The sequence below is a fragment of the Schistocerca gregaria genome, chromosome 2, assembly GCF_023897955.1.
Source record: "Schistocerca gregaria isolate iqSchGreg1 chromosome 2, iqSchGreg1.2, whole genome shotgun sequence".
In the NCBI taxonomy this organism is placed as follows: domain Eukaryota; kingdom Metazoa; phylum Arthropoda; class Insecta; order Orthoptera; family Acrididae; genus Schistocerca; species Schistocerca gregaria.
Genome location: NC_064921.1, coordinates 175,171,375 through 175,243,463, shown reverse-complemented (window position 1 = coordinate 175,243,463; position 72,089 = coordinate 175,171,375).

Here is a 72,089-nt window from a genome sequence, read left to right as displayed (position 1 = left end):
GCTAGCATAACAATAAGAGTCGATGTAAACGTAGGTTTCCATGGCCGTTGTCACAGTCAATAAAATTCTTCCTGGTCTGAGGCCGCATTGTCAACTATAAAATTCGTTAGCACTACACCCTGAGGAAGGCGTCTTGCAACAGTCGCCGAAACGTCGGAATTATATAGCTGACAATGCGGCCTCAGACCCAGAAATTTTTTATTGAAAATAAGAGTCCATCATGACATCGCGTCCCTAATGGAAATGAGGATAATTATAAAACCTTTCAAATGGAATTGAAAGCATACCGAACAATGGCGAAAGTAAACAGGAGTAGCAGAAATCAGATTAGCGATAACCTTAACATCAAAACCTTAGACCATCGAATAGACGAAATTGAGGCATTTCGCTAACTTGGAAGCAAAATTACGAAGCGAAGAGGACATAATAAGTAGACTAGCACAGGCAATGTGGACATTGCTGGCTAAGAGAAATATGATAGTATCAAATACAGGCCTTGATTTGAGAAGAAATGTTTGGAGATGTACGTTTGGAGCGCAGCATTGTATGGTAGTGAAACGTGGACTATAAGCAAATAGGAAAAGAGGACTACCGGAACATTTCAGATGTTGTGTTATAGGAGGATGTTGACAGTTAGATGTACTGAAAAGATAAGGAATGAGGACTGCAGATTCGGCAAAGAATAGACATGATGGTAGGACATATTGTATTAAGACATCAGAGAACAACTTCCGCGGTACTAGAGGATAGAATCTACTCAACACACGATTGATGACCTAGGGCACGAGGGCTGCTCTGAGATGGAGACGTTGGCACAAGAGTAAAATTCCTGGCGGACGGTATGAAATCAACCAGAAGACCGATGATAAAATAAAAACCACAGAAAATGAAGTAACCCAGTTTCTGAGACTTTTACTGATCTCATACAAACATGATTTTATGGCGAGTGAAAATTTGCACCAATGTCAGGAATTGGAGCAGGGTTTCCTGCTTACTAGGCAGGTGCGTTAGCCGCTATGCTACCTTGGCGCAGTTGTTCAAAAACCTTGCCTCTCTCCTCGATCCAAATTCCCCCTTACAGTCGGCCGGTGTGATCGAGCGGTTCTAGGCGCTTCAGTCTGGAACCGCACGACCACTACGGTCGAGGGTTCGAACCCTGCCTCGGGCATGGATGAGTGTGACTTCCTTAGGTTAGTTAGGTTTAAGTAGTTCCAAGTTCTAGAGGAAGTCCCATAGTGCTCAGAGCCATTTGAACCATCTCCCTTACACACGAACAGTATTGCTGAAGCTCTCCATGTTCTGGAATAGCACCACAGCACTGAATGTAAATGAGTAATCCATCCTGAAACCCAGAGCAGGTACTTATACAAATGAAATGATGCAGTTTCACAGGGTTTTACTTGTCCCGTACAGATATGATTGTACACATATAGACTGACGAGGTGAGTGGAAATTTGTACCAAGTACGTGAATCAAACCCGTGTATGCTGCTTACTAGGCAGGTGCGTCGGCCACTAAGCCACCTTGGCACAATGGTTCACCCAAGTGCATGGATTACCCTGGCACGCCTCGTTCCCCCACACAAACTGGGGTGGCAGTGAGAATTTGGTTCGAGTACGGAGGTGTGCCAGCATAATACGTGCAGGTGGCTTAGTGGCTAACGCATCCGCCTAGTAAGCAGGAGACCTGGGTTCGATTCCCAGCCTTCGTACAAATTTACACTCACAGCTTCAGCCTCTGTACATAAAAAATCGCATTATCTTTATCTCGTCATATAAATTATCAGCTAATTTATTTGCTAATATTTTTGTATTAAAATTACAAGAATTTGTAAAGCAATGCTTATGAACGGCATTTTCCCTGTTGCCAGCCCGCTTCCAGTAAGCAGATAGTAAATGAATGACATATTAATAAATAAAGGATAGTTGCTCTTGATAGCGTACGGTATGCTGCAGCTTACGGGCGCAGTTTCGCACTTGTGGGCAGCACAGCCGTGATGGAGTGGAGAAGACTGAAGTATGCAGACGTAGTCACAGCTGGTCAGTGTCCGCTGAGAGCACGAGAGCTGATGTTTTGCCACAGTGACACGTCCTTCCAGTACATCGCTCTCCAGGCAGCAGACGAAGTCCTGACATACAAGAGAAGTACAGAGTGTTCATAAATCCTTACAATCATTTCAACAAATCATATTTATTCTTGAAGAATCAACTTTGCCAACACTGCTAACAATTCTTTTATTACTCTGAACGGTTTCGACAGATCTATGCTGTCATCATCTGGTCTTTTAACAGCATAGATCAATCGAAATCGGACGTGGCAATAAAAAGAATTGCTAGCGGTCTCGGCAAACTTGATTTTGCAAGAATAATATACACTACTATCCATTAAAATTGCTACACCTCGAAGATAAGGTGCTACAGACACGAAATTTAAGGAAATAAGATGCTGTGATATGCAAATTATTAGCTTTTCAGAGCATTACACAAGGTTGGCGCCGGTGGCGACACCTACAACGTGCTGACATGAGGAAAGTTTCCAACCTATTTCTCATACACAAACAGCACTTGACCGGCATTGCCTGGTGAAACGTTGTTGTGATGCCTCGTGTAAGGAGGATAAATGTGTACAATAACGTTTCCGACTTTGATAAAGGTCGGACTGTAGCCTGTCGCGATTGCGGTTTATCGTATCGCGACAGTGCTGCTCGCGTTGGTCGAGATCCAATGACCGTTAGCAGGATACGGAATCAGTGGGTTCAGGAGGGTAATATGGAACGAAGTGCTGGATTCCAACGGCTTCGTATCGCTAGCAGTCGAGATGACTGGCATCTTATCCACATGTCTGTAACGGATCGTGCACGTCTCGATCCCTGAGTCACCAGAAGTGGACGTTTGCAAGACAACAACCATCTGCACGAACAGTTCGACGACGTTTGCAGCAGCATGGACTATCAGTTCGGAGACCACGACAGCGGTTACCCTTGTGGCTGCATCACAGACAGGAGCGCCTGCGATGGTGAACTCAACGACGAACCAGTGTGCACGAATGGCAAAACGTAATTTTTTCGGATGAATCCAGGTTCTGTTTACAGTATCATGATGGTCGCATCCGTGTTTGGCAACATCGCGGTGAACGCACATTGGAAGCGTGTATTCGTCATCGACATACTGGCGGATCACCCGCCGTGATGGTATGGGATGCCACTGGTTACACGTCTCTGTCACCTCTTGTTCGCACTGACGGCACTTTGAACAGTGGACGTAACATTTCAGATGTGTTACGACCCGTGGCTCTACCTTTCATTCGATCCCTGGGAAACCTTACATTTCAGCAGGATAATGCACGACCGCATGTTGCATGTCCTGTACGGGCCTTTCTGGATAGAGAAAATGTTCGACTGCTGCCCTTGCCAGCACATTCTCCAGATCTCTCGCCAACTGAAAACGTCTGGTCAATGGTGACCGAGCAACTGGCTGGTCACAATACGCCAGTCACTATTCTTGATGAACTGTGGTATCGTGTTGAAGCTCCATAGGCAGCTGTACCTGTACACGCCATCGAAGCTCTGACTCAATGCCCAGGCGTATCAAGGCCGTTATTACAGCCAGAGGTAGTTGTTCTGGGTACTGATTTCTCAGGATCTATGCACCCAAATTGCGTGAAAATGTAATCACATGTCAGTTCTAGTATAATATATCTGTCCAATGAATACCCGTTTATCATCTGCATTTGTTCTTGGTGTAGTAATTTTAATGGCCAGTAGTGTAACTTTCAGATCGCCCCCAAACTGACACAGTGTCAAACATACAAAAAAATAAAGTGACAACTATCAGAGGAAGAGCTCTGTGGTTTGTTGAAAACTGTTTAGCACGTATCAAAAGTTTCTTTTCAGTTATGCCAAACTTTGAATGTGTGCCCCACTCGACGCTCGTAGAACATCAGTGCGATATTCGAGTTCCGCCCCTGTACGGACTAGCATTGCAGCCTCAACATTTCTGATTACTCCGTCAATTCACGCAGGATGGGTACCAATGTCATTGACGTATTGAATGCACAAGATCTTTGACGTAACCCCACAAAAATAAGTTCAATGGCGTGACATCGGAAGATGGCCATGCGACTGGACCATTACGACTCAACCACCTCTATCAAAAAGTGTCATTCAGCACACCCTGCACGTTGAAACTACAGTGTGGAGTGCACCATCATGTTGGAAAACAATGGAGGGCGGCATTTCTTCGAATCGTGGAATTGTTCGAGAATGTCTAGGTGAGCATTTCCTGTTATGGTTTTCTCTAGAAAAATAGACCTACACCGTCTCGTGCATTACGCACACAAAACATTAAGCTTCGAGCTATCACGGATGTGTTTACGCGTGTTGTGTGGATTTACTAAGTCCCAAATACCAATATTGTGGCGATTCAAACGTCGAAAAATGTGGAATGTTGCTTCATGTGAAAACAGGCACTTTTCAAAGTAGTCATTGTCAGCATCAGTGGTGGCTAGCGTGTAACTGCCGAATGCATACCGCAGAGGACTACACATACAGACACAACTCCGAAGATGGAAAGAGCCGAAATAGCGAGAATTATCGCACAATCAGCTTAACAAGTCATGTATCCAAGTTGCTGGCAAGAGTAACATACAGAAGAATGGAAAAAAAAAATGAAAGACAAGACCTGGTACAAAACGATCACTTTGGCTTTAGGAAACGTAAAGGCAACATAAAACTCTCTCGTTGAAGGCTCGCACAATTTTGTATTCGCATTGGTTTTGACAATGGAAGTAAGACACGAGAAAAATCAAGACACATTAATAGGATTCGTCAACCTTTAAAAAGAGTTCGGCAATATAAAATGGTGCAAGATGTTTCAAATTCCGAGAAAAAAAGGATAAGCTTAGAAAGACGTGTAATATACAATATGTAAAAGACCCACCAGGGAACAATAAGAATGAAAGATGAATAACAAACAGCGCGCATTGAAAAGGGTATATGACTGGGATGTAGTCTTTCTTCCCTGTTGTTCAATCAATACATCGTAGAAACAATTATGGAAACAAAAGATAGGTTCAAGAGTGGAATTAAAATTCAAGATGAGAGCATTTCAATGATAAGATTCGCTGATGATATTGCTATCCTGACTGAAAGTGAAGAAGAATTACAGGATTTTCTGACTGGACTGAACAGTCTAATGAGTACAGAATATGGACTGGGAGTAAATCGTAGGCGAAAGTTATGACAAGCAGCAGAAATGAGAGCAGAGAGAAACTTAACGTTATAATTGATCACGAAGTAGATGAAGTTAAGGAATTCTACTAACTAAGAATCAAAATAATCATTTACAGTAGGAGCAAGGAGAACATCAAAAGTAGACTACGACTGGCTAAAAGGGCATTCCAGGCGATGAGGAGTATGCTAGCAGCAAACATAGCCCTTAATTTGAGGAAGAAAATTCTGTGAATGTGAGTTTGGAACACATCATTGTATGGTAGTGAAACATAGACTTATTTAAGATGCAGAAAAAATGTATAAAATTAGGTGGACTAATAAAGTAAGGAATGAGGAGTTTCTACGGAGAATCGGCGATGAAAAGAAAATACCGAAAACTTCTATGGTGCTAGAGGAAGCTGTAGAAGAAGACTTAGACTGGAATACATCCAGCAAATAATTGAGGATTTAGGTTGCAAGTGCTACCTTCAGATCAAAAGGTTGGTACAGGCCACGTAATACCAGTCAGAAAACTGATGACTCAATAAAAAAACCTATAAAGGCCTAATCGCTTATGTAATATTTTGTGGACAGGTGATTTTGCTTTCTGCATTTCAGGTGATGCGTAACGAACTGACTTCATGGGGCTATGCTGAAATGCAGCTTGCAGATGACACACTGCACCATCTCCTGGTCTCATTTTAATGCATTCAAGTAGACTCAACAACAAAGTACGAAGTAACGAAACTTTGAGAGATGCTAAGCGTCTTACAACAAAGCACTTTATCTGTAATAGTTGCCAAATTAAGATTTTTTTTAATAGACGGGGTAACTTTACGGGCACCCTCTACACAGCCAGCGGAACACGCGGTTTGATCTTCTTTTATGCAGATGTAGTATATACACTCCTGGAAATGGAAAAAAGAACACATTGACACCGGTGTGTCAGACCCACCATACTTGCTCCGGACACTGCGAGAGGGCTGTACAAGCAATGATCACACGCACGGCACAGCGGACACACCAGGAACCGCGGTGTTGGCCGTCGAATGGCGCTAGCTGCGCAGCATTTGTGCACCGCCCCCGTCAGTGTCAGCCAGTTTGCCGTGGCATACGGAGCTCCATCGCAGTCTTTAACACTGGTAGCATCCCGCGACAGCGTGGACGTAAACCGTATGTGCAGCTGACGGACTTTGAGCGAGGGCGTATAGTGGGCATGCGGGAGGCCGGGTGGACGTACCGCCGAATTGCTCAACACGTAGGGCGTGAGGTCTCCACAGTACATCGATGTTGTCGCCAGTAGTCGGCGGAAGGTGCACGTGCCCGTCGACCTGGGACCGGACCGCAGCGACGCACGGATGCACGCCAAGACCGTAGGATCCTACGCAGTGCCGTAGGGGACCGCACCGCCACTTCCCAGCAAATTAGGGACACTGTTGCTCCTGGGGTATCGGCGAGGACCATTCGCAACCGTCTCCATGAAGCTGGGCTACGGTCCCGCACACCGTTAGGCCGTCTTCCGCTCACGCCCCAACATCGTGCAGCCCGCCTCCAGTGGTGTCGCGACAGGCGTGAATGGAGGGTCGAATGGAGACATGTCGTCCTCAGCGATGAGAGTCGCTTCTGCCTTGGTGCCAATGTTGGTCGTATGCGTGTTTGGCGCCGTGCAGGTGAGCGCCACAATCAGGACTACATACGACCGAGGCACACAGAGCCAACACCCGGCATCAGGGTGTGGGGAGCGATCTCCTACACTGGCCGTACACCTCTGGTGATCGTCGAGGGGACACTGAATAGTGCACGGTACATCCAAACCGTCATCGAACCCATCGTTCTACCATTCCTAGACCGGCAAGGGAACTTGCTGTTCCAACAGGACAATGCACGTCCGCATGTATCCTGTGCCACCCAACGTGCTCTAGAAGGTGTAAGTCAACTACCCTGGCCAGCAAGATCTCCGGATCTGTCCCCCATTGAGCATGTTTGGGACTGGATGAAGCGTCGTCTCACGCGGTCTGCAAGTCCAGCACGAACGCTGGTCCAACTGAGGCGCCAGGTGGAAATGGCATGGCAGGCCGTTTCACAGGACTACATCCAGCATCTCTACGATCGTCTCCATGGGAGAATAGCAGCCTGCATTGCTGCGAAAGGTGGATATACACTGTACTAGTGCCGACATTGTGCATGCTCTGTTGCCTGTGTCTATGTGCCTGTGGTTCTGTCAGTGTGATCATGTGATGTATCTGACCCCAGGAATGTGTCAATAAAGTTTCCCCTTCCTGGGAAATGAATGCACGGTGTTCTTATTTCAATTTCCAGGAGTGTAACTAGATGTCTTCGATGAGTGCACCCAATCATTATCCTGGTGGTTTTTCCGGTGAAATAGTTTTTTTCAGTCTTGAAAACAAAATGAATGAAATTAATTATCTCTTCTCTGTCTAATTATAACACAGATTGCACTGTTGTCAAGCTCTCCAATTTCGTTGCAAAGCTGTTACGTTCACAGTTATCTGTTATTGTTGTGGCCTTCAGTCCAGAGACTAGTTTTATGCAGGTCTCCATGCTATTCTATCCTGCACAATCTTTTTCATCTACGAGTAACTACTGCATCCTACATCCTTCTAAATCGGTTTAGTGTATTCACTCTACGATGTTTATCCTCCGCGCTTCCCTCCAATACTAAACTGATAATCCCTTGATCACTCAGACCGTGTCCTATCAATCGATCCCTTCTTCTAGCAAGTTGCTCCACAAATTCCTCTTCTCCCCAATTCATTTCAGTACCTCCTCATTAGTTACCTGATCTATCCATTTAATCTTCAGAAATCTTGTGTAGCACCACATTTAGAAAGCTTATATTCTCTTCTTGTCTAAACTATTTGTCCTCTATGATTCACTTCCATACACGGCAACACTCCATACAAATACTTTCAGAAAAGACTTCCTAACATTTAAATCTATACTCGATGTTAACGAATTTCTCTTTTTCAGAAGCGCCTTCCTTGCCATTTCCAGTCTAAATTTTATATTCTCTATACTTCATCATCAGTTACTTTGCTCCTCAGATAGCAAAACTCATCTACTACTTCAAGTATTTCATTTCCTAATTCGACTACCTTCCATTATCCTCATTTTGCTTTTGTTGATGTTCATCTTATATCCTCCTTTGAAGACACTGGCCATTCCGTTCAACTGCTCATCCAGGTGCTTTGCTGTCTCTGATACTATTACAATATCGTCGGTAAACATCAAAGTTTCTATTTCTTCTCCGTGGATTTTAATACCTACTCCGAATTTTTTATTTTTTATTTTTTGTTTTTTACTGCTTGATCAATATACAGATTGAATAACATCGGAGATAGGCTCCAGCCCTGTCTCATTCCATTCTCAACCACTGCGTCAGTTTCGTGCCCCTCGACTCTTATAACTGCCATCTGGTTTCTGTACAAATTGTAAATAGCCTTTCGCTCCCCTGCCACCTTCAGAATTTGAAACAGAGTATTCCAATTAACATTGTCAAAAGCTTTCTCTAAGTCTACAAGTGCTAGAAACGTAGGTTTGCCTTTCCTTAATCTTTCTTCTAAGATACGATTTCTACGGAATTCAAACTGATCTTCCCCGACGTCGGCGTCTACAAGTTTTTCGACTGGTCTGTAAAGAATTCGTATTAGTATTTTGCTCCGTGAAACGGATAGTTCGGTAATTTTCACACCTGTGAACACTTGCTTTCTTTGGGATTGGTATTATCACATTCTTCTTGGAGTCTGAGGGCATTTTGTCTGTCTCATACATCTTTCTCACCAAATGGTAGAGTTGTGGCAGGGCTGGCTTTATCAAGGTTGTCAGTAGTTCTATAAGAATTTTTTCTACTCCCGGAGCCTTGTTTGGACTTACGTCTTTCAGTGCTCTGCCAACCTCTTCACGCAGTATCATATCTCCCATTTCATCTTCATCTACGTCCTCTTCCATTTCCATAATACTATCCTCAAGTACATCGCCCTTGTGTAGAGCCTCTGTATACTCCATCCAACTTTCTGCCTTCCCTTCTTTGCTTAGAACCGGTTTTCCATCTGAGCTGTTGATAGCTATATCTAAAGATTGTTAGAAGTATTATTCACATTAACAGAATTATGTTTAATTCTATATAAAATATGATAGTGTTGATACGCTAGTATCAAATCCTAGATCGAATGCCTTATTTGTCATTTCAACTTCTGTTTGTTGTTTAACCTGCATTGCGATTGGACTGCGTCGTATAAATCAGCGATTTCTGTTTTATTGTTAAGCTCCCCAGAAGTGATTTAATTAATAACTAGTCGTCAGCATTGATGAAATTCGTATAAAATATCTGAGTTCAGCGGGAATTCAGTGCTACGGTATTGCTTAACGTGTGGTGTAACATTGCACTGTGATTAACACCTGCAAGCCGGTGTGTATCATCGGTAGCTCACGCTAGATCCTCTCGTAGCCCGGTGTATACCACCGGTGGGACATACTAGACTCCACCAATTGTGCTACCAGCAGTGCATGAATGTATGATGTATTACTTGTGAGCCAGACGCAACGAACAGTTGTGAACAAAATTTTGTTCAAAATGGTTCAAATGGCTCTGAGCACTATGGGACTTAACATCGGAGGTCATCAGTTCCCTAGAACTTAGAACTACTTACACCTAACTAACCTAAGGACATCACACACATCCATGCCCGAGGCAGGATTCGAACCTGCGACCGTAGCAGTCGCACGGTTCCGGACTGCGCGCCTAGAACCGCAAGACCACCGCGGCCGGCTAACAAAATTTTGTGTGGCTCTCCAACGAGAGAGTATTCTGAACAAAAATACGTCACATAATGTGTTGTCAATTTAGTGTAAAGTTATGTCATGTGATGTCTCGTTGTTCTAGAAGAATATACTTGCGCCAGTGTCGAAATAAAAATTCAATACATTTAATTAGTAGCTTAGAGCATTTGAATGTGATCACCAGCTCACGGCAAGAAACGGAAAATCAGCGTCGCTAAATGAAGGAAAGCTTGAATACACGCGCCGCTCCATGACGAGAAACACAATTCTCAGCGAAGTGAACGGGTTAATCTCGTTCATAACAGTCCAGTAGCCATATGCTCACTAATTCATCATCGGTGCCCATCATGGCAGATTTCATCTGTTCATGCATCGATGTTCTAATACTAACGACACATTTGTGCAACTACATCGAGTCCACAACTAGTCAATAGCCATAAAATCCTTAATACAGAAATGACGACTATCGTCAGAGCAAATTTCACGTGTCCTCACTCCTTTGTCCTAAAAATTGTCGACACATTTGTGCAACAACGTCTCGTCCACAACGATCCAATAATCATATATCCATTGTCGTTTAAAAGTAAATGTCGTATGGTATTGTTGGCTGAGACATCCAACGGGGTGGATTCAGCTCGTGTCAGAAACGGCGTTCTTCTCCTGCATACGTCGACTCCTTTCCTTGTCGATGTGTGAGAGTTGTGTCGTGTGTGTGTCTGCAGGGTGTAGATGAGTGTAATTGGAAATTTGTGGTAAGTTCTATGGGACCAAACTTCTGAGGTCATCAGTCTCTAGGCTTACACACTACTTAACCTAACTTGAACTAATTTACGCTAAGGACAACACACACACACACACACACACACACATCCATGCCCAAGGGAGGACTCGAACCTCCGACGGGGTTAGCCACGCAAACCGCGGGTTTGTGTTATGGGGTAATGATGAGAAAAGTGGGAGGGCCAAACCCGGTGCTGACACATAGCCTACCCCTCTCGAATAGCACCAAGGAGGCTGCAGAGCTTAACGTCCCCGTCACACGAACGGATCACCATCAACAGTGCCACATACCCTGACTTCATGAGATACTGCAGAGAGGTTTGGAATTTAGTTTGGGACACTATTACGGAGATTGGTGATCAGGAACTTCACGTCACCACATCTTCTCCCCATGCCGCCAGACAAGGGCAGCGAAAATTTCGTCCACCACTGTGATACGAAGCGGCTTATCTCTGGATCGAAAGCGACAGCACAAGCGTGCGTTAGCAACCTCGGCTGTAGACACGGGTACATGTCATTGATGATACCTACCATATGAGGAGATTTCACGTGCTCATGCGCCAATTGTTTTATAAAATGTGAACACATTTATACTCCTGTAACCATAATGACGTCTGGCTAAATGTTTTCAAGACTCACTTAGAAGATCGAAGTTATTCGTCATTTAAGAGCATTCTACTGTTACAATGTGGTTTTCATACCCATCGATGTAACAGATGCCACGTGCAAATATAGACTTTCTTCCTCCCATTCCCCCCACCCCCCACCCCTCGGACTCCAAACTATATGAGTATCTCCCCATTTTTTCTTCTATCGTCATTGGTGCTTAGCCTGTTCAGTACGGTTTTTTGTGATATGGAAGGCTGGTAGAAATACAGGATGAATTACGCACCAAAGGGGGAGTCAGTGATCCTTACAGGAACAACTACAAATGGAGTCAAAAATATAGAAAGAAAAAGAACCTATGAAAAAGAAGCTGAAGAAAACAGGAAAATAAAACTTAAGGATAAAAAAACTAAGTGTACAATTCTGAAACTTAAAAAGGACTCAAAGAAGAAACAGACGTCATACAACAAGAAACTCAAACTAGAAAGCGAAAGTAGCAGTGGAGGTGACCTAAGTGTCGACTTAGAATATTTGTCATGAAATGGTTGATATTGATCCAACCGCGTTTTCAGAAGATGTCTAGTTTGTGGAGAGCTATGGTGTCGATGTGTTTTGTGTAGTAGGTGGAGTCACGAAGAATGTAGTGGTTGGAACACTCAGAAATATTACAAGTGTGATGTTTGCTGTAAAAGAAAGTGAACTCTTCATAACAATAAAAGCTAAAAAAAATTATAAGAAACATTTACAGAACATCATTTTTTTTTTCATTAATGTACCATTTAGTATATGTAATTAATAAACCAATAAAATAACATATATTGTCCACTTTTATACACTGCTTATATTGCATGTCATTACGCTTACCAAGCGTGCCATTACCCTGAGGGGTAGGGGATACTAAGCGTCTGGACTTTGTTCGTTTTAATGTTAAAAATTAAAATAATGTTATAAGTATTTTCACTCGTCTGGAATATGTTCATAATTGTCCATAGTACGGTATGTATTTGTTTTCGTAGGTGTTAAATAACATAATGAACAATTTACATCGATTTTTATAAGGTGCATGTATTTCCCCCAGCCTCGCCTAAAACATAAAAAAACACGATCCGCCACGCGAAGTGGCGCAGTGGTTAGCACACAGTTGGCTCGCTTTCAGGAGAACGATGTTTCAAACCCTCGTCCGGCCATCCTGAGTGAGATTTTGTGTGATTTCCCTGAATAGCAGGCAAATGCCGGGATGGTTTCTTCGAAAGGGCACAGCCGACTTCCTTCCCACCCTTCCCTAATCTGAAGGGACCCATGACCTCGCTGTTTGGTCCCCTCCCCCAAATCAACCAACCAATAACACGATTCCTTTGTGGAAAGGCGTAAAAAAACAAAACAAGAAACGCAAAATAGACTCTCTACAATTTCGTTGCATTGTCTAATCTGGCACTACGAGAATGGCTCCATCAAGTACTCGAAAACACGGCACGAGCATCTCCGCACAAGGCAGGTCTTATGCAACAGTTACTCACAGAGCAGTACGAATCGTCTTATGATTCACTTTCATACATCTCCACTATCTTTCAACTTTAGTGTCCTCCAACCGTTTATTTTCCTCGTCTTCTTCTATATCTCTGTCTTCTCCCTCATACTTAGCATTATATTTTCGCTTTTCATTTCTTATTCCGTAGTTTTTATCTTTTTTTGCCTTTCACAAAACTGTGCCACCTCCCCCCTCCCACCCTCCACCCCCCACACTCAAAATCAGCGCCGTGGACATGCACCCCAGCTACCTTAGCCTACCAGCGTCACTGTTCATAGAATCGTTATTACGTCCCAAAATAAACAGGCACCTAACGTACACTCCTGGAAATTGAAGTAAGAACACCGTGAACTCATTGTCCCAGGAAGGGGAAACTTTATTGACACATTCCTGGGGTCAGATACATCACATGATCACACTGACAGAACCACAGGCACATAGACACAGGCAACAGAGCATGCACAATGTCGGCACTAGTACAGTGTATATCCACCTTTCGCAGCAATGCAGGCTGCTGTTCTCCCATGGAGACGATCGTAGAGATGCTGGATGTAGTCCTGTGGAACGGCTTGCCATGCCATTTCCACCTGGCGCCTCAGTTGGACCAGCGTTCGTGCTGGACTTGCAGACCGCGTGAGACGACGCTTCATCCAGTCCCAAACATGCTCAATGGGGGACAGATCCGGAGATCTTGCTGGCCAGGGTAGTTGACTTACACCTTCTAGAGCACGTTGGGTGGCACGGGATACATACGGACGTGCATTGTCCTGTTGGAACAGCAAGTTCCCTTGCCGGTCTAGGAATGGTAGAACGATGGGTTCGATGACGGTTTGGATGTACCGTGCACTATTCAGTGTTCCCTCGACGATCACCAGAGGTGTACGGCCAGTGTAGGAGATCGCTCCCCACACCATGATGCCGGGTGTTGGCCCTGTGTGCCTCGGTCGTATGCAGTCCTGATTGTGGCGCTCACCTGCACGTCGCCAAACACTCATACGACCATCATTGGCACCAAGGCAGAAGCGACTCTTATCGTTGAAGACGACACGTCTCCATTCGTCCCTCCATTCACGCCTGTCGCGACACCACTGAAGGCGGGCTGCACGATGTTGGGGCGTGAGCGGAAGACGGCCTAACGGTGTTCGGGACCGTAGCGCAGCTTCATGGAGACGGTTGCGAATGGTCCTCGCCGATACCCCAGGAGCAACAGTGTCCCTAATTTGCTGAGAAGTGGCGGTGCGGTCCCCTACGGCACTGCGTAGGATCCTACGGTCTTGGCGTGCATCCGTGCGTCGCTGCGGTCCGGTCCCAGGTCGACGGGCACGTGCACCTTCCGCCGACCACTGGCGACAACATCGATGTACTGTGGAGACCTCACGTGTTGAGCAATTCGGCGGTACGTCCACCCGGCCTCCCGCATGCCCACTATACGCCCTCGCTCAAAGTCCGTCAACTGCACATACGGTTCACGTCCACGCTGTCGCGGCATGCTACCAGTGTTAAAGACTGTGATGGAGCTCCGTATGCCACGGCAAACTGGCTGACACTGACGGCGGCGGTGCACAAATGCTGCGCAGCTAGCGCCATTCGACGGCCAACACCGCGGTTCCTGGTGTGTCCGCTGTGCCGTGCGTGTGATCATTGCTTGTACAGCCCTCTCGCAGTGTCCGGAGCAAGTATGGTGGGTCTGACACTCCGGTGTCAATGTGTTCTTTTTTCCATTTCCAGGAGTGTATTTTATAGTGTGACGCGGACACACAGTAGCTAAGACATTTTACAAGTTATTTCGCGCCTGCACCATGATTTCAGTATCTTCGTATTTCACTCCATGCTCAAGATTGCGGCAATGATCGATTCGTTGAATGCTTCAAGTACGTTCTCTACATCTTTGTTGTACAGCAGAGTTTCCCAAACTGTGTTCCGTGGAACTCTGGCGTTTTGTAGGAGGTGACTAAGTGTTCCGCTAAAAACTAATACGGCGTTTTTTCGACATTTTGATGATACTAATTATTTTTAAAATAGTTTGTATAACTTCTGTGCTACGTTTCTGAGTTAGGATTTAAAACTAAAGCAGTCACAGAATAATACAAGTATTCCTAATTTTTTAAAAAATTTTATTGACCTTAAAAACAAAGAAGGTGTTCCATCAAAGTACAAGTACTCACAAAGGGCTCTGTGAGAGGAAAAGTTTGCGGCCCTTTTTCTGCAGCAGCGAGTATCTGGACAGAGCATACACAGCCTGCATGAGTACTCTGTAGCTTCCAGAGCGACATTTTCCACATACCTTCACTCTTAAATACTGTTAGAAATGTTCGACATTGGCATATCGTTGAAACTGTTTCCGATTGCATCGTCGACATCTAAACGTCGATGGCTGATAATAATCGAATTCAAAATATCAATGTTTTAACAACGATATGTAACACAGATTTTATGAAATAGCTTGAAATATTTTGGGAAAAAAAGTTCGTTCAATTATTTTCTGAAATGATTTGTCCACAGCTATTTACCCAACAAAGTAGCGCTACAAATTACCAAATTTCTGTTTCGTAAATATCGAAGATTCTCGGACAATAGTGTAAGGGCAGATTGCGCCTGTATGTGGGCAGCCGGCTCTGCACAACTGGTATCGGAACCGGTTTCACTTTGGCTCCCCGGCCTGACGGCAGCTATGCCCGAGATGACGCGCCTGTCTTTCCGGAACTGCCGATGAGCGAAAGCGCAGCCAGTGATGAAACGTTTGCCGCGCACAGGAAGGCCGAAGCAGCAACTCCTTTCATCGGACCGGTTTACTTCCCCATACTGACCGCGTTGTGATCCACTGCAGTTCGAGTGTCATCGGATGGCAGAAAACATTTCAGCTCTTCTGCGCATCTCTCTCCATAAACTACCAGCAACAGTAAGATCTATTCTACATTTACTCTCTTGCCGAGTACCCAGCCGTGAGTTAGGCGGCAGTATTGTGCTCTAGAATGTACTGTTGTCATGTTAGAGTCATTCAGAAAGGAACGGGCCGGAAGCTGTAAAAAGAAAACCGCTGAAGTAACCTTAATGCCACTGCCTACAGGGGAAGGTGTGATCCCTATAAGAACGCCCATGATCCAGACTGACCGCCAGAGGAAGAGGGGCGTACACCCACGTAACGGCAGAGTGAGCACGTACGCGGGACGGCAAGCCGGAGTGGCCGAGCGGTTCTAGGCGCTGCAGTCTGGAACAGCGCGACTGCTACAGTCGCTGGTTCGAATCCTACCTCGGACATGGATGTGTGTGATGTCCTTAGGTTAGTTAGTTTTAAGTAGTTCTAAGTTCTAGGGGACTGATAACCTCCGAAGTTAAGTCACATAGTGCTCAGAGCCATTTGAACCAATACCCGTTTATCATCTGCATTTCTTTTTGGTGTAGCGTTTTTAATGGCCAGTAATGTATTATGTATACCCAGTAATGGATAGCCTATGCCCATTCCAATTTTCGATAGAGTAACGTACATATCTGACGAAAGCCGATCAAGAATTTTTCGAGATTTTTGGTAACAACGTTTCCCATATATATCTACATAACATACATGGCACTCCAGTAGGCATATAAAATCACGCACGTATTCGATTTTTTTTTTTTTTTTTTTTTTTTTTTTTTTGAACGGAACGACCGTCCACTACGCTCACTGCTGCTGAAAACAGCGAAATGCTTCAAAAGAAGAGCTAACGGATGTACGAGGAAGTGCGGGGAATTGAAATTCATGAAAAAATGTCATCAAAGGATGGCAAAAGTGTATTGAGGAGCACTGATGTCGTTGCAAGTGTCAAAGTGTCAAAGCGTGGCACAAGTGATCCAAGGAATGGCGGACGTCGTTGGTCGATGACGCAGGGTCTGGAACGCCACACCGCATTGTCCATACCACTGCGCAGCAGGTGGATGCTCTCATTATTCAAATGGTTCAAATGTCTCTGAGCACTATGGGACTTAATTGCTGAGGTCATCAGTCCCTTAGAACTTAGAACTACTTAAAACTAACTAACCTAAGGACATCACATACATCCACGCCCGAGGCAGGATTCGAACCTGCGACCGTAACCGTCGCGCGGTTCCAGACTGTAGCGCCTAGAACCGCTCGGCCAATCCGGCCGGCGCTCTCATTATTGCTGAGGGCTAGCTAGTTACGGGTGGCAGACATTAGAGGACGGACCGCGCGGCCGAATTGCACCGGACATTCGCCGACGAATTTCTGTTCGCCGCACTCCTTTCACTGTAAGGAAACGCTCTACACCCCTTTGCTCTTCTTTTGAAGCCTTTATTTCTCTTTTCCCATCACTACTAAGAAGAGGAGGCCACGACGTTTGGCTCTCAGATTTACTGCAAACTTTGTGCACATTTAGAACTTCATTGGGGCAACGTAATGTGCACGTAGTCAGGCGTAATGCTTAGGCGATTTCGAGAAAATAGTAAGAGACGTTTTGCGCCTGAGTGATACACTGGTGCCTTGCAGCCGTAAGCACGAGCTGGCAGCGGCCATAAAGTATATGGGATCGGTTTAAACCAGACATGTTGTGGTTGGCAGGAGAGCCAACACCGTGTTATTAGAGGAGGCCGAAAGGCACGCGATTTAGCTCACGCAGGCTGGCGTGAGGTCTGGAACAGGACAAGGAAATTAGAATTTAGAAACAACGGACGTAGCTGGTGGAATACTTAACTTTAATCCATTAATGACGAACGTCGCTCTTGAGATTACATGATTCACAGTATCAATAGTAACTGATAATGGCGCCTTGCTAGGTCGTAGCAAATAACGTAGCTGAAGGCTATGCTAACTATCGTCTCATCAAATGAGAGCGTAGAAGTCAGTGAACCATCGCTAGCAAAGTCGGCTGTACAACTGGGGCGGCTGCTAGGAAGTCTCTGTAGACCTGCCGTGTGGCGGCGCTCGGTCTGCAATCACTGATAGGGGCGACACGCGGGTCCGACGTATACTACCGGACCGCGGCCGATTTAAAGGCTACCACCTCGCAAGTGTGGTGTCTGGCGGTGACACCACAAGACACACCTTTGTGGTAAATGCAATCTGGTGGATACACTCATCCACAGATTCACCTGCGGCGGCATTGTGAATAACTGGAATTGCATCAGGCAACAAATCGCCTTTCTTACCACATCCTCGACGGAATATATAACGCCATCGCTCCTCCTGAGACCAGACATGACGTACTTTCCGAAATTAAAAACCAACGCCATTAGCTGGTTACTGGGAAAATATGTTAGTCGTGTCATCAACCAACTTGGATCGGACAACGAGATAGAATTCCGCGTTTACATGAAGTGTGAATATGCAAAAATCAGCACGTACCGCAACCACAAGAAGCACTACGGCAATATGCTGAAGATCATTTTTGAAAAAAATGGGTGTTGGTTAAATATGTGGAACCACTACAACACCTTGAACGGGAACGAGCAGAAGAAAATTAAAAGTCACTTGTGTTCTTATTATTATTTATTATTACTTTGCTTCCGAAACTTCTATGTTACACGAAGAGTTTTTTCAAAACATTTTGTTCAGAATTACTCGTGTTCGACTTCCCAAGGTATTTGTGTGATTAAAGAAGAATTGTTAAGTTTTATCAGTATTCAGTTTCTACTCAGGGAAGAGGTTTCTTTGTCTTTCTTACATCGGAGAATGGGAGTTTTGTGTTAAGATTTCTGCACACTTAGTGCAATGACCCAACAGGGAACATGAAAAAGGGGTGGGAGGGGTTTGGGCCTCGAAGCACTGGCAGTGCCGTGAACAGACCCCACTGCTAGCGCGGCGTGTACCACGCCCTCACCTTCCTATATATATATATATATATATATATATATATATATATATATATATATATATATATAAAGTGGTAATCGTAAAAAAAATATGGTTAGTGTTCAAGTTTTGTAATCAGTTGATCGCTGGTTCAAATCCCGTTCATTTCTTTTTAATTTATATTTTCTCCAACACAGTGACATAATTTCTACATTTTACATTTGAAAGGTAAAACGGTAAAAAAATACGTGTACTTGCGTGAACGTTTATTCAGTTTCCATGGGTTTTGGTGTGTACTAAGTATTGTTGCAACAAATATTTTGCGACTCGAAAGTTAAAAGGTTTTATCAAGCGTCTTGAAGATTCATACCTGATTGAGAACGACAAATTGCTTCTCGTAAAGATGCTGGGAAAATACATTCAATTGTACATTGCCAGTTTTCAGCACAGATATTTACGAAAATGTTGTGTTACGCACGGTTTGGTTCAAATGGTTCCACTGGCTCTGAGCACTATGGGACTTAACTTCTGAGGTCATCAGTCCCCTAGAACTACTTAAACCTAACTAACCTAAGGACATCACACACATCCATGCCCGAGGCAGGATTCGAACCTGTGATCGTAGCGGTCGCGCGTTTCCAGACTGTAGCGCCTAGAACCGCTCGGCCACTGGGGCTGGCACATGGTTTGCATCCGTACTGTCGGAAGAAATATAATTTTTTCGAAATGTCAAGGAGCTTTGTTTCTCCTCAGAAACTCTGTAGATTACTTGTGCAGGCAGGGAATTTGCATTCATTCGTTGTAGTAGATGCCGTTTCAACGTATGTTTTTCACGTCTGTATGAAAAATATCGTCCTGTAACTTATAATATTGAAATCACATCTAACGATTAATCGTACATCACCCTCACAGCCGGCCGCAGTGGCCGAGTGGTTCTAGTCGCTACAGTCTGGAACCGCGCTACCGCTACGGATGTGTGTGATGTCCTTAGGTTAGTTAGGTTTAAGTAGTTCTAAATTCTCGGTGACTGGTGACCTGAGAAGTTGAGTCCCATAGTGCTCTGAGCCATCTGAGCCATCACCCTCACATTCTGGCGTAATATAACTCATTGTATACTGAATAAAGTTATTTACGCCATTTCTTTATCAATATTTGATTTGGGTTTTCCAGTTCTATCCCCCGATCTTGAAACCCAAGTCTGCAGATCGAATGCTGTAGGTCAGTGGTTCCTAACCTGGGGTAATTACCCCCTGAGGTGTAAAATGAAAATTTCTGAGAGATGAAAACTAAAAGATTAAGTTCTGATACTGACACGCAACTAAATTATTTTCAAAAGATCATTACTATTATCACAATTTTGAAAGACCATAATATGATTACGTAAACTATCAATAATTACATTTTATCAATTAGTTGCATTACTGCAGCTCAAGAAAATGTCTTCTCTAAGTTGTAGATAGTACCTGCAGTATTCCAGAAATTGCTTTATTACTTGTTTCGAAACAGATAAATGAATTGATTGGCAGCACGACACAGCAGTAAATACATAAGGGCTAAGATAGTGATATACACAGTTTTATTATTATTATTATTATTATTATTATTATTATTGTTGTTATTAGACTGATTAAACAAAACGCATTAGCAGCCTGAAGTCGTCCTATTCCTGGCAGGTCAGATGTAAGGAGTGCAGGTATAATGTGATTTACAAACAGTAAGTATAGTGGACACATCTGAACTTGTTTGATTTTAAGTGTGGTTGCAGGGTGCAGGTCAAACAAGTTCCACAATGAGAGAAGTAATGCAGGGGAAGCCTGTTATGTAACAAGCGTGCACCCACACTGTGGATAGTTAGCTTTCTTTTCTGCGAAGGAGTCGTGGATAGCATTTCCGATGCGCCGCGAATTCCTTCGTCATTCATTCTAATACACACACACACACACACACACACACACACACACACACACACTAACTCAACACATCATTTTAAAAACAAGTGTTTCAAAGAAAAGTCTTTCGTTCTACAGTTTAGTTAGGTGCTAATGTTGGTGATAATGTGGGGGAGGGGGGGGGGCAACAGATGGCAGGGCAGGGGGAGGGAGGAGGGACGCGTAAGAGCTAACGTCTGACTGCACTCGGAGTAATGGTCTAGGATAGGTACAAAGCAGTTCTCGGTACGTTACCCCACTGCTCGTATAAGAGATTTCAGAAATCACGAGATGCATACATTTTCAGGAAAACTTTATGCGTATGGTCGTGCACTTGTTGTTAGTTATAAAATTTGTTGTGATAATAAAAATTAGCAAACAATCAAATAACAAAGGAAATACATTAAAAGCTAATGCAAATACACCTGTCTTTTCATCATGTTACCTCTGTGTGAAATAATAAACAGAAATTTAAAAAAAAACTTGAACAGTACTCGATCCAGCGATCCACGGATTACGGCACTAGAATGCTAACGACACAACCGTCGCCAGCTTGTGCCCATGATGGGAATGCATTGCTACATCATTGACGCGTAAAACATGGTGTTATTATCTCGAAATCGCCTAAGTAATACCCCTAACTACTTGCATATCATGTTGCCATAATGGACTACCAAAAGTGTACAATGTCTGAAGAACATCGTGCCCCTCCCCCCCCCCCCCCCCGCCCCCCCCCCCTTGTGAGTGCTGTGGGCGTCCGATGCTCCATGTGCTTGCTGTGTAGCCACGTTGGTGTGCGCCCATGACCCTCTAGCGGGGAGTTAACAGTCTCATCACTCTTACAGGGACCACACCTTCTTCCGTAGGCAGTCGCATTTCAGCGGTTTTTTATTTTACAGCCTCAGGCTAATACTTCGCGGCAAAGCGATTTCATTCACTGAGGGACTGAATTACTTGTTACAGCTGAACTGTTGGCGATGTTTTGTGATAACTGTCTTGTCGTTAATGTGTTTCTGTAAGCGATCTGTAAGTAAATACGAGGGTTGGAAATTTAATAGTGGCAATTATTTATTTACAGCTCGTACAAAATAGATACGTGTTTCAAAGTTTTACTGACCTTCAGAGTAGTCACCAGCATTGTGTATAACGCGCCTCCAGCGATGTGGAAGTCGTAGGATACTCTTAGCAGTGCCAGTTGTGTTGACAGTTCGAGCGGCGCGGTCTATTACCCGACGAATTTGTAGCAGTTCTGAAGCGAATACCGTGAAGTGTTTCCTTCAGTTTAGAAATCGCGTTGAACTAACGAGGCCTGAAGTCAGGGGAATGCAGTAGGTGGTATAGCGCTTAGCAGCCCCATCAGTCAAACAAATCAGTAACAGCTTGCACTGGTCGTGCTTGAGCATTGTCCTGCAAAATGATGGTCAGGTCCCGCAGAAAGTGTTATTACTTCTGTTTCTGTCCGCCCCTGATAGCTGAGCGGTCAGCGCAACGGGATGTCATACCTGACGGCCCGTGCTCGATTCCCTGCTGGGTCGGAGATTTTCTTCGCTGAGGGACTGGATTTAGTGTTGTCCATATCATCATCATTATCATTTTATCCCCATCGACACGCAAGTCACCGAAGTGGTGTCAGCGCGAAAGACTTCTGTCTCTAAGCTGGTCGCAAGTTGTGTTACAATACTGAACAGCATAGAGATAGAAGTGATGATACTTTCTGCCTGACCTGACCATCATTTCGCAGTACAACCATCAAGCACGTACATTGCAAGCTATTACTGCTTTGTTTGACTGATGCGGCTGCTAAGTGCTATACCACCTACTGCATGTCCCTGTCTTAAGGCCTCGTAAGTTCAACGCGATTTCTAAACTGAAGGAAACACTTCACGGCATTCGCTTCAGAACTGCTACAAATTCGTCGGGCAATAGACCGCGCCGCTAGAACTGTCAACACAACTGGCACTGCTAAGAGTATCCTATGACTTCCATGTCGCTGGCAACTGGTTATACGCAATGCTGGCGACTACTTTGAAGGTTAGTAAAACTTTGAAACACGTATCTGTTTTGAACGAGCTGTAAATAAATAGTTTCCACTATTAAAGTTCCAACCCTCGTATGTCGGGCGATGACAGTAAACACGAAGTGCTTCAGACGCACGTGAGAGCTATTATTTAGCATGCTTATCAAGCGGAATTAGTACTGTTGACTTTTTGAAGATACAACAATAGTTTGCAAGAGCACGTGAGTAGGCATACACACCTACAGAGATCCATAGGGGGAGAGAGAGAGAGAGAGAGAGAGAGAGAGAGAGAGAGAGAGAGAGAGAAGATACAAAAGAACAGTCGTTAGGTTTGCAGTTTTTACATTATTAGGTTGGCAAACACTTATGTAAAGAAATGAAGAAAGAAGTACGACGTACACATACAGTTACGACGGAAATCACTCACAGTGCTCATAAGGAAAATCTGCAGACAGTGTCAGGCCAGTACTCTGCAACAGTTAGCTGACGAAATATGAAAACTGCAAAACAAAAAATCGTTACGTCAAAATGTGTGCATGTTTCATAAGCGAAGAGATAAAACGACACGTAGTCAATGGCCAGATAAGAGGAAACGCACGTTTCGGCCGGGAAGATAGGAACTGTTTGCAGTAACCTATTAATATAAAAATTATAACGTGACCTGCTTTATAGTCAGTAAGCATCGCATTGTATTGATCCAGATTACATCCACTGACGATGCCTTAATGTAAAAGGGGAAGCGAGTCTGCAACACTAATGAATGTAGATAACAGTAAACAAAAAGCGTCTCAGTTTATAAAAAGACTAGACATGACAATGTCGATCAGAATAGATGACGAGACAAAGCTTATTCCCTGATTGGCCGTTCCAACTATAGCTATCATTTGAACAAATAACGGCAAATGACTTGTTATTTTGAGCAGGTGATGATTTACGCATTGTAAAAATTGTTTAAAAAGTCATGGTTGTATCCAGATGCTCTAATGAGTTTATTACATAATCAGTTTCAGTCATAAGCAGACTATCTTGCGGTATTTACATACAACGAAAAGCCAAAACATGGCACAATGAGTTATTACAAAAACAGTCGTAAATTTAGTATTCGGCATTCGTAACCGGTTGAGATCTAACGTTGTGACATCTTGCTGAGTCGTCTGACAACTCATAAACACTATGCTGCAAATAAAAATCTCCATTTATCAATAAATAAGGATCATATGCAGCGTACACCCTGAATGTGTGGCGAAACGGATGACAGTACTGATGTAGCCTGTGATCTTCAGACATGAATACATCGTCAAAGACGGTAAACTGTTAGAAAACAATCAGCGCTCTATAATATATAATCACACGTTAGAACTTGCCTCTAGAATTGTTTACTCAATCTCAAACTAAGTTGTAGTATTTGGAAACATGAAGAAACCATTACATCATAGTTGAATACCCAGTTGTGTCAAAATCTTAAAAATAGTTTGCATACGACTCATGCTGAAAGTACAGGGTGACGCATAATTCCGTTATCATTTGAGAATTCAGTACTTCACAGAATTATGTAGGTAGATAAGTATGAATCGACATACATGCTCGCAACGACACGCAGTTTTGAAGGACCAAAAACAGAGCACAATTGACGAGCAGATGGTGCTTCATATGATACAAAAGCAAAAATTACCATAACAACTGGTTTTTAGCAAAGAAGATATCCTTTGTAATGAGTGCTCATGTCGGCCGTCATTCATCAACAATACCTGTAGTCGACGGACAATGTGTCTGAACAGTAATTTACGGCACATCAGTAGGCGCGGTGAGAAATTGCCGTCCGATGGTGTATTTCAGCATCCGTAACGAGATTGGGCGATCACGTTGGTCTTGTGACTTCAGGTAGCTCCACAATCAATAATCACAAGGACTGAGGCCTGAGGACATGGGAGTAGGGATGGGAAAAAGCGACGGGTTTAAACCGATACCGGTATTATAGTTCTGAATAACTAGTATTTTTCGGTATTTGTTTGGCCTCGGTTATAATAGCTGTGTGTGTGTGTGTGGTTTGTTTTTTCTGCTAATGACCGAGTAAAAGGTCGAAATATCAGTTAGTCATAGCAGCAGTCCAAAAATTGTTCGTTTAAATAATTCTTCCTTTAGAAAGGAGTATTGTTTATCTGTAAAATTTGCATTGGTTAGAGATACTGCGTTATTATGGAAAATAGAAAAGGATGGTATTATTTAGTAACGATGTCGACAGAAATGAGCAAGAAACACATGGCGTAAGAATTGGTGCAGCATTACTGAGACAATAGAGTCCCGGTTGCCAAGTGTCGTCGCCAGACACCTGTTGTAATGTAGAGTGCGTGCGTGTGTGTGTGTGTGTGTGTGTGTGTGTGTGTGTGTGTGTGTGTGAAATCTTATGGGACTTAACTGCTAAGGTCATCAGTCCCTAAGCTTACACACTATTTAACCTAAATTATCCTAAGGACAAACACACACACCCACGCCCGAGGGAGGACTCGCACCTCCGCCGGGACCAGCCGCACGGTCCATGACTGCAGCGCCTTCGACCGCTCGGCTAACATCGCGCGGCCTATTGTAGTGTGTTCCCAACCCTAGTATGGAAATATTTGTACGAAGCAATGTAGCAATGAAGCACATTTCTACATTTTTTTAAATTAAAAAAAAATGTTTGCCATTCCTATTAAATAATAAAAAAGGAAGGAAATTATTGTAACAGTAATAAATTAAAACTTAATAACAATTCCTTCGTACTATACAGTAAAAACAGAAAGTAGCTGATCTGGTGCTTGAGTCTACATAATATGCCTTTATCTGCTTATCGCCCTTGAAAACGAACAGATTAATACGAGAAACAGAGGCCTCAGCTTTCACGCTTTAGCACGACTATTCGTAACGCCGAAATAGTGGTATAATTCCTGATTACAACACGATTTTTGAGCAGAGGTTCCAAAAATTAGTCAGTAGGAGAATACCTGTGATTTTTGTAATATTCAACAACTTATTACTTTTCGAGAAAAGCAGCGATCGTTGAACAGACTAAGTTTCCTTTTATTTGCCTTTTAATCTAATATTATAATTCTATGTATCTTGACACGGGGTGAGCTACAATTTTTTCAGTCTTTGTTCGATTTCTACGTCTATCACAGAAAACAGTAGGAATAAAACACCTAAATTCGGTTATATCAGATACCGGTTGTTTTAAGCGGTTTTAAGAGTCAGATTAAACTGGCGCGGAAAAACTTCAGTATAACCGAAAACAGCTCGTTTCAGCGATAACCACCACCCTACCTGGAAGGCTAAGTATGACGGAAGGGGCGGCTTAACACGTGATTCTCACCAAACGATGTACGCAAGAGATCTTCCGCACATATAGCAATATGGGGTGGAGCGCCATCCTGCACAAAGGTCGTACCTTCCAGCACGTGTTTGTGAGCCAGCCTATGGATGAAACGATTCTGTAACTCATCGGTGTACCTCGCAGCCTTCAAGCTTTCAGTTTGAAAAGCAGTATTTACTCCAGTGCTATCTGTTGGCCTGTTTTTGGACTTGCTTTGGTTTCAATGAAACCCCACCTGATTTCTGGCATGTGCGTCAAATTTTACCTCTCTACCTACATTATTCCGTGAATTAGTGCGTTTTCAAATGTTTCTGACTTTTGGGTCACCCTGTGGATTACCAACACTACACAGGGTGTTTCGGAAGTGATGTTCAATAATTCACACATGGAAACTACAGGCCAAAAGTACAGGGTGTTTCAAAAATGACCGGTATATTTGAAACGGCAATACAAACTAAACGAGCAGCGATAGAAATACACCGTTTGTTGCAATATGCTTGGGACAACAGAACATTTTTAGGCAGACAAACTTTCGAAATTACAGTAGTTACAATTGTCAACAACAGATGGCGCTGCGGTCTGGGAAACTCTATAATACGATATTTTCCACATATCCACCATGCGTAGCAATAATATGGCGTAGTCTCTGAATGAAATTACCCGAAACCTTTGACAACGTGTCTGGCGGAATGGCTTCACATGCAGATGAGATGTACGGCTTCAGCTGTTCAATTGTTTCTGGATTCTGGCGGTACACCTGGTCTTTCAAGTGTCCCCACAGAAAGAAGTCACAGGGGTTTCCAGCACGTTCATCCGTCACGTTCCCAGTCCGTTGAAATTTTTCAAAAAGATCCTTTATTGTATCGCTTTTCTGTCCTTTGGTTACATAAAACCTCCATTGAAAACTTCGTCTTGTTGCAACAACACTGTGTTCTAGGCGGTGGAATTTCAACACCAGAAAAATCCTCTGTTCTAAGGAATAAACCATGTTGTCCACAGCACACTTGCACGTTGTGAACAGCACATGCTTACAGCAGAAAGACGACGTACAGAATGACGCACCCACAGACTGCATTGTCTTCTATATCTTTCACATCACTTGCAGCGCCTTCTGTTGTTGAAAATTGTAACTACTGTAATTTCGAAAATTTGTCCGCCTGAAAATGTACTGTTGTCCCAAGCATATTGCAACAAACGGTGTATTTCTATCGCTGCTCGTTTAGTTTTTATTGCCGTTTCAAATATACCGGTCATTTTTGAAACACCCTGTAGCTACAAAGCTGCAATATACATGGTCCACAAATCAACCGAATTGGCAAGATACAAAACGTTTCTGTTGCGGTTCATTAGTGTCTAAGAACAAATGGCACCTCTAAACGTTAAGTAGGTGTTCCAAACGTTGTCCATGCGTCTGAGTGCAACATTTAATTCTACTCTGAAATGAGTTGTGAATCCTCTTAAGCATATTGGTTCCCAAGTATGTGAGTGGCTCGAAGACTTCTTAAGTAATAGAACCTAGTACGTTGTCCTCGATGGTGAGTGTTCATCGGAAGTGAGGGTATCATCTGGAGCGCCCCAGGGAAGTGTGGTAGGTCCGCTGTTGTTTTCTATCTACATAAATGATCTTTTGGATAGGATGGATAGCAATGTGCGGCTGTTTGCTGATGATGCTGTGGTGAACAGGAAGGTGTCGTCGTTGAGTGACTGTAGGAGGATACAAGATGACTTGGACAGGATTTGTGATTGGTGTAAGGAATGTCAGCTAACTCTAAATATAGATAAATGTAAATTAATGCAGATGAATAGGAAAAAGAATCCTGTAATGTTTGAATACTCCATTAGTAGTGTAGCGCTTAACGCAGTCACGTCGATTAAATATTTGGGCGTAACACTGCAGAGCGATATGAAGTGGGACAAGCATGTAATGGCAGTTGTCAGGAAGGCGGATAGTCGTCTTTGGTTCATTGGTAGAATTTTGGTAAGATGTGGTTCATCTGTAAAAGAGAGCGCTTATAAGACACTAATACGACCTATTCTTGAGTACTGCCCGAGCGTTTGGGATCCCTATCAGGTCGGATTGAGGGAAGACAAAGAAGCAATTCAGAGGCGGGCTGCTAGATTTGTTTCTGGTAGGTTTGTTCATCATGCGAGTGTTACGGAAATGCTACAGGAACTCGGGTGAGAGTCTCTAGAGGAAAGGAGGCGTTCTTTTCGTGAATCGCTACTGAGGAAATTTAGAGAACCAGCATTTGAGGATGACTGCAGTACAATTTTACTGCCGCCAACTTACATTTCGCGGAAAGACAAAGATAAGATAAGAGAGTTTAGGGCTCATACAGAGGCATATAGGCAGTCATTTTTCCCTCGTTCTATTTGGAAGTGGAACAGGGAGAGAAGATGCTAGTTGTGGTATGAGGTACCCTCCGCCACGCACCGTATGGTGGATTGCGGAATATGTATGTAGGTGTAGATCAATCTGCAAACGCAGTTCCTCGAGGGAGTTGACCTCGGAAGCGTAGACCAGCTTTTGATATGGCCCCACACACAGAAATCCATGAGATTTAAATTCGGAGACCTTGGAGTCCATGGTACAGGCCCTCACCTACCTATCCAACGTTGACCATACGTGCGAGTTAGAAGCCGGCGCATTCGTAAATGAAAATGTGCTGGAATACCGTCATGCATGAACCACATGTTCAGGCGTTGGTCCAATGTGACATCATCACGTACATCTGGAAGTACAGTCCGCAGAAACCGCAAGTACTGCTGTCCGATTAGTCTCTGTGGTAGGATGTGTGGTCCAATCATGAGCTCTCCGAGCAGTTTCTGCCCAGACATTGAACGAATAACACTGGTGATGTTGTGATACGTTTGTTGCATTAGGATTGACATCGGCCCAGGTCTGCTAGTTACGGTATTTAAAAATACCGTCGCGGGTGAATCCAGCCTCATCCGTGCACACTGCTTACACAAAGGGGATTGAGCGTACGCTGTTGTTGAACCCACAGATGATATGTATAGTGTAAACGTCGATGTAAAAATTGCCACACACTGCCATGACTCGGGACACCCTCTTGGGTAGCAGTCCTCCGTGTAGAAACACTCGGACGTTTGTGTACATCGCGTGACACCTGTTCCTCAACATCGGGTGAAATGGATTTGGTCAACTTTCTCGTACATGGTGCGCGAAACTCTCATTTTCTGTAAGGCGCTGATGTAACCGGTTAGTCGTGCGCCTGTCGGGATGCCTACAGAGAGGAAAAGCTTCTTCATAGAGTCGTGCAGTCTGAAGGGCACTGCCATTCTCTTTGCCATACATGAAGTGCATGTCATCGTTCTCTTCATTGGTGTAGCCCCTCTCCATGATGCCTTCACGTTCGTAACTGATTCCGAGGTCGGTACGGCACAGTGCACGGAAATGGAAGTAGTTGCGCGATCATAAATAGACAGTCTATCCCAAACCTTGAGATAGCAATGTTAATACCGCGGTATCCAGGAGCGTTTACAGTTGGTTCCCAGCTCGAATTAATGCGATACCTCGGCAACTTGGTCTGTACTTTCCATGTGTGAATTATTAACCATAATCGGTAAACAAGATAAAATATTCAGGAAGAATGAACACACTATGCTGTGAACCAACTAACAACCGTTAGTAAACAGCTTAGAAAGCACAATGTTATATTTCTAGCTTCGCGATTTTTCAACACTGGCTTTGTTTTGATCGCGATACAGCCTCAGTAGGCTGCTTGTTGCGGATAAAGGATTGGTGACGTTCCATCGCTCAGTGTGAGACACTCGGTCAGTCTCTCAAACGTGGCAGTAGCGGTTGGTTCATTCTTTAATGTTCCTGTCAAGTTTTGTTTTTATGATTTTGTGTACATTCATATGCTAATTTGAATATAATAAGATATTATTTTGGTGTTGATTATTTTTCTTTTAGTTTAATTTTGTTGAGTTTTTGGATTTCAGGGTAACACATGACACCTCTGATCAGAGAGACGTCGTTTGCGCGCTCCCGCAGATGTTGGTCTGGAGCGGTGGTCGTCAAACTTTTTTGGTCAAGAGCCAATACTGACATTATGCGGAGGCACCTCGGGCAGCATATGTACCGATCTTATTATTAACTGGTAACCTACATCAAGTGGTATGTTATGCGCTCACAGAAGACTAGCCACAGTAAGGGTCCAAAGCACTGATCGTGAACATTTCCTATCGACCTCTGTTTCAGATTTTTGACGCCCTAGGCAACCCCAAAGCTATGAGAGTATAATTGCTTGGTAGAGTATTGATCAGTTGTGTGTGTGTGTGATCGGATGACTGATAAATAACAGAAATTGTATTTCTATTTAAATGCATTACGCAATATGAGACACTATTACGGGTGTTATGAATGTCATTTTTCTACCACTCATTGTAATGTGTTAAAACAATCTTAATTTAAAACTTCCTGGCAGATTAAAACTGTGTGCCGGACCGATACTCGAACTCGGGACCTTTGCCTTGCGCCGGCAATTTGCTCTACCATCTTTTTTTTTTAATCTCATTTTGTTCTCTTTGGTTCGTTGCATCTGCTCGGGGCGGACGTCGTAAGACCTCCGTTTAAGTTCGTTGTTGATCGGTTAACTCAGTTTTTTTTCTTTTATTACAGAGAGCAGCTAACTATCTGACCGAACACGCTGAGCTACCGTGCCGGCGGCCATCGACTACATACAAATTGAACTGAGACTTGTCCGATCAGGCAACAAGTTTCCAGTCGTCAAAAGTCCAATGTCGGTGTTGATGGTCCGAGACGGGGCGTAAAGCTTTGTGTCGTGCAGTTATCGAGGGTACACGAGTGGGCCATCGGCTCCGAAAGCCCATATGATGATGAAACGTCCTGGCAGATTAAAACTGTATGCCGGACCGAGAGTCGAACTCGGGACCTTTGCCTTTCGCTGGCAAGTGCTCTACCAACTGAGCTACCCAAGCACGACTGACGCCTTGTCCTCACAGCTTCTGCCAGTACCTCGTCTCCTACCTTCCAAACGTTACAGAAGCTCTCCTGCGAACGTTGCAGAACTAGCACTCCTGAAAGAAAGGATATGGCGGAGACATGGCTTAGCCACAGCCTAGGGGATGTTTCCAGAATGAGATTTTCACTCTGCAGCGGAGTGTGCGCTGATATGAAACGTCCTAGCAGATCTCCGCAATATCTTTTCTTTCACGAGTGGTAGTTCTGCAAGGTTCGCAGAAGAGCTTCTGTAAACTTTGGAAAGTAGGAGACGAGGTACTGGGAGAAGTAAAGCTGTGACGACGGGGCGTGAGTCGTGCTTGGGTAGCTCAGATGGTAGAGCACTTTCCCGCGAAAGGCAAAAGTCCCGAGTTCGAGTCTCGGTCCGGCACACAGTTTTAATTGCTCCATTTCCAGACAAAAATCCCTGCAGTTTGTCGCTTTTATTGATGTTCACCCAGTATAATGCATATTTACGAATCCACATTACTTCCGCGTCAAAATTTGAATGGTTGCTGATCGGTACTAGTCGTGGTGACCCGAGAGTTGTCAGCACTAGAAAACAAACAATAAAACATTCCCCCTGTCACACCCTGTAATCCCGCAGTGGCAGCACAACTTACCTCTCTTGCGCTTTCTTAGGGAATGGTCGAATTCCTCAACATCAATTAAAATTAAGCACACATTAAAATATCACTGTCTCTGTATTTTTGTTTGTTACTGCTCTTACGAATCTCTTAACGTTAGATGACGTTTCTAAATTTGGCAGTTAGTTGCTACATGCATATTATTATACGAGGGGAAGTCAAAAAGTAAACGAACTTTTGCTATTTCTCGCTGTAGGGCTTGGTAACACTTCTAGTATCCAGGACTCTAGTACTGTCGGCTGCAACAATTCTATTCAACATGTCATTCTTATTCCCGCTTTAGTCGTATTTTAGCAGACCGTGAAACATGGCGGCTCCCCTGTCGATCTGCACCAAGGAGGAAATGAGGACAGTGATTCACTTTTTGTTTGTGGAAGGTATTAAACCTGAGGAAATTATTTATAGAATGCAAGCGCAGTGGGATGACAGCTGTTTATCGCGAAGGAAGATCTACGAATGAATAGTGCGCTTCAAACAGTGGCGAGGAAAGATGGGGCAGGCCATCGACGTTAACAACTGAAGACCATTTGGATGACGTTGAGGGTATGGTGATACGAAACAGACGAATCGCAGTGGACGATATCACCAACACTTTACGTATCAGTCATTGTTCAGCGTATTTCATCTTACACGATAGGCTAAATCTTCGGAAAGTGTGTGCTAGGTGGATGCCGAAAGAATTGTCAGTGTAGCATAAGGTGCAAAAGATGGACATCTCTCGTAAACATTCGGCCCGTTTGCGACCTGCGTTTCTCCTGGCGTATATAACTTTCAAATTAACTTCGGGAAGTCAGCCAGGCAACATTTTCAGCGGCCTTCTATAGTGAGTAATATTGGCGCTCCGACATATCGTGCAGCCAAGCAACTTGCTTCTCTGTTGAGTCCACAAGTATGTCGGTATGAACATCATATCACGAATTCTGCTCATGTTTTACGTCGTTTGGAGGGACTGCGGTTGAACGAATCTGATATTTTAGTAAGTTTCGATGTGGTCTCTCTCTCTAATTGAGGCTAGGTTTGGTGCTGAATTAACTAAATGTTCAAATGTGTGTGAAATCAGATGAGACTTAACTGCTAAGGTTATCAGTCCCTAAGCTTGCGCATTACGTAACTTAAATTATCCTAAGGACAAACACACAAAGCCATGCCCGAGGGAGGACTCTAACCTCCGCCGGGACCAGCCGCTCAGTCCATGACAGCAGCGCCTCTGACCGCTCGGCTAATCCCGCGCGGCTGCTGAATTAACTAATTTAATTCGCCTTGTTTTGACATCCACTTACTTTTATTCAATGACCAGCATTACGAGCAGACAGGTGGAGCTTCGATGGGTAGTCCGTTGTCTCCTGTGATCGCAAATTTGTTTATGGAAGGTATCGAGGAACGTGCTTTGGAATCGGCACCTTTAAAAACCCGACTGTTTCTTTAGATATGTTGACGATACCTTTGTTGTTTGGCCTCATGGTAGGGAGAATTTGAATGCCTTTCTAGAATATCTGAACTCGATCCACCCGAACATAGTTTTAAGATGGAGGTGGAAGAGTATGGTTGCCTTCCCTTTCTTGACGTGTTGGTTAGGAGGAAGGCTGATGAATCATTGGGACATGCAGTCTACAGGAAACGTACTCACACCGACTTGTACTTACAGACTAATTTTTGCCACCATCCGGCTCAGCGTGAAGGGGTGCTTCGTACCTTGGTACGCAGGGCATATGATGTTTCCGACGCTGAGACTTTGCCAGCTGAGCTGTTCCATCTTGAAGTTACGATTCGTCAAAATGGCTATAGTGATACACAGATTGAACGTGCGTTGCGTTATCGACGAACTGTACTTCCGGTGATTGATGATAAATCTGAGTCGACATCTAAGTCTACTGGCTTTTTGCCTTACGTAGAAAACACTTCCAAAAAGATCGGTCTATTTTATGGAAATGCGATGTGAAATGTGTTTTCTGACCACCAACCAAAATTAGAGTGCTTTTGAGTTCTTTTAAGGATGATCTAGGTCTGCGTAAGGCGGGTGTACATCGCATTCCATGTAGCTGCGGCATGCCATATATTGGTCAGACTATCAGAACCGTGGAGGACCGATGTACTGACCATAAACGGCACATACGATTACAGCAGCTGTGGAGATCTGCTATTGCCGAACGTTGCTTGGATACTGGTCACCCCATTTTATATAATTACACCGAGATATTGGCATGCACGTTCAACTATTTGGACAGTGTTATTAAGGAGGCAGTTGAGATAAAATTAGCGAGCAATCTCGTTAACAGGGATGGAGGTTTTTGTTTAGTCTCTGTTTGGAATCCGGCTCTCTCCTTTGTCAAAAATCAGAGGGACAGAGTCAACGCTACCTCACCTGTGAATTCATAGTCTCACTATCGATAGCTGTGACTTTGGACATCTTTGGTGGTTCTAGTGTTCAGTGTGTGTGTTATCTTTCCTGCCTCAGTCCGAGAACCGAGGTTTTAAATCTGCATGTACGTCGCCTGTCCGTTGCAGTTTGCCTTGAAAATGGCGGGGTGTTCTCCCGCCGAAATATCGGTGGTAGCTGAAAGTGTTACAAGGCCGAATTCCCGGATGTTATTTGAAAATTCGGCCCGTTATCACTACGAGGGGGATGGAATTTTACAGCCAGTCGTTACTGCAGACGAAACTTGAGTTCATCATCACGAACCGGAAAATAAGGCTGCAAAAAAGCTTCGTAAATAACTATCATCATCTGCAGCTAAGAAATTTAAACGTCAACCATCAGCTGGTAAGATTTTGCTAACACTATTCTGCGAGATACAAGAGGCGAAACTGTGAACTGTGAGAACTATTGTGACGTGTTGCGAACTAAAATGAAACCTGCAACCAGATCCAAATGTCACGGAAAACTACGAAAAGGTGTCATCCTGAAACAGGATAATGCTCGGCCACATTCTGCCAAACGGACGGCCGAAACAATAAAGGAGTTGGGACTCGAATTGCTGGAACACCTGCCATGCGCTCCAGACCTGAGTCCAAGCGATTTCCATATGTCTGGGCTATTGAAGGAGGCGCTCATGGGAAGAAGATTTGCTACCAATGTAGTAGTCTCTCATCCGCTGCAAAATTGGTTACAGGTGCAATAAAAAGAAATTCCGGCGGAATCAAGAAACTAGTGAAACGTTGGACAAAGCGTATGTTTCAGATTTCTGTCATTAGAATAAACATTCCTTTTTCCAAAAGTTCCTTAACTTTTAGACTTCTCCTCGTATAAGGTGCGTCTGAAAAATCCGGTGTATGATCTCTGAAAGTAAAGAAAAAATCTTTACTGGCCTTCGAAGAAATGGCCATTAGAAAGAACACACTTCTGACGTCGGTTGAGAAGATATTAGAAACTGGCACCCAATGCGTCTTGTGGAATCTTTCGAAGCACCGTAGTCACGCGTTTTTGGATATCCGCCATGTATGCGTGCCCAAATTGCTCGTTCGTCGCCATGCCACTCTTCTTTGGTATCCTCATTATTCTACAGATTTGGCGCCGGCAGACTTCTTTTTATTCTGAAAGACTTACACTTCGCAGTCGTTACGCGTGCTTCGGATGGTTTCACAACAAGCGTTCCCTGTCAGTTTTCAACAGTTTTGCAACCGGTGTCAAAAGTGTGTTGTAGCTAACGGTGATTACTCTGAAGGCCAGTAAAGGTATTTTGTTCGTAAATCTTGTTTTTTTTTTAAATATTTTATTAGAACATTTGACGAACTTTTCAGATGCTTCTTGTAAAATACCGCAGGCCTCACGAATAACTGATTCGAGCACTGGTCTGGAGGATGGTGGACGCTCTGGAGGAGCATGAGGCGCGGCCTGCCCTGGCCGGCCTGCTCACCTTGGCTGGGCTAGAGTGAGGTGCCCTCTAACTCCACCTCCATCTCCACGCTCGTTTTTGAGGACCGTCCTTGGCTGCCGCTGCCGCCGCTCCGTAATTTACTGGCCGGCTGGAGCAGCTAGCTCTTCTCAGGCTGCTGGCCGCTCCAGGTTTTCATTCAGCGTCCGTCCACCGTATCACCTAGCTAGGCAGTCTTACTTTTTGATTTGGTCGTAAGTCTTCTGACTGGTTTTGACGCCGCCCACCACGAATTCCTCTCCTGTGCCAACCTCTTCACCTGAGTTGTAGCACTTGCACCCAATGTCCTCTGTCATTTATTGGATCAGTTCCAATCTCTGTCTCCATCTACATCAACTGTGCAACTCACACTGGCACAAAGTTCTTCGACGGCAATGAAAATTTGTGCCGACCGGGATTCGATCCCGTATTTCCCACTTAGCGCGAGCGATCGCCTTACCATTTGGCTATCCCAGCACGACCCACAGCCGCACCCAAACTTACATATGTCGTCAACCATGTATCTACAACCTATACTCGTACATCCACTAAACATATTCCCGTACAGGGGAGACATTAGATTTGACAGTCAAATATGATTATTCATATGTTGAAAACAATAGACTGGCTGGGTGAGATTAAGATATGTGAACACAAAATAAGCAGTCTCGCATATGCGGATGACTTAGTTGTGATGGCAAATTGGATTGAAAGTTTTCAAAATAATATTTCAGAGCTAGATCAGAAATGTAAGGACTATGGTATGAAGATTAGCATCTCCAAAACGAAAGTAATATCAGTGGGAAAGAGATATAAACGGATTGAGTGCCAAATAGACGGACGGTTTCAAGTACTTAGGATGCATATTCTCACAGGATGGCAACGTAGTGAAAGAACTGGAACCGAGGTGTAGTAAAGCTAATGCAGTTAGCGCTCAGCTACGATCTACTCTCTTCTGCAAGAAGTAAGTCAGTACCAAGACTAAGTTATCCGTGCACCGTTCAGTCTTTCGACCAACTTCGTTGTATGGGAGCGAAAGCTGGGTGGATTCAGGTTACCTTATCAATAAGGTTGAGATTACGGATATGGAAGTAGCTAGAATGATTGCAGGTACTAGTAGATAGGAACAATGACAGGAGGGTGTCCACAATGAGGAAATCAAAGAAAAACTGGGAATGAACTCTATAGATGTAGCAGTCAGGACGAACAGACTTAGATGGTGTCATGTTACACGCATGGGAGAAGCAAGGTTACCCAAGAGACTCATGGGTTCAGCAGTAGAGGGCAGGAGGAGTCGGGGTAGACCAAGGAGAAGGTACCTGGATTCCCTTAAGAATGATTTTGAAGTAATAGGCTTAACATCAGAAGAGGCACCAATGTTAGCACTGAATAGGGGATCATGGAGGAATTTTATAAGGGGGACTATGCCCCAGACTGAACGCTGAAAGGCATAATCAGTCTTAAATGATGATGATGATGATTCAAATGTTTTAGTCATAATATTATCCATAAAGCAGTAGGAGTAGTAGATGAGTTTTGCTACATGGGCAGCATAATAATTGGTGAGTAGAGGAGGGTATAAAATTCTGGCTCGCAATGGGAAGAAAAGTGTTCATAAATAGACAAATTCGTTAAACACAAATTTCTGTGTTAGGATGTCTTTTCTGCAGATATTTGTCTAAAATGCAGTCTTGCACGGAACCGAAACGTGTGCGATAAACAGTTGGCACGAGAAGGAATAGCAGCTTTGGAAAAGTATTGCGGCAAAAAAACGTCGCAGATTGGATGGGTAGATCTACTCATGAGGAGGTACTGAACCGAATTGGGAAAGAAAGAAATTTATGGTGCAATGTGTCTAAGAGAAATGATAGAAAACATCATGAGACAACAAGGAATCGTCATTTTGGTAACTGGCATGTGAGTGGTAAAATTTGTAGAGGGAGACCAAGGGATGGCTACAAAGAGCAGGCTCACATGATATAGATTCAGAGTTAGGCAGAGACGAAGAGTCCTGCACAGGATAGACTAGTGTGGGATGCTGCATTAAATCACTTTTCGGACGGAAGACCAGAAAAACAGTAATAAGATCCACTAAATATTTTCGAGATGATTTATGCGCCACATTCCTGTCAGTGGATACACTAAAATATCGCTTTATTTGGAATTTGCAAGAAATATACAGTTACAGCTACGCAGATAGTTTCCAGCAATTATATCGTATAACTCACTAAATGTACGTACTTGGCCTTCCTAAGAGTTCATCAAGGCATACAGTATTTCATAAATCGAAATTAGCTGAAAATAACGAAACATTGACACTTCGGTAGGAATGTTGACTATACAGCAGACAGAATGGACCCAGATGGGCTGGTGAATGGATAAAAAGAGTTTATCCTGAACGCGTAATCGTACTTCAGTCTTTGGAGGTGAAAGTGTCGAAAAGTCGGCTTAATTTCCCATCTTTATTCATTTCAGTATGCGAAAACGAAATTGTAAGAGAACTTCATGCGTAATAAAAATAAAATTGTCTTATACTTGGCCTCGCAAGCGAAGCACAAATTAACTACACAACTATCGAATATAAAGTCTAGTGTAAAACAATCTTTCTGTTTTTTTTAGAGCTATGTAATGGACATTTTACCCTTTGTTTTGCAACGGTTTCATTTTAGTTGCAGTCTGACTGTAATATTAGTTTAAAAAATCTTGACATGTAATGTCTATTCTTGAATACTAAATCCCATTGGTCCCATGTTGAATGAGTATCTCGATCTGTCCTTTATGCTCGAAGTCGTCGTTTCCACAACATACCAATAATGTGCGCTTTATTTTACCTGCATAATGGCGGTGAACACGGATTGAGTTTGTCGCTACCATCACGGTGTCACTGTAAATGTTCCGGAGTCGTAAGTGGTAAAGTGTTAAATAAGAAGACCGCAATTGTATTCGTTTCTGAATTACAAATTGTTATTAATCACTTACATTCTTGGCACTAACCGTTAACGTACAGAGCTAGTACCAATTACACTCTCTTTTTCTGTCACGTTAGATATTGCGTTGAACATTGAACTGACCACAGTACTACGCCTACTGTTCACTTGCAATACTCGCGCCTTTCTTGCGCTATCGACATCTAGTTTTATGATCTTTCAATTGTGTCAGTTCCGTGTACACTTATTCGACCGTGATCGCACAGAATTCGCTGTAGCCCCTCCGGTGTTTGTAAGCACCGCCAACCTCTGACTACCTCCTGGCTTTCCTTAAGCACTGGGTGTCCACCCGTCTATGACGTTCTGAAGACATGAACACTACACGAGGGTTCACAATAGCAAAACCACGCGTGTCTCACGCCATTCTCTGACAAGCGCCCTTCTTCTCTGAAAAATACCTATTTTCACGATAATTTTGTAGCTAAAGCATTAAATCAAAGAGGTACTCAGTTCATGAGTAAATTCAGAGGTTAACTTATATACAGTAGAGTCCAATTGACGAAACTTGTATCGTACATAGGAAGAACTGCTACAGTATCGTAGGCTTACAGAGGGTCACTGAAAGAAATATGCAGTGAGACGATGAGACTTTCATCCAACGACAAAAATTGCACTGATGTCACGACGTTTTATGATGGTCCCCTGGGAATTAAAAAAGACGGTAAATGGTTCTGTATAGGTTGTGTGATCACCAAGAGACAGCAGTGCATTCTCTCCCAGTATGGCCATGTGGTTACCAAGGAGTTATTGTTATAGGGCGTTCCATTCCTCCACAACTGCAGGATGGCGTGCTGCTGTATGCTTCCATAACGCGTCATACACGCGCCCGATTTGATTTAACTTGAGAGATCGGGCTGATAAGTCCATTTGCCGAATATATTCTCACTCCAGTAGCTTCTCCACCTGCGGAGTTCGATGCGGTCGTGCGTTGTTATCAATAAAAACGAAGTCAGTGCAGAATGAACCCCTGAAAAACCGCACATGGCCAACGATAGTGTCACCATAATGTTGAGTGAACTGCGTTTAAAGATCTGGAGGTCAGAGCTCCCATCCAACATTATGCCTCCATAGTGTCACCATAATGTTGAGTGAACTGCGTTTAAAGATCTGGAGGTCAAAGCTCCCATCCAACATTATGCCTCCAACTCCGTGATACATGGACCGCCAAAACGATCACGTTCGATAACTGCATTACTTGTTCCCACCTCTCTCCACGCTAGCATTACTCAGATTGAATCTCCTCTCATCTGCGGAGAGAATGCTACCCCACTCCTCGCTGGTTCAGTCTCTCTGCTGTTGGCAACATCGGAACGGTGAGCGAATGTCAACGGAACACTACCACTAGACGTAGAAGCCACCGCAGTGCAGTCGCCGTACCACTGTGGAGCGCCTTGCAGTCCTGTTAAACTTAGTAGCAATTGTATCCGCCGAGTTATGTGGCTCTCTTCTTGCTTGTTGTACAATGTTCCTGTCATCCTCTGCTGTAGTTGATCGTGGTTGACCACCTCGTCTCGTTTGGGTAGCTGTGACTGTGGCCCGGAACGCTCTCCACCCACGTGAAACAATTCCGTGAGCAATACCAAACTCTAGGACTATATTTGTCACATTTCGTCCTTCCAGTTCCCCGATGATTCTTCCCCTGTGAAGTCACCCAAAAGTTGTCTCTGGACCATTTCGTGATGAAGAACATCACCACAGTGTTCCGTAACTGCTCGCTGGTTGACACACAGTGTCTTTCTCCGTGTCTTCAACTGCCTCGTGCTACGGTCGCAGGTTCGAATCCTGCCTTGAGCATGGATGTGTGTGATGTCCTTAGGTTAGTTAGGTTTAAGTAGTTCTAAGTTCTAGGGGACTGATGACCACAGCAGTTGAGTCCGATAGTGCTCAGTGCCATTTGAACCAACCAACTGCCTCATGCTGTAGGGCCAGGCCCACTTGGTGCTATAGTCATGCTGACCTCACGTCGTATGACGCCCATCTTTCTGTGCGCGACTGGCAACACACTAGCATACTTTCTTTCATTAACACCGAGTAATTAATGTTCAGTGAAACGCGAAAGAAACTGGTATAGGCATGCGTATTCAACTACAGAGACGTGTAAACAGGCAGAATAGGTGCTGCAGTCGACAACGCCTATATAGGACAACAAGTGCCTGGTGAAGTTGTTAGATCGGTTACTGCTGCTACAATGGGAAGTTATCAAGCAGTAATTTTGAACGCTCGATGGGACACAGCGTCTCCGAGGTAGCGATAAAATGGAGATTTTTTCCCATAAGACCATCTCACAAGTGTACCGTGAATATCAGGAATCAGGTAAAACGTCAAATTTCTGACATCGCTGCGGCCGGAAAAAGATCCTGCAAGAAGGGAACCAACGACGACTGAAAAGAATCGTTAAACGTGACAGAAGTGCAACCCTTCCGCAAATTGCTGCAGATTTCAGTGCTGGGCCATCAATAAGTGTCAGCGTGAGAACCGTTCAGCGAAACATAATCACTATGCGATTTCAGAGCCAAAGGCCCGCTCTTGTACCCTTGATGATGCACGACACAAAGGTTTACGGCTCGCCTGGGCCCGTCAACATCGACATCGGACTGTTGATGACTGGAAACATGATGCCTGGTCTGACGAGTCTCGCTTCAAATTGTATCGAGCGGATAGACATGTATGGATGTGGAGACAACCTCATGAACCCATGGATACTGCATGGCAGCAGGGGACTGTTGAAGCTAGTGGAAGCCCTTTAATGGTTTGGGGCGTGTGCAGTTGGAGTGATATCGGTCACCTGATACGTCTAGATATGACTCTGACATATGACACATGTGTTAGCATCCTGTCTCATCAACTGCATCCATTCATATACATTGTGCATTCCGACACACTTGGCCAATTCCAACAGGACAATGCGACACCCTCACGCCCAGAATTGCTACAGAGCGGCTCCAGGAACACTCTTCTGAGGTGAAACTCTTCCGCTGACCATCAAAAACTCCCTATATATGAGCATTGTTGAGCATATCTGGGATGCCATGCAATGTGCTGTGCAGAGGAGATCTCCATCCCCTCGTTCTCTTACGAATTTATGGACACCCTGCAGGATTCATGATGTCATTTCTCTCCAGCACTGCTTCAGACATTAGTCGAGTCCATGCCACAACGTATTGCGGCACTTGTGCGTACTCGCGGGGGCCCTACGCGATAACAGGCAGGTGTACCAGCTTCTTTGTATCTTCAGTGTATTATGATACCTTATCTATATGGCCAGTGAGTTTTACAGAACGATGTATTAAAAATTTGAAATAAAGTATGTTAAGAAGATGTGAGGTGACAACTGAAACGTCCGTGCATATGTCAGTGGTCACCTTACATTGTCTTGGGATATCATATTCTAGAGCAATGCGTCATCTCAGAAGAAGTATTTGTTTCACAGAAGTGTATAATATGGGTAATATTTGCAGAAAATCTTGTAGAAAGCTCTTTAAACACGGATAACAGCTTCACAGTAAATTTACCCTCTTATGAAGTTTGTTGTCAAAAATCTGTACCAGTTCAGACACAACAGTTATAGTCCCAAATGTAACAGTAGATGATTTACACTGTACATCACTCAGCCTTATCATGACACAAAAATAAATGAGGTACTCAGTTAAAAAAGTCTTTCGCCACATACTCACGGATGTAAAGATTTTAATAGAAAAGAAAATTACTCGTAGCTTTAAACGTAAACTGAACACATATATGCATATATGCTTGACAACTCATTCTTCCTCACTAAGGAATTTTCCTAACTGTTACAATAGCGTGGGCGCGTTTGTATCATAGCGAGATAAGCTGCCGTGCACGTCCTCTGTACATGCAGCATCGTTTCTGTAGAGTTACAAGCAGCATTTTTTTTATGGGACTTAACTTCTGCGGTCATCAGTCCCCTAGAATTTAGAACTACTTAAATCTAAGGACGTCACACACATCCATGCCCGAGGCAGGATTCGAACCTGCGACCGTAGCGGTCGCGCGGTCAGAACAGCACTAACACCCTACGTCCTCAGTTTTTTGCTGGATGTATTGCAATCTCTCTGTCTGCCCCGTCAATTTTTACCCTCTGGAGGTTGTTCCCTGGTGTTTTAACACAACTCCTATCATCGTGTTCTTTCTTCTTATCAGTGTTTTCTATATATTCTTTTCTTCGCTGATTCTCCGGAGAAGCTCCTCATTCTTCATCTTATCAGTGCACCTATTTTTCAACATTCTCCTATAGAACCACATCTTAAACGCTTCGATTCTCCTCTGTTTTGGTTTTCCCGTCATCCATGCTTCAGTTCCATACAACGCTGTGCTCCAAACGCACATAGTCAGAAACTTCTACCTCAGATTAAGGCTTATATTTGATACCAGTAAACTTCTCTTGGTCAGGAATGCCCTCTTTGCCTGTGTTAGTGTGCTCATTATGTCCTCCTTGCTTCGTCCCGCTATGGGTCATTTTGCTATCTAGGTAGCAGAATTCAACTTCGTCTACTTCGTGCTCACCAATATTGGTGTTAAGCTTGTCATTGTTCTTATTTCTTTTACTTCTCATTACTTCTGTCTTTTTTGGTTTCTTCTCAATGGCTATTCTTTACTCCTTAGATTGTTCATCCAATTAACAGGACCTGTAATCCTTCTTCACTTCCTCTGACGACAGTAATGTAACCAGCGCATCTTATGGTTGGTATCCTTTTACTTTGAATTTTAACCCCACTCTTAGGCCATTCCTTCGTTTCTGTCGTTGCTTGTTCAATGGACAGACTGAACAATAGGGGTGGAAGACTGCATCCTCGTCTTACACTCTTTTTAATTCGAGAACATCGATCTAGATCTTCCAATCTTATTTTCCCCTCTCGTTTCTTGTATATATTGTACACTAAAGAGCCAAAGAAACTGGTACACCTGCTTAATATCGTGTAGGGTCCCCGCGAGCACGCAGAAGTGTCGCAAAACAACGTGGCATCGACTCGACAAATGTCTGATGTAGCGCTAGAGGAATCTGACACCATGAATCCTGCAGGGCTGTCCATAAATCCGCAAGAGTGCGAGGCGGTGGAGATCTCTTCTGAACAGCACGTTGCAAGGCGTCCCAGATATGCTCAATAATGGTCATGTCTGGGGAGTTGGTAAGGCAACGGAACTGTTTAAACACAGAAGAGTGTTCCTGAGCCCACTCTGTAGCAATTCTGCACGTGTGGGATGCCGCATTGCCCTGCTGGAACTGTCAAACTCCGCCGGAAAGCAGGTGATCAGACACTATGCTTACGTACGTGTCACCTGTCACAGTCGTATTTAGACGTATCAGGGATCCCATATCCCTCCAACTGCACGTGCTCCACACCATTACCGAGCGTTCAACAGCCTGAACAGTCCCCTGATAACATGCAGGGTCCGTGGATTCATGAGGTTGTCTCCATACCTGTACAAGTTCATCCGCTCGATATAAATTGAAACGAGGCTTGTCCGACCACGCAACAAGTTTCCAGTCATCAAAAGTGCAATGTCGGTGTTCATGGGCCCAGGCGGGGCGAAAAGCTTTGTGTCGTGCAGTCATCCAGGGTAAGCGAGTGAGCCTTCGGCTTCGAAAGCCCATATGAAAAAGAAACTTCCTGGCAGATTAAAACTGTGTGCCGGAGCGAGACTCGAACTCGGAACCTGTGCCTTTCGCGGGCAAGCGCTCTACCAACTGAGGAGAGCTTCTTTGATGTTTGGAAGGTAGGAGACGAGGTACTGGAGGAATTAAAGCTGTGAGGACGGGTTGTGAGTCGTGCTTGGGTAGCTCAGTTGGTAGAGCACTTGCCCGAGAAAGGCAAAGGTCCTGAGTTCGAGTCTCGGTCCGGCACACAGTTTTAATCTGCCAGGAAGATTCATATCAGCGCACACTCTGCCTCAGAGTGGAAATCTCGTTCTGGCGATATGATGATGTTTCGTTGAATGGTTCGCACGCTGATATTTGTTGATGGCCCAGTATTGAAATCTGCGGCAATTTGCGGAAGGGTTGCACTTCTATCACGTTGAACGATTCACTTCAATCATCCTTGGTCCCATGTAGCAGGGTATTTTTGTAACCGCAGTGATGTCGGAGAGTTGATGTTCTGCCGATTCCTAATATTCTCGGTGCCCTTGTGAAATGGTCGTACGGGGAAATACCCACTTCATCGTTGCCTCGGAAATGCTGAGTCCCATCGCTAGTCGGCCGACTATAACACAAAACTCACTTAAATATTGATAACCTACAACTGTAGCAGCAGTAACCGATGTAACAACTGCGCCAGACACTTGTTGTCTTATATAGGAGTTGCTGACCGGAGCGCCGTATTCTGCATGTTTACATGTCTCTGTATTTGAATACGCATGCCTATACGACTTTCTTTGGTACTTCAGTGTATATTACTAGACTTTCCCTATAGCTTACTCCTACTTTTCTCAGCATTTCAAATATCTTGTACCATTTGAAACTACACTGGACTCGCATTCGGGAGGACGACGGTTCAATCCCGTCTCCGGCTATCCTGATTTAGGTTTTCCGTGATTTCCCTAAATCGTTTCAGGCAAATGCCGGGATGGTCCCTTTGAAAGGGCACGGCCGATTTCCTTCCCAATCCTTCCCTAACCCGAGCTTGCGCTCCGTCTCTAATGACCTCGTTGTCGACGGGACATTAAACACTAACCACCACCACCACCACCACCATTTGAAACTGTGGAATTCTTTTTCTATATCGGCATATCCATAGAACATGTCGTGATTTTCCGTCAGTCTAGCTTCCATAATCAAGCGCAGCGTGAGAACTCCTTCTCTAGTGCCATTACGTTTTCTAAATGTAAATTGATCGTCATGTAATAGATCCTTAATTTTCTTTTCCAATGTTCTGTATATGATCTTGTGGTAGCTTTGATGCATGAATTGTGCAATAGTTCTTGAACTTATCTGCCATTGCTGCGCTCGGAGCCCGCAGCTCGTGCTCGTGCAGTAGCGTTCACGCTTCCCGCGCCCGGGTTCTCGGGTTCGATTCCCGGCGGGGTCAGGGATTTACTCTGCCTCGTGATGGCTTGGTGTTGTGTGATGTCCTTAGGTTAGTTAGGTTTAAGTAGTTCTACGTTCTAGGGGACTGATGACCATAGATGTTAACTCCCAGAGTGCTCAGAGCCATTTGAACCATTTTTCGAGCTGCGCACAGGCAAAGAGGGCATTCCTGACCAAGAGAAGTTTACTGGTTTCAAATATAAGCCTTAATCTGAGGTAGAAGTTTCTGACTATGTGCGTTTGGAGCACAGCATTGTATGGAACTGAAGCATGGATGATGGGAAAACCAAAACAGAGGAGAATCGAAGCGTTTGAGATGTGGTTCTATAGGAGAATGTTGAAAAATAGGTGCACTGATAAGATGAAGAATGAGGAGCTTCTCCGGAGAATCAGCGAAGAAAAGAATATATAGAAAACACTGATAAGAAGAAAGAACACCAGGGAACAACCTCCAGAGGGTAAAAATTCAAGGGGCAGACAGAGAGATTGCAACACATCCAGCAAAAAACTGAGGACGTAGGGTGTTAGTGCTGTTCTGACCGCGCGACCGCTACGGTCGCAGGTTCGAATCCTGCCTCGGGCATGGATGTGTGTGACGTCCTTAGGTTAGTTAGATTTAAGTAGTTCTACGTTCTAGGGGACTGATGACCATAGATGTTAACTCCCATAGTGCTCAGAGCCATTTGAACCATTTTTTGAGCTGCGCTCGGAATTGTGTGGATGATATATTTTCGGAAGTTTGACGGTGATGGTACGTCCCAGTCTCACAGATCCGTTCTCTGGCACCATACATCATCTGCAGGATGTTTTCTTAAAAAAAGAATCAACGTATGCCAGATTCATGGAGTTACTGTAGTATCAGTTTGGCCTGCTGAAGGTTCTATGGTGTGACACTTTCAAGCCTTCGTCAATACACTGTCTGTCAGCGGTTAACGTAGACACGTCTTCGCCATCGTTGCATCTGCCGCCCGACCGTTGGAAAAGCGACCGTTGATTAAGAGCTGGAGACCTTGGAAGGCCACACACCTGCCGCATGGCGGTTGGAGAGCACGCCGTCGCTCCCGTGTCAACAACACGAGCGTGGCAGCTAAGTGGCGTGCTCACACGTGTCTCCCACTTCCTGAAAACTGTCACGTTCAACGACGGCGTAAACCACAGGGGTCAAGTAAATAACGTTTTGATCTGACAAATTGCACAATTCTTCCGCCACCATCGCAATACAGACCTTCTTAATCGTTCGCGCCGGAATGACGCTAACAGCGAGCAGGGATGGTCGTTCACTGTTTATTTGTGCAGTTTTAATATATGTGACGAAATTAGCAACTCCTCCAGGTGTGGGGTACGTAGTGTAACGCTATTTCTGAACGCAAAAAAGTCAGCCGTACCGAAATTTACAGGCAGATAACGGAAGCTGCAATGTTATTTACGAAGATTCAGTTCGAAAATGGTTCGTCGTGGATAATGGGGAACTAAGAATGTTCATTATGAAGATAGATCAGACCGACCTTCACTTGCGACTGACGAATTAGAGTAAGGAATTTAGGAAAAAAATCAATACAACAGACAGTAATTTCAATACTGATGAGCTGAGTTTGTACTTTCTTGAAATTTCACGATCACTTCTTTATCGAGTTGTTAGTGGGGGAGCCGGCCAGAGTGACCGAGCGGTTCTAGGCGCTCCAGTCTGGAACCGCGCGATCGCTAGGGTCGCAGGTTCGAATCCTGCCTCGGGCATGGATGTATGTGATGTCCTTAGGTTAGTTAGGTATAAGTAGTTATAAGTTCTAGGGGACTGATGACCTCAGAAGTTAAGTCCCATAGTGCTCAGAGCCATTTGAACCATTTTTTGTTAGTGGGGTAAATGGGCAATAGAAAAGTGTGCACCTACTGGAATCCTGGAGTTCTGACAAATGAGCACAAAAGCAACGACTGGGAGCTACAATGACTTTTCTGTCTGTATGGAAAGGCTAGCGAGAAGTTTTTGTACCAGATTTTATGGGTGACGGGACCTGTGTTTCTCATAAAACTACGGTAGTCAATGGAATGGCGTCATTTACTATTCCCAATAAACACAAAACAGGCAAGCAAATTCAGAGGTTCGAAAGGGTGATGACCGTTGTGTTTTGGGATCGAAAGGGTCACCCACACATCGACTAAGTGCGTCAAGGAGGGAGCGTGAGTGCAGCGGCCCACTAGCAGACGCTTCGTCGAGCACGCCGCGCCGTTCAAACAAACGATGTCGTGTGGACTGTTGTCCAGCGGCATTGTGATTATTCACAACAACGCTCGCCCGCTTTCTGCTGCGTTGGGGAAGAAATTGCTTCGGCATTTTAAGTGGGCGTTATAAATGGTTCAAATGGCTCTGAGCACTATGGGACTTAACATCTGGGGTCATCAGTCCCCTAGAACTTAGAACCACTTAAACCTAACTAACCTAAGGACATTACACAATCATGCCCGAGGCAGGGTTCGAACCTGCGACCGTAGCGGTCGCGCGGTTCCAGACTGTAGCGCCTAGAACCGCTCGGCCTCTCCGGCCGGCTGGGCGTTATAGTCAGGGTTTGTTGCGAAGTGGCTGCCATCTTTTTTGCCAAATTTAATGTTTTTTGGGCGTAAAGCGGTATAGAAATGACGAACTGAAAGAGGACGTTAGTGACTCAACTTCGCAGCAAGAAAGCATATGAAACCTTGTTGAGCACTCGGAAAATGTTTCAGTTTGAATGTCGACTAAGTAGAAAACAGCTAAAATGTTAAGGTAAGTTGTGAAATTAGTTTTTTTTAACACGTCTGGAGAAACAAACGTTCCTTTGTTTTAGAATGACGCTTGTACTGTTACAGTGACTGAAGTTCGTGGCACACGTTACTGCAGGCTTGAGGAGCATTCAAGTGCAAGTTATAACTAAAGTGCAGCTACTTGCGGAGATTCATTGTGGGCTGTAGACATCGTATGGCAGCGAAACTTGGCACATATTCTAATGTGCCTATGAGGAACCTATGCCGATTTTAGAAACCAGGTGCACATCTAGAGGTTTACTGTATCCCGTCGACGTCTGCAGTGCTTATATTGTACTAATTGTGTAAATAAATCAGCCTTATGCCTTTCTCACCGCGCGGGCAAAGGCCTTGCCACAGTGGATACACCGGTTCCCGTGAGATCACCGAAGTTAAGCGCTGTCGGGCGTGGCCGCAACTTGGATGGGTGACCATCCAGCCGCCATGCGCTGTTGCCATTTTTCGGGGTGCGCTCAGCCTCGTGATGCCAATTGAGGAGCTACTCGGCCGAATAGTAGCGGCTCCGTTCAAAGAAAAACATCATAACGACCGGGAGAGCAGTGTTCTGACCACACGCCCTTCCTATCCGCATCCTCAATTTGAGGATGACACGGCGGTCGGATGGTCCCGATGGGCCACTTGTGGCCTGAAGACGGAGTGCCTTGCCTGCCTGCCTGCCTTTCTCGCCGCGCGGGATTAACCGAGCGGTCTAGGGCGCTACAGTCATGGACTGAGCGGGTTGTCACGGCGGAGGTTCGAATCCTCCCTTGGGCATGGGTGTGTGTGTTTGTCCTTAGAATAATTTAGATTAAGTAGTGTGTAACCTCAGGGACTGATGACCTTAGCAGTTAAGTCCCATAAGATTTCACATACATTTGGAAATTATGCCTTTCTCAGTCGTTGACCTTTTCTGCGCACGTCCGCTCCCTAGTCAAATACGTATGGAAGCATTTCTGCATGTGTTTGTTACATTCACAGCGCCAGATTTGCACCTACTGGCCAAAACTGGAACTTATTTCCCAAATGGAGATTTTCACTCTGCAGCGGAGTGTGCGCTGATATGAAACTTCCTGGCAGATTAAAACTGTGTGCCGGACCGAGAATCAAACTCGGGATCTTTACCTTTCGCGGGCAAGTGCTCTACCATATGAGCTACCCAAGCACGACTCACACCCCGTCCTCACAGCTTTACTTCTTCCAGTACCTCGTCTCCCACCTTCAAAACTTTACAGAAGCAATATCCTTTCTTTCAGGAGTGCTACTTCTGCAACATTTCGCAGGAGAGCTTCTGTAAGTTTGGAAGGTAGGAGATGAGGTACTGGCAGAAGTAAAGCTGTGAGGACGGGGCGTGAGTCGTGCTTGGGTAGCTCAGATGGATGCCGGCACGGTAGCTCAGCGTGTTCAGTCAGAGGTTTAGCAGCCCTCTGTAATAAAAAAAACTGAGCTAATCGATCAACAACGAACTTCAACGGATGTCTTACGACGTCCGCCCCAAGCAGATGCAACGAACAATAGCGAACAAATTGAGATTAAAAAAAAAAAAAACACAAGATGCTAGAGCACTTGCCCGCGAAAGGCAAGTCAAGTGCGAGTCTCGGTCAGGCACACAGTTTTAATCTGCCACGAAGTTTCTGAAACTATTTTTTTAAAATTGTTTCCATACTAACGCATTAGAATATCTACCAATTTTCGCTGCTGTAGTGTAATTACAGCCCAAACTGGACCTCTGTGAGTAGCTGTACTTTAATTATAACCAACCGGTATTTTGCGCAAGCGTGCTTGAGCTTCTGTGGAGAAAGCTGGGGCGAAGATTTCAACCAACCAGGCAGCTTGAAGCCTGAACGATTTTCAAATACGCAGGCCTCTCTATTTGATGACGTGTTCCAAATTTGTGCTTCCTTGTACAATCAAATACGAGTTCCGAGTTTATCTTCTAGGAGGCAGCATACCGAGTGATCTCGCGTAGACCAATCGTGATCAGGTTAAGAATTCTACTCTTGGATCTATAATCCAACTACAGAATCCGAAGATTATCATGAAACCTATCCCACTCTGTTCGTCCTCGACACGCAGAAAGCTGTAGATATCGGCGTGCAGTTTCGTGAATCGTTCCTTGATTTCCGGAAGACATTCGACACATTTCCACACTGCCTCCTCAAGAATAAAATACGAGCTTATGGAATATCAGAGCAGGCGTGTGATTGGATTGAAGAGTTTCTAGGAAACAGAACAAGGCATGTTGTCCTCAAGCCGGCCGCTGTGACCGAGCGGTTCTAGGCACTTCAGTCCGGAACCGCGCTGCTGCTATGGTCGCAGGTTCGAATCCTGAATCGGGTTTGGATGTGTGTGATGTCCTTAGGTTAGTTAGGTTTAAGTAGTTCTAAGTCTAGGGGACTGATGACCTCAGATTTTAAGTCCCATAGTGCTTGGAGCCATTTGAATTTGTTGTTCTCCACGCAGAGAATCTTCAGACGTAAAAGTAATTTCGGGTGTACCCGAAGGGTATCACCACTTTTCACAATATATACGAATGACGTAGTGGATGCAGTAGGAAGTATCGTGACACTTTTCATGGATGATGGTGTTATATACAAAGAAGTCACAAGGCCTGAAAATTGTAGCTAGATGCATGAAGACCTGCAGAAGACCGACGCTTTCAAATGTAATGTATCGCGCATTAACAGACAGAAAGAGCCATTATTGTGAGATTACGCGATTGCAGAACATTCACTGGAAGTAGTCACATCCACAAAATATCTGAGAGTATAGATACGGAGCGATTTAAATTGGAACGATCATAACTTACCACAGATAAGTCGGATGTCAGACTGCGATTCATTGGAAGCGTCTGCAGGGAGTTTAAGGAGGTAGGTTACAAAAACCTCGTTCGACCAGTACCTTAAGATTGCCTGTCATCCGGGACCCGTACCAGACATGACTGATACAGGAAATACAGAGATCTAAAGAATAGTAGTGAATTTCGTTACAGGATCATTTAGTAAGCTCGAAAGAGTCATGTGGGTGCTCAGCCAACTCTAGTGGCAGTCGCTGCAAGAGTGGTGTGGTTTGCTGTTGAAGTTCCGAGATCGTACGTTCTCAGAAGAGTAAACCAACGTTTTTTTCCCTCCCTCGTGCAGGGTGGTAATTATTGAACTATAAGAAAAAACCTTAAATTAGTTGCAGACTACGACGTGCAGACACTTTATTCAACACCTAAACGTCACTGCAGATTTTCGGATTTACATTATGACATGTTCGATATGCCTGCCATTATTGGCGATAATGTGGCTCAGTCGAATAGCAAAATTATGCATGACGCGCTAAAGTGTCGGAACTTCGCTGCTGTCGATGACCTCTTGAATGGCTGTTTTCAGCTCAGCATAAAGACTGAATTTTTAAATTGGCCTTTGCAAACATATTTGTGACATTTCATGTTGATTCTAAGATCGTGTGAATTATTGTGACTTTTGTGGTACTCGAAAGCTACTTATTAACGACCAGGAATATTGTTACGAATATTAACGACAGATTGGCTCTCAGAGTCTTTTTCTTGATTTTTTTTGGCTTCTATAAATACAGTGTGTTTACAAACTGACACGGCTCATCGGGTATACAGCAAGGATCTAGGTCCGTAATTACATAGGAAACGAGGATCGCAAACGCCACGAGAGGTCGCTACGGTCTTCTTTGGCTGGCATCATCGGAGGCTGTTTAATTGGGTTGTACATTCTCCCAGACCGACTTGATGGTCGCACGTATCTCCTATTCCTGCGACATGCTGAATGGTATTCCCACGCCTGTTCGTCGCCGCACTCGATTTCAGCACGACAGAGCTCCCGCGCACTTCAGGATTCATTGCCGTGTGCCAGTCGCATGAACACCATGATCACCCGATCTGTCCACAATAGGCTTTTTCCTGTAAGGGTGCCGGCCGCAGTGGACTCGCGGTTCTAGGCGCGCAGTCCGGAACCGTGCGACTGCTACGGTCGCAGGTACGAATCCTGCCTCGGGCATGGATGTGTGTGCTGTCCTTAGGTTAGTTAGGTTTAAGTAGTTCTACGTTCTAGGGGACTAATGACCACAGCAGTTGAGTCCCATAGTGCTCAGAGCCATTTGAACCAACCTGTAAGGGTATCTGAAGGTCCTTGCGCATAAAACATCTGTTACATTGCCGGAGGACGTAGTGGGCACGTTTGTTGCGGCAGGGTGACGCCTTCGAGACACTCCAAGTACCTTTGAGAGGGTGCGCTGTTCAATGCAGTGTCGATGTCAGGCATGTCTCCATGCATGTGCACAAAACTGTATCTCCTGTGGTTGGCGTCCATTTGTAGCATATAAGTAAATAACGGCGACGCCATTTAGTAGGCCTGGATGGCCGTTGCGACTCCCGATTCCCAAGTAATTATTGACCCTTGTCTTATGCCCAAAGTGCCATGTCAGTTTGTAACCATTAAAAAAAAATCAACCTGTAGAAATAAAATCTGGTGACATAACAATACTCCGTAGTTTCATGTTTTAACAGCACTGAATTCTTTCCCATTTGCCACCTCGTCCTTCAGTGCTTACTGCATGCTAGTCAGAGCCTGCGACCACCAGATAAGAAACCAGATGGGGCGACAGATGCATCTTCACAAGACAAGAGGTAAGCAAGATGCGTCCAGTTATGGTAGGGAAGAGAGCGCGGACATCATTTATTGAAGTCCACCGTGTTTGTTGATCCTGGCACATCTTTTTTCGTTGGAAGTGTTATGTTCAGGAACCCTCTGAGTAGTATTTGAGTGTAACAGTATGCATAATTTGGGAATTGTACTTGATGTACCCCCACGAATACTATACTAGATTGTAATGTCAAAACCCTTAAACATTAACAGGCTGCCTGAAACACACCAAAAGCCTTTAAGCTTTTAATTACTACTTCGACAAATAGACACAATTAAAATTGGCTTTAAAATAGACAAAGCAGATCAAATATTTAGTCTTCAGGTACTACAACAAAATAAATAATACACCAACGAGCAATCACCGAACGGTCACCAAAGTGAGAGGCCGCAAGAATCAAAATACAAAAACTAATTAACCCTGTGATGAACTTGTCCACTCCAGTGGAAAGTGTTAATGAGGTTGAAAATACACGCAGACCACTCTAGTGCACGCTCCCCACTGGTGCTGTGCCCTGCGAACAGTTGCAACCTCAGGACTGATTAACAGATATCCATTGCAATAGAGAAGTGCACCCAGAGTTTATGCCGAAATGGCATACAGCAAGTCTAAACCTAAGAAATAATAAACGCTATCAGTGCTTCTGCCAGTTTCACTGGCCTCACACCATTTGATAAAGAATGCAGACAAAAATAAAACGTGTTAAAGACGGATAATATCTACTAGACAGTCTGCAACATGTATACTGAGAAGGCCGCTCTCCAACAAATGTGAGGCGAGGAAGAGCTATGTAAAAATTTAACAAGAAGTAATTCACTTGTTTATTACAAGAATAGATAATAACCAATGTGCCAACACTGGTCTGAACCACACAGTGTTACAGCTGTGTGTGTCTTGGTCAGCAGGATGGCGCAACCTGACAGCAGAACACGTGGATTTTCCAAAATTGCCATCCCCGACATCCGATCGCTGTAAATCAGATGCTCACCGTAGTATCCACTTTGTTCTTGGATGAAATTAAAACCACTGCAAGCACCCTCTCCACCAGGCAAGGAATCCTATTTAGGAACGCAGGACCGCGCTTAGTGGCCGCGCGGTTTGAAGTGTCATCATGTCACGTATTGCGCGGCCCTTCCCGTCGGAGGTTCGAGTTCTCCCTCGGGCATGGGTGTGTGTGTTGTTCTTGGCATAAGTTAGTTTAAGGAGTGTGTAAGTCTAGGGGCCGATGACCTCAGCAGTTTGGTCCCTTAGGAATTCACGCACATTTGAAGATTTTTTTAGGATCTCCGACTTCAACACACGACTCGCCACTGCCCAAGCAGAAAGCAAACAGCAACTTCTAACAGCGCGACAGTCCCGTTAATGGTCAACACGTTCGCCTTGATACTCGACTGCCGAAGGTAGGCCCTCGGCCATTACACAGAGCTGTCAACAAAATGTCACACACCAAGACATTGTACTGTAGTGAACGCTCGACCATCTTCCAGCCGTAGCTCACGTGTCAGTCGTTTTCATCCAAGCGAAGCAATACATCGCTACCCCCTCGCAAAACACCCAAGCTACAGTTACCAGGCAATGGTCCAAACGTTACAGCAGCAGGTATCGATGAAGGCTGCTGCTCGGCTCAAAAAACCACAAAATAGTTTAAGATATACACATTAAATATTACTGCAAGTGCAGCGCTCTCAACTACTCGAAGAACTTCTGTATAAACTGTAACTTGAGCGCTACATGACTGTCTTTCAGTTTACATTCTAAAACCTGAGGTTTGTCATCCAGATGTTACAATTTTGCTGGAAGCCTATTGGAAATGAAATCTTCAGAATTCTGAAAACTTTTTTCGTACAATCATGAAAAAAGTGTGATCCAAATGCACAGATTCTACTTTATGACAATGTGCATTGTCATGCTGATATACGAGGGCTATTCGGAAAGTAAGCAACGATAGGTCGCGAAATGGAAACCACAGCGAAAATCAAAACTGTTTTATTTGCAACAGTTAGCTGCAACTTCCAGCTACTTAACTCCGTAGTCACCGATCCGACTTAGACGTTTGTCGTAGCGTTGTACCAACTTTCCAATACTCTCGTTATAGAAGGCAGCCGCCAGTGCTTTCCGACAATTTACGCTGGCCTACAGCTCGTTGTCTGTGCCAAAATGTTGTCTTAATAGTCAGCGGTTCATGTGAGCACAGATGAAAGAGGGAAACAATTACGAGCTGTATTGCCAGTAATCAAACATTTCCAACTGAAAACGATGCAGGACCATCTTCATTGCCCCTGCAGAATGCGGCTGAGAATTGTCTTAAAGAAGAAAACGCACAACAGTTATGTAATGATGGCTGCATAGCTTCAGGCGAAATTTCTCACCCGGCCCCCGTACTTGGCGGGAGACACTATTGTTCGAGTTATCTTTATGTGATCCCTGTGTGCTCAGAACTAAAGAGAACGACGTAACGCGATCTACGGGCATACTAGAGACACTGCCCAACACACCTGTGCCCTGGGCAAAATGTTATCGGATTTTCACTGTGGTTTCCATTTCGCGATCGATCGCTCCTTACTTTCCGAATAACCTTAGTAATTACCCTCTACTGTAGATTGTTCACAATGCTGTAAAATGTGTTCATAAAATTCCGCATCTAGCATTTTCTTAAGTGCATTAAGGGGACCACGCTCTAACCACGAAAAGCTCTCCATACCGCAGCATCATCTCCACTGTACTTTGCTGTTGGCGTTACACATTATGGCACGTAAAGTTTTCGAGACAGTCCCCAAACCCAAACTCTCCCATCAGATTGCCACAGAGGTGTAGCGTGATTCAGCTCTCCAAATCTCTCGTTTCAGTCATTCATTGTCCACTGGCATCATTCTTTACACCACCTCAAGCGTCGCTTAGCACTAAAAACTGAAACGCGTGGTTTATGAGAAGCTACTCGACCATACAGTCCCATTCTTTTCAGTTTCATACATACAGTCCTCGTTATAGTTCCATTACTGGTAGCAAATTAGGAGTTACAAGTGATTCCTTCCCCTAATTTCATGCGATTTTTTACAACCACCTTCCGCAATGCTGGACTGTCCCTGCCCGTCAGTATGTGAGCTCCGCCTGATCTTGGTATAGCTGTGGTTGTTCCCTCGCCACTTACACTTTAAACGTCCCCTTAGAAATATTGTACATGACTGTGCTTAAGCTGACACACAATATTTTTTAGTGCAACGCAATCTGACTTTCAAAAATCCCTACAAAAGAATGGCCCTGACTAACATTAACCTATACCTTTCACAAATCACTTACCTCACAAAAATCTTCGTTACTCGAACTACTGCAATACAGCGAGCGCCACTACTGCCAGCTAAATAAAAAATTCAAACTACTGAAGGCACTAACTACTGATAGGCATAGTTAGCAAATGACAGATTTTGATAGAGAACAAACAATGTATTTACCTCAATAGTGTTCAAAAGTAATAATGTATATAGCAGTTCATGAAATCCCGTCTTCCAAATTTCAAAACTCCGCCATCTCTCTCCCCACATCCACCACTGCTGGCGGCTCAGCGGCTCACCTCCAACTGCGCAACGCTACGCGCTGTTAACAGCCAACAGTCCAACACTACAATGGCGAATATTACAACAATGCCACCCAGCCACAGACTGTACACAGCACAGCCAGTGATTTTCATATAGAGCGCTACATGTCGTTACCAATAAAAAAACCTAAACAGCCTACTTACACACTGTGTGATCAAAAGTATCCGGACACCCCCCAAAACATAAGTTTCTCATATTAGGTGTATTGTGCTGCCACGTACTGCCAGGTACTCCATATCAGCAACCTCAGTAGTCTTTAGGCATCGTGAGAGAGTAGAATGGGCCGCTCTGCGGAACTCACGGATTTCGAACGTAGTCAGGTGATTGGGGGTCACTTGCGTCATACGTCTGTACGCAATATTTCCACAATCCGAATCATCCCTGGGTCCACTGTTTCCTATATGATAGTGAAGTTTAAACGTGAAGGGACACGTACTGCATAAAAGCGTACAGGCCGACCTCGTCCATTGACTGACAGAGACCGCCGACAGTTGAGGAGGGTCGTAATGTGTAATAGGCAGACATCTATCCTGACCATCACACAAGAATTCCTAACTCCATCAGGATCCACTACAAGTACTATCACAGTTACGCAGGAGGTAAGAAAACTTGGATTTCATGGTCGAGCGGCTGCTCATAAGCCACACATCACGCCGGTAAATGCCAAACGATGCCTCGATTGGTGTAAGGAGCGTAAACATTGGACGATTGAACAGTGGAAAAAACGTTGTGCGGAGTGACGAATCACGGTACACAATGTGACGATCCGATGGCAAGGTGCGAGTATAGCGAATGACCGGTGAACGTCATCTGCCAGCGTATGTAGTGCCAACAGTAAAATACGGAGGCGGTGGTGTTACGGTGTGGTCGTGTTTTTCATGGAGGAGCTTCACCCCTTATTGTTTTGCATGGTACTATCATAGCACAGGCCTACATTGTTGTTCTAAGCAACTTCTTACTTCCCACAGTCGAAGAACAATTCGGGGATAGCGACTGCATCTTTCAACACGATCGAGCACATATTCATAATGTACACCAGTGGCAGAGTGGTTACACGAAAATAACATCCCTGTAATGGACTGATCTGTACAGAGCAATAACATGAATCCTACAGAACACCTCTGGGATGTTTTGGAACACCAACTTCAAGCCAGACCTCACCGACCGACATCGATACCTCTCCTCAGTGCAGCACTCCGTGAAGAATGGGCTGCATCAAGGCTAAGGATGGGCCAACAATATACCGAATTCCAGCATTACCGATGGAGGGCGCCACAAACTTGTAAGTTATTTTGAGCGAGGCGTCCGGATAATTTTGATCACATAGTGTCTGTTACGGACAGTCAAGTTGAGCAGCTTTAGAAGTGTTAATACGCCTCTGATGAACGTGTTACTCAGATGAAATGAAATGAAATGTCGTGTGACGAGGGACTCCCGTCGGGTAGACCGTTGGCCTGGTGCAACACGAACAATACGAGACTGGAATAGAAGGGAGAACCGATAGAGGTACTCAGGGTACCCTCCTCCACACACCGTCAGGTGGCTTGCGGAGTATGGATGTAGATGTAGATGCAAGTCTTTCGATTTGACGCCTCTTCGGCGACTTGCTCGTCGATGGAGATAAAATGATGATGATTAGGACAACACAACACCCAGTCCCTGAGTGGAGAAAATCTCCGACCCAGCCGGGAATCGAACCCGGGCCCTTTGGATTGACAGTCTGTCGCGCTGACCACTTTTTTTTTTTTTTTTTGTTAATCATGTCGCCAGTTTTTCCAAGACAAACGAATTTCAACAACTTATTATATGCATAATTGTTGCAACTGATTGCCAGGAATTATATATATATTTGAATTACAAAAAAACAAATACTAAAAAAAAAGTTGCATGGCGCGAGATTCGATCCGGCGACCTTCGGATTTCTTTTTTTATCCATCTTTTTTTAAAATAAGAAAACATATAAATATATGAAAATAAAAGACGACGTTCTTCATAAAATAACACAATACCCTTTGAAAACGGAAAACATAAAAGGTAGCTATATTTCCGCAAAGGCCTTCTATTTTTATTCTTTTTATTTTTTGTTAACATAAAGAAGTATACAGTCTCACCATCAGCAGCAAACTCTTTTTTTTGTCTTTTTTTGTTTTTGTTTTGGGGGAGCATAGGAGAAAGAAAAACAAATAGGCTGCAGAGAGAGAGCTATGTGTGAAAGGGATAAACATGTATAAGGAGAAAAAAAAACTTAGAAGAGGAGGAGAAAAGAGAAGTGAAATAAAATAGGAATACTTTCAGCGCCATGCTCCACTTTGGCGCGCCATCAGAACAAAATGCATTCTATCATTGACCATGGAAGGGGAACGTGGGATCGTCCAGTCTTGGCTGGCACTGTTCGTTGAGATTCCAGCTTTGAGGCGGGTTGGTGAAAATACTCTGTAAATAGTTCGCGAAAGTGGCCCGATAGTGTCGATGCCGGCGAAGGGTGTGGTGATGTACTTGGAGGCGTGTCCAGAAGTCCACCGGATCGACGATGTCGTCCCGGAAGAGGTAGTTGACAGCCATGCCACTGATCCATGTGACGGCGTGCCACTTAGCCGGTGGAAAGTAGGTCGTGTCAGGATAGATCATCATAGTAGGAGAAACATGATGTGGTGGTACTCGGAGGTAGAAAGCCACAATCTTCTGTACGAGGGTCCAGACAGCTGCTGCTGGCACACACTCAAAACGATGTAAATCTGTATCTTCGACATTGCATTTGAGGCACAGGGGTGAGTCCACCTGTGCGATACGATGCAGTTTCTGTCTTGTCGTATACTTGCCGTTGACGAGAAGGTACCACATAGAGGTGGTGTCAGTGGTATGATATGGTTGGTGGATCGTTTTCCAAACTGTTGGCCATGAAACCTGGTGGTGACGTGTTTCGACGGGGTTGCGTGGTGGAGACTTTCGGAAAAGGTGGTAGATGTCGCGGGTGGTCGTCTTCCTGGTCCTGGGGAGCTCGGTGCATATGTAGCTGTACTCCAAAAAGAAACGGCCGATATGTGACATCGGAGGTGGGATGTGTGCCAAAGACGTCGGTGGGCATCTCGAAACAGGTGCGAGCTCGGTGGTCAACATTCCAGTATCACTCAGCTACCGCGGCGGACACGTGCAATCCAACAACTAGACCACATCGGAAGTCGTTCATTTTCCTGATCAACCCATTCTACTGATACTGGCTGTTTTTATAGTTGTTCGTCCGCCTCTCGTTGCGCATTACATAGGGAAGAAGCTGTTTTTAAAAGTATCATGCATGGATGTTGTCGTTTTAAGAAAGACTTTAACAATGTGTGAAGCCATAATGTCACCAACAGTGATCAAGAATGTTTTGTGATCAGAAAATGGCTAGATTGTTAGGCGAAACTAGTAACCCATCCAGCTAAAGAAGGTTTCATGTGCGATCTTTACTTCATGGGTTTTCAGTCCCTGACATAAATTAAAAGACGAATACTTTTGATTATCTAGTATTGTAGACTTGGTGTCACGTCTGTCCTTCAAGACCAGCTTTAAATGCCTACATTGAAAGTGGACCAATGTAGCGAAATCTTTTGTCTATTGCCTTGGGATGTCAATCAGTCGTGATTCCTCTCGTCGTTACTAATTGTACGTCATTATTTGAAAGTCTGTTAACAATTCTTCTCACAATAGGCTCCTCAGCTAGACAACAATCTGTGAACTGATCATGTATAACAGTGCTAAAGTTTTGATGTACTCTAGTCGGTAAGTACACTGTATCAAGTATTATGAGCCAAGTTGGTTCATTAATATTCTGTTTCCCTGGTGTTTAAGGGTATAAAGATTAGACAACATAGTGTCCGTTGCGGCGAGAGCAGTAGCTCTGTTGGTGGACAGTGATGGGAAAATAATCGGCCGCTATCTTGTTGAAGGAAACATGCAGCTTCTACAGTTCTGCTCCAGAGTCTTGTTCATTAGCAAGCGTATGTAAATTGGCGCCTCGAGCGGGACATCATCAGTAACGCTTTCTAAACTTGAATTACGAGCTATGAGATAGGAGTCTAATGACGACAAGAGTACGGTTTCCTTTACTCTGCAAGCTGGTCTTCAGTAAAGGTACTCGTGAATAATAAATGTACACACTTATTATTGTGAAAGTTCTGTCTACATGAAGAAAGTTTGGCGCCTTCTGACTTCATAGGCGTTCGTTAGCAGTTTCTCTCACAGATGCTCCACAAACAGCTGAAATGAATACATCTGGAAAGGCAGTTAAACATACATTTTGGTTTCATTTTTGTTACCTGGAGCTGTCGTCTCAGAATTACGCCTCTCCTCCAGCCCCAGTCATGGGCAAGGTTTTCGGAAGGTAACCCTTGGTGCTAAGGCATTAGATACGGCTGTCATCTACAAGACGTTCGGTGCAGTTCCGCACCGATGCCTAATGAAGAAAATTAGAGTTTACGGATAAACAAATTAACATTGAGACTATGTCGTAGAATTCAGATATGAGGACATTTTTGATGGAGGAAACGTTTAATCGTAAAAGTATCTTCCGGCGTACCCCAAGAAAGTGATACAGGACCACATTTTTTCATAATGCAGATAAATGAAAAGAATCACGAAAAAATGTTATGTACATGGAAAACACCTGGATACACCGGAATGTTTCAGATTTATTGTATAACAGTAAGACAGGGATTTCGGAACCTGATTTTAAATTGTAAAACGTTTCCAGGGGCAGATGTGGACTCTGATCACAATTAATTGATTATGAACTGTAAATTAAAACAAAAGAAACTGGAAAAGGGAATTAAAGAGATGAGTCCTATATGGGATGAAAGAACCAGAGGTAGTTGAGAGTTTCAGAAGGACCATTAGGCAACGATTGACTAGAACAGGGGAAAAGAATACAGGAGAAGACGAATGGGTGGCTTTGAGAGATGAAACAGTGAAGGCTACAGAGGAGGAAATAGGAAAAAGATGAGGCCTAGCAGAGATCCTTGAATAACACTGGAGGTATTGAATTTAATTGATGAAAGGAGAAAATTTAAAAATGAAGCAGTTGAAAGAGAATACAAACGTCTAAATAATGAGACTGACACGAAGTGCAAAATGCCTAAGCAGGAATGGCTAGAGGAAAAATTTAAGGATTAAGAAGTGTATTTCACTAGGAGATAGATAGATACAGCCTACAGGAAAGTGAAAGAGACTTTTGGAGAAAAGAGACGCAACTCCATGAATATCAAGAGGTCAGATGAAAAATTAGCCCTAAGCAAAGAAGGGAAAGCTGACAAGAAGAAGTATGTAGAGGGTCTGATGAACTGAAAGGCAATATTATACGTAGAAATAAAAGAGGACGTACATAAAGATGAGGTATGAGATGATTCTGCGAGAAGAATTTGACAGAACACTGAAAGACCAGAGTCGAAACAAGGCCCATGGAGTAGGCGACATCCCGACAGAACTACTGACATCCTTGACAGAGCCAGTCATGAAAAAAACCCTTCCGTCTAGTATGTAAGATTTATGAGACTGGAGAAATACCCTCAGACTTCAGGAAGAACGTAATAATTCCAATTCCAAAGAAAGTAGGTGCCGACAGGTGTGACTGTTACCGAACAATCAGTTCCGGCGAGATCGTGTACCAGCCCTCTCACCTGAAGGTGGCGGCCAACTGGAGCGCGGAAATATTGTGTCAAAATGACGTTATCATCCGGCTGCATACCCGAGAAGAATATTATCAATTATTACGCCCGGGAAGCCTTCGTAATCATACCGAACAATCAGTTTAACAGCCAACAGCCTTGCCGCTTTGCGTCAGATTACCGAGTTGAAGCGCTGTCGGGTTTGGCTAACACTTGGATGGGTCACGGTCCGTGACTGGGAAGTAGTGACCCGGTCACGAAAGTTGACAATGACCGGGAGAGCGGTGTGGTGCCAATATGCCCCTCCGTACCGCATCCGGTGACGCCTAAGGGCTGAGGATGACACGGCGGCTGGCCTGTACCGTTGGGACTTCAAGCGCTTTTCGGACCTTGTTTTGTTTGCGTCCATTTACTAAGTCACGCCTGCAAAATACTAACACGAATTCTTTACAGAAGAATGGAAAAACTGTAGATGCCGAGCTCGAGAAAGATCAGTTTGGATTCTAGAGAAACGTAGGAACACGTCATGCAATACTGACCCTCATTCTGCCAACGACCTTGTCAAAAAGGGAGGTGGAGTAGATAGAGGTTCGGAGTACTATTGAACTTGGGGTGGGAAACTGCCGCTAAAGGCGGAAAAATCAGCAATTGTCAACGACATGAGGACGCAGTAGGCAATGGGAACCACTGCTCTAAAGAACATAACGTGTATCCACAGGAAATGTGGCCTGTAATTGAAAAGTGTCATGACGATTTCTCCACTGGCAAAAGATTCTGCAATAGTCCCCCATTCGGATCTCAGGGAGGGGACTGCCAAAGGGGAGGTCACCATGAGAAAAAGGTTCAATAACCAACGAAACGATAACGTTCTACGACTCGGGGTTGGAATGTCAGAAGTCTGAACGTGGTAGGGAAGGACGAAAATCTGAAAAGGACAATGCTAAGGCCTAAGCTAGATTTAGTGGGGGTCAGCGTAGTGAAATGGAAAGAAGAAGGAATTTCTGGTCAGATGAGTATAGGACAATATCAACAGCAGCAGAAAATGATCAGCGGGAATAGGATTCGATATGAATAGGAGGGAAGGGCAGAGAGTGAGCTACTACGAATAATTCAGTGATAGGGTTGTTCTCATCAGAATCGAAAGCAAACCGACACCGGCAACGATAGTTAAGATATACATGGCGACGTCACAAGATGAAGATGAAGCGACAGAGACAGTATATAAGGACGTTGAAAGGGTAATACAGTACGCAAAGGGATGTAAAATCGTAACAATCATTGGGGACTGGAATGCGATTATAGGGGAAGAAGTGGAAGAAAGGGTTACGGGAGAATATGGGCTTGGAACTAGGAGTGAAAGAGGAGAAAGACTAATTGAGTTCTACAATAAATTTCAGGTCGTAATAGCGAATACGCTGTTCAAGAATCACAAGAGGAAGAGGTATACATGGGAAAGGTCAGGAGTTACGGAAAAGTTTCAGTTACTTTACATCATGGTCAAGCAGAGATTCCGAAATCAGATACTGGATTGTAAAGCGCATCCAGTAGCAGATGTAGACTCAGTTCACAATTTAGTAGCGATGAAGAGTGGGCTAAAGTTTAAGAGACCAGTCAGTAAGAATCAATTGCCAAAGAAGTGAGATACGAAAATACTAAGGAATGAAGAGATACGCTTGAAGTTCTCTGAGGCTATAGATACTGACGTAAAGAATAGCTCAGTAGGCAGTTTGGTGGAAGAGGAATGGAAATCTCTAAAAAGGGCAGTCACAGAAGTTGGAAAGAAAACATAGGTACAAAAAGGTAAGTGCGGAAAAACTATGGATAACACAAGAAGTACCTCAGTTGATCGGTGAAAGAAGGAATTAAAAAAATAAGAAAGACGTACAGACACAATTCCGAAGATTGCAAGAGCGGAAAAAGACCGAAAATTATCGCACAATCAAGTTAACAACCCATGTATCCAAATTACTGTCAAGAATAATAGACAGTAGATTGGAAAATAAAACTGAGAATCTGTTACATGACGATCAGTTTGGCTTTACGACAGGCAAAGGCATCAGAGAGCAATTCTAACGTTGCGGTTGATTACGGAAAAAGACTAAAGGAAGACCAAGACACGTTCATAGGATGTGTAGACCTGGAGAAAGCGTTCGACAATGGAAAATGATGCAAATCGTTCGAAATTCTTAGAAAATAGGGGTTAACACGGGTAATAAACAATAAGTACAAGAGCCAAGAGGGAATAATAACAGTGGATGACGAAGAAAGAAGCGTTCAGATTAAAAAGGGTTTAGACACTGATGTAGTCTTTCACACCTACTCTCCAATCTGTACATCGAAGAAGCAATGATGGAAATAAAAGAAAGGTTCAGGAGTGGAACTAAAATTCAAGGTGAAAGGATATCAATGATACGATTCGCTGATGACATTGCTATCCAGAGTGAAAGTGAAGAAGAATTATATGATCTGCTGAAATGGAATGAACAGTTTAATGAGTACAGAATATGGACTGAGAATAAATTGAAGAAAGATGAAAGTAATGAGAAGTAGCAGAAATGAGAACAGGGAGAAACTTAACACCAGGATTGATGGTCAGAAAAGTAGATGAAGTTAAGGAATTCTACTACCTAGGCAGAAAACTAACCAATGACGGACGGAGCAACGAGGACGTCAAAAGCAGACGAGCACTGGCAAAAAGGGCATTTCTGGCTAGTACAAGTCTAGTAGTATCAAACATAGGCCTAAACTTGAGGAAAAATTGCTGATAATGTATGTCTGGAGCACAGCACTGTATGATAGTGAAACGTGAAGTGTGGAAAAACGGGAACAGAAAGAAGCGAAGGGTTTGAGAAGTGGTGCTACAGACGAATCCTAAATATTAGGCTGACTGATAAGGTAAGGGATAAGAAGTTTCTGAATCGGAGATGAAAGAATATGTGTAAAACACTGACAAGGAGAAGTTACAGGGTAATAGTACATCTGTTAAGGCATAAGGGAGTGACTTCCCTGGTAATAGAGGGAGCTGTAATGGACAAAAACTGTAGAAGAAGCCGTGGATTGGAATACATACAACAAATAATTGAGGACGTAGGTTGTAAAATACAGATAGCGATAAGCTATTGACAACTTATATAGAAACCACGGCAGTCATAACGTTCGAGAGCATGAAAGGGTAAGCAATGGTTGTGAGAGCAGTGAGGCAAGTTTGTAGCCTTTCTCTTTCTTATTCAGTCTGTATACTGAGGAAGCAGTAAAGGAAAGAAATAAAATTGGAGTAGTAATTATAGTTCAGGGAGAAGAAATGAAAACTTTGAGATTTGTCGATGATATTATAATTCTGTTAGACAGAAGACGTGGAAGAGCAGCTAAACGGAAAGAACATTATGTTGAAAGAAGAATATAAGACGAACACCAACAAAAGCAAAAGAACTATGATAGAATGCAGTCGAATGAAATCAGGTGATTCTGAGGGAATTAGGCGAGGAACCGACGCACTAAAAACAGTGGATGAATTTGCTGTTTGAGCAACAAAATAATAATGTTGGCCAAAGTAGGGAGGATACAAAAAGTAGACTGGTAATGTAGACTCCTTTACCTATCGGTTACATATTTGCTCTATATGATATTTATGTCAAACATTATCAAGAGTTGTCACTGCCTAAGATATGACGCAACAACATGTGACAAACTGTGTACTATGTTACAGGACGTATCCCAGATCCAATCGTATTAACTGACAAGCATGTCATTGCTAAAGAAGAACATAATGTATGTAGACTTATATTACTGCTACTATGTGTACATTTATCGCTTTGTAGAAATCGACGTTCATAAAGTTGTTTGTTCCTCTGGATCAGATGTCACTGATGATGGGTTATAAACCCAAAAGTCGACTTTGGCAAAATAAATCACTCCTTGTTGTACAGAAGATGCTGTACAAAAGCTGCCGGACACCAAGCATTCAAGTTAGCTTACAAAAGTCTCGTTCACTGATATCAGAATATTGCTCGTCTGTATGTGACTCTCACGAGATAGAAGAAATAGAAAAGATCGAAACAAGAGCGGCTCGTTTCGTTACAGGTCTTTTCAGTAAGCGCTAAAACGCCACTGATGTATTCATACAACCCAAATGGCAGCAGACATCATAATAGAGACGTTGTCAGTGTAACGTTAAAATACCGAAAGCCTACGTTCCTAGAAGAGTGAGCTAGTGTATTCTGTTTACATCTCATGAAAAGACCATTTCCAGGCTAACGCTGCACAATGCGTAAGTCACTTGTCGACTAACAAACGATCATTCCCCAGTACTCACAGCCTCTGGGAGCCGTCCATTTTCGCCAAACAGTAAAGAGAAGGCATCTCTTGCAAAAGTAAGTTCCCCACTACATGCTCCTATATGAAACATAAAAAATCTACGTATTACCAGAACTATGTACACACAAACTGTTATCCAACTTAAACACTTATTCTAACCTTTTACTAAACAGAACCTACCTTGAATTGAACTGTAACTGGTCTGAACACAGCTTGTCTTTACACTAAGTGCGTAATTCAAGTAACACAATCCTCTGGCCCTAACCACAATTCCCACTTACCTTGCGTCTTGATGACATTGTTGCAGAGTTCTCAAAAGCACGACAGCAAACAGGCAGCTGCTAAGGTAGAGTTTTCTATCTAAATAAAATATCCAAACACTGTTCAAACTGTTGGGTACCACATTGTGCAATGTGATAATCCGTAATGATAAATCTTCTTTAAACAGTGCGTGTGCACGTGTATGTTACCTCCAAGTCTGTCTACTTAATACTTGTTTCAAACAAAATGTGCACTATTCACGTCCATTACACTACAGTATTTGAAAGTTTTCTGGAAATCGTCTTAAACGGTTAATTATATTATTTTATGCTCATGAAATGCCTATTTTCCTCATGGAGTTCAGTATTTTTTTTAAAGAAACGGAAAAAATTCAAATAATTTGAAAATCCGCTAAAACAACGCTGCTCCCATCCCAATGCCTTAAGCTCATTAACAGTGATACCTTGCTTTGGAATTTAAATTTAGGAAAATAGGTTATAAACGGTGTGTAGTATCACCTTGTACAAATACATCCATAAAAACTCCTGAAAAATTGTTTTTCAGTGCTCGAAAGAATGAGAAGTGCTTAGAATGTGGTTGCAACTCACTCGTAGGGATTCAGATGAGACAGTGACCACTAGATATGTAAATTGCTGTGAGGATCATTTCGAAGTATGCAAACACTCCACATGAACAGGTTGTCGTTTGTAGCGTAATAGGCAGCGTACTGCGATATTCACAAAGTCGAGCTTCATTCTGAGCAAGAGTTGCATCGCTTTTTCTTAGCATGTTTTCTTCGCTTAACTATACTCTTTTCTTAATTTCACTTTATTCGTATTATTCTTAGGCAAGAGCTTAAATTACCTATCATTTTACATTTTAATATGTATTTCCATTTATTAGAATCTCAAAATCTGCGTTAAGAAACAGTAGTTCGTAGCTTACGTAGCTCTTATTATGAAGAATCTGAGAAATCATTTAACAATTCCTGATCACATTATGCTTCCCGAAAAAGTCACTGAAGGCAATAATTTTCCACTTCCAGCTGTCTCTATCGAGTCTGTTGTAAAGCTGTATTATTTTGACAAACAGAAAAATTTAACATTGCTTGGAACATACAAGGTAACGACAAGGCGTTCCAACAGCAGTAGAACAACAGATACTTTAAGGTTCAGCTGCGTCAATTGGTGTATTTCATAGACACAGTTTTCCGGATCTTTAAATTAAGGACCTGGAGGAACAGAAAACCAGCAGTGTTTAAAGCTGTGAAGGCAGACACGACTGTGCTCCGCAGTTCCCCACGAGTGTTATTACACTGTGTGAAAATCTGGAACTTGACAAGAGAGGTACCTGGAAAACAGTAGCAGTTCTGGAAACAGCCACAGCAATTAATAATCAGAATTATCTTCTGAAAGAAAAAGTTACCCCTGTGTTTTATTGTGCATGCTGTCATAGGCTACCCTGGAAATCCTTTCCAGCATGGTCCGAGCAAATAATCCGGTTCCAGATTCTCTCAGATTAAAGACAATTCTGCGACTTATTGCTGTGTCACTGTACTTACGCCGCAGTCGCCATGCATTGCAGTTTTCGAGTTTCTTATTTCCCCAACAACAAAAATCTGGGTCCTTGAAGAACGAAGAGACTTTAAACACATCAACTTTCCGAAGGTTTCCACAACCAGGCTTCAAAAAATTACTTTTCATTGTTACTTTAAAGTTGTAAATGAGTTTTTTAGCATTAAATAGCTTAACTGGTTTGCAGAGAAAATAAAGAAAAATAACAATAACTTCAGATAAAACTTCTATAACACAAGTATAGGTTCGTTTCACTCTTAGCCTGTGGCACCATCAGAGTTTCAGCCATTGACGAAGCGTTTGCGGTCACGTGTCGAAATCTTGAAATTTAATGACTTTTAGTCTTTAATTACACTACTGGCCATTAAAATTGCTATACCACGAAGATGACGCTACAGATGCCAAATTTAGCCGACAGGAAGAAGATGCTGTGATATACTAGCGATTAGCTTTTCAGAGCATTCACACAAGGTTGGCGCCGGTGGCAACACCTACAACGTGCTGACATGAGGAACCTTTCCAATCGATGTCTCATACACAAACAGCAGTTGACCGTCGTTGCCTGTTGAAACGTTGTTGCGATGCCTCGTGTAAGGAGGAGAAATGCGTACCATCACGTTTTCGACTTTGATAAAGGTCAGATTGCAGCAAGCGTTGGTGGAGATCCAATGACTATTAACAGAATATGGAATCGGTGGGTTCAGGAGGGTAATACGGAACGCCGTGCTGGATCCCAACGGCCTCGTATCACTAGCAGTCGAGATGACAGACATCTTATCCGCATGGCTGTAATGGATCGTGCAGCCACGTCTCGATCCCTGAGTCAACAGATGGGGACGTTTGCAAGACAACAACCATCTGCACGAACAGTTCGACGACGTTTGCAGCAGCATGGACTACCAGCTCGGAGACCATGGCTGCGGTTACCCTTGACGTTGCATCACAGACAGGAGCGATTGCAATGGTGTACTCAACGATGAACCTAGGTGCACGAAAGGCAAAACGTCATTTTTTCGGATGAATCCATGTTCTGTTTACAGCGTCATGATGGTCGCATCCGTGTTTGGCGGTATCGCGGTAAACGCACATTGGAACCGTGTATTCGTCATCGCCATACTGGCGTATCACTCGGCGTGATGGTATGGGGTGCCATTGGTTACACGTCTCGGTCACCTCTTGTTCGCATTGACGGCACTTTGAACAGTGGACGTTACATTTCAGATGTTTTAGGACCCGTGGCTGTACCCTTCATTCGATCCCTGCGAAACCCTAACTTTCAGCAGGATAATGCACGACCGCATGTTACAGGTCTTGTACGGGGCTTTCTGGATACAGAAAATGTTCGACTGCTGCCCTAGCCAGCATATTTTCGAGATCTCTCACCAATTGAAAAGGCTGGTCAATGGTGGCTGAGCAACTGGCTCGTCACAATACGCCAGTCACTACTCTTGATGAACTGTGGTATCGTGTTGAAGCTGCATGGGAGGCTGTACCAGCACACGCCATCCAAGCTCTGTTTGACTCAATGCCCAGGCGTATCAAGGCCGTTATTACGGCCAGAGGTGTTTGTTCTGGGTACAGATTTCTCAGGAACCATGCACCCAAATAGCGTGAAAATGTAATCACATGTCAGTTCTAGTATAATATATTTGTCCAATGAATACCCGTTTATCATCTGCATTTCTTCTTGGTGTATCATTTAAATAGCCAGTAGTGTACATAGAAATAAGAGATATTTTGTGAGACTATTTTTACATAGGAAAGTAGCATTTTTGCTGAAGGCTACGCTATGGGGAAGGGGGGTGGGGGTAGGGAACGAGCGGTTTAAACTGATACTGTTCGTTCTGTTGTTGTATAACCGGCATTTGTTGGTGCTTTTTTGGTCTCGGTTATAACAGGTATTTTTTGTTCGTTTGTTGGGTTTGAAATATTGCATTACTGTAGAAAGTGGAAAAAAGCGATCAGTGGTATTTTAATAAGAATGCCGACAGGAATGGGCAACAAACACGTGGCATGCAAACTGTTGCAGCATTGTTGAGATAATAATGTCTCTGTTACCATGTGTCGTGGCTTAAAGTAGTCGTGTACGTGGATTGTGCCAGACTTGCCCCTAAGTGCTCTGTATGGTAGTTATTCGGTGTCATATCCGAACGATCATTGTATACCAGACTGAAACCATCCCTAGTCTGGAAATGTTTTTATGAAGTGACGTAGTAATGAAGTACACGCTTCATTTGCTTTAAAGATAAAAGAATTATCTGCCATTCTATGAAATAATAAAGAGGAAGGAAATTATGGTAACAGTAAGAAAAAACCTTAACAACATTTCATTCGTGTCCGACCCTGGTAGCTATGTGGTCAGTGCGACGCAACGTCATACCTAACGGCCCGGGTTCGATTCCCGGCTGTATCGGAGATTTTCTCCGCTCGGGAACTGTGTGTTGTGTTGTCCTTATCATCATCATTTCACCCACATCAACACTCAAGTCGCCGAGGTGGCGTCAACTCGAAAGACTTGCGCCAGGCGAACGGTCTACACGTCGGGAGGCCCTAGCCACACGGCATTTCCATTTCCATTTCATTCTAATATACACTAAAAACACAAAGTTGATGATGTGCTGCTTGTGTCTACATAATATGCCTTTATCTGCTTGCAGCCCATGAAAACTGACAAATTAACACTAAAAATAAGAGTTCTTCAATGTTATTTTTCACCCTTCAGTACTCAATAGTAAACAATGGTATAATGCCCGATTACAACATGATTTTCGAGCAGTGTTTCAAACAAATACAATCAATAGGACAATATTTGTGATATTTTGTAGTATCCAACTACTTACCTATTTTTGAGAAAAGCAGTGAACGGTGGATGGTCAGAGTTTCCTTTCATCCTTATTTTTAATTTAATATTTTGATTATATTTCTCTTGAAACGGAGCCAAAATTTTTCAGTAATTGGCTTAGTTCTAAGTTTATTACAGGAAATAACAGGAATAAAAAAGTCGAGTACTTGAGAAACCAGTTATGTTGAGCTGTTTTAACAATCAGCTTAAATTGGTGTAAAAAAAATTGCAAACCGGTTGTTTGAACGGTAACCGCTATCCGTACTACTCTATGCAGCCTTGCATGTTTTCATTTACTTTTTCAGCAGTCCTGGTGAGGAGATGCTGAGGCAGTTGTTCCAGTTATACGGCGGCGGAGATGGCGTAACCGTAAATTATTGCTCTCACCACACAAGCTCTCTATTTTCAGTTTATTGGTCAGTGTAGGCTACAGTTGGCCAACGTGCTTGTCTCAGTGGTAAAACCGGTTCCCGCCATGTCAACGAAGTTAAGAGCTGTCGAACTTGGCTAGCTCTTGGATGGGTTGGCAATCGGGGTGCACTCAGCACTTGTAAGGTAAATTGAGGAGCTACTTGATTGAGAAGTAGCGGATCCGGTCACGAAAAGGGAGAGCGGTGTGCTGAACTCACGCCCTTCCATATCCTCATCCAGTGATGCGTGTAGGCCGATGATGAGACAGAGATCGTGAGCCGTGCATGGCTCGTGTTCGTGCCATATCTCATTTGACATCCTGTTTTTACAGGAAGTTATGTTATTTTCAGTTACATGTGTCACTGAGTTGCCGCCTTGCCTGCCTGTCAGCGGCGGTGCTTGTCGATATAAGCTCTGGCGTATTATTTTTGCTGACTGCAATAACTTCCCGGTTGTCGTTTGTTGTGAGTTGGTTCGGATTTGCCAGTCAGTTGGAACGCGATAG